Raw genomic sequence first — 72,089 nt, forward strand, 5'->3', positions numbered from 1 at the left:
AATATGTACTTTAAAAAATGAGGGCAAAATTTGAATTTGCATGTAATATTATTTTATTGAAGAATGTGTGGTTAAATTATGTCAAATAACTATTTAAGAATGTTTTTTTTTTCCTTTTTTTGAAAGAATGCGGCTCAAACAGGGCTTAATATTTATCTTTCTTATTTTATGTTAAAATTTAATATCATTCCAAAAAATACTAGTCATGCACTTAAAAAATGAAGTCAAGTTTGTTAAGATCATTTTGCTTGATTAAATATTTATCCTCACGGACATAATTTTTTATGTAATTAATGTATCTCGACATTTTGCAATATTTTTTTTCCTCCAATACACTACATAACAAATTCAGACACCATTTTTCCTTATAAATACTACCTACAAAATCATGACAAGTCGATAAAATATTTGATCTAAAATGAACAAAGTTGATAATTGTTATACCATGTTTGCATTTGTATCTTAAAGTTTATCATTCTCTATAAGGATCATGGCTAAGAAAAAAATTATATTTTTTCATTATCAACTTGTGGGATTTAAAAATTTAATTATCTCCCTAACTAAAAATGTTTGTGTGCGCCCCTGCAACCAACTGGCTTAAGAGGGAGACTTGAAGGCTGCATCTGTGGGCCTTCAAATTCAATATGATTAGCCACCTTTTTCATCTCTTGTTCATGGTATAACAGCCTACTTCATTTAACAAGCACCACTCAGCCAAGAGGCTCACCAAATTAGACCACACACATTTATTCATCAGTTCCAACACTAATGGGCCGGTAAAAGAAACGTAGGATGCAATAGAAGAATTATAGTAGAAGGGGAAAGGGAAGAGAAGAAGAGAAAGGAGGGGGAAAAGAAAGACGGAGAGAGAGAGAATAGAAAGATAGGGAAAAAGATATCAAATTCTATAAAAAGTAATAAAATCAAACCGCAGTAAATTTTCCTAAAATATGCATTAAAACTGTAAACTAAATAAAGTAATAGATCTTATAATATTACATCATTTATCCACAACTGATGGAACTTGATTACGACGAGTTAGGCTGCACTTTTTAACCAAGGAGGACGATCTTTATTATTATTATTATTATTTTTGGATCAAATAATGGTACCATGTAGATATCAACAACTAAACTTGAAAAAAATTTCCAAGCATTTGAATTGACCAAGGGGGTCGATCTTTCCTTTTAACTCAATAACGACCTCAATAAGCAACAATCTGTACAAATCATCCACAAAATGTACCACGAATTCTACATGAGGAGCACAATGCACAAGAAATAGTAAACTGACCTGCAGAAATATATGAATGCAAGAATTCTGCTATATTGAAAACAAAACCCTCATTTGAGAGCGATGGCCAATTAAATAAATTAAGTTCACGTGAGAAATTCAATCTTTTCTTTACATGTGTGGGAAAAGTGTTTGAACAATAATTCATTGGACAACATGGTAACCCGAGAAGCATTAAAATATTCAATTGGCTCAACAATAAAAACTTCATTATCTTTCTCAAGAGGAATACAACTAGATTCGAGACGTAATTGTTTGGACTGGGATGATATACCTAGCTTGTGACGTGCTTGGCGAAGATGAAAGGATATGTTCCATAAGTTAGCCTGTTGGTAATCGTCATCTTGAGATTGAAATGTAGGAATATCATTAGGCAATATTTTAGGATTCAAACCATCGATAAATCTAGACGCTGTGATGTGGGAAGCCTAATAAATATAACAACTGTGCAATAACTTTTCGAAATGTGCTAGATATTCCCTAACTGTATATGTACCTCGCTTAGAGTTTAAGAATAATTTGTCTAGCAATTAAGATCGATAGTACACAGGGGCATATTTATTACTTAAATTCGTTTCATCTCATCCCATAGAGTGATAGGACGCTGACTTAGGCAATTAATACTATGCGAAAATGACTTCCGATAACACTTGCAGATCTAACAAGTTCCATATTAATCCGATAAAGATAACATGAGTCATTTATGTTGTGAAATTCAAAGAAATTTTCAAGACTTTCAAGCCAATCGAAAAATGAGTTTGGTCCAGTCAAACCATCAAAATCCCATACTTGGAGTTCATGTAGTCCATAATCCAAATTTATGTCCCCGATAAAGGTTCTAGATGAACGATAATTTTGTTGATAAATGGAAGGATATGGGTAAAGTATCTGATTGTGGTAGTGACCAAAGGATATGCTATAGCTATTATATGACATTTTTTCTTTATTTGTTATTATATTATTTTTTTTAGCATATATGTACCTATTTCATTTTGAATTTTAAATTGAAAGGCCAAAACCTAAACAATAGCCAAGTTTTCTCCACAACAAAATTATTCATATGCCATACTCTACTGGTCAACAACTTCCTGGTTTTAGTGAGAACTTAACAGTTCCTTAGCCACAAATGCAGCGCAATACACCATCTACCCCACGACAAAGACCTATGATGAAAACTCTACGGCAAATATCTGCTCAGTAGTTTCAACCTCTTAATCAAGCACTGTAACAGTTTGCTCAGATGCTATCACAACAAAATCAAACTCAATAGGCCAGCTTTCTATCATCACAACAAGCCTTTTCTCGGCTTCAACAGTAGCTACAGATGCCACAGCCATCAAACTATATTGATCTTGTCTGGATACGAGATTTGAACTGCCTCAAAGTCAGTCAAGTATGCCATTGGGAGAAGCGGACGAGCATGATGTTCATCTACAACAATTTCATTTGACTACACTGACCCTCGACTCCTTCAACCCTGACCGTGGTTTAATGGATATGTTAGGGTTTCCATATGATGTAACAATTCATTAGTTTATACCAATGAAGGTCATCACCGACTTTAAAATATAAAATTTTCTAGTTAGTGCACCATTAATTTACCCACATGCAGTTTTACAGCCTATATGCTAGAAGATTCTAGAAGCCATTTGTAATATTATCTTATTACTAAAGCTAGAGAAATCTAGAATTGTCACCACCAACTTATATTTCTATAAATAGGGGATGGTGCATGGTGAAGTGAGTGAATGAGAGAAACAGAGAAAGTGAAGAGTGCAGGAAAGAAGTGTGTGAAGCGAGATATATAGAAAGAGAGGCACACATATACAAGTGGTGTGTGTGAGAAATTAATCAAGTTAGTGGAGTAATAAAATTAATTAAGTGAGGTGCTTGTTTGTGTAGTGTGGTAAGGCGTGTTTGTAATAAAAATTAATTTTACAAGTTTGTTTAGTAATAAAAGAGAATTTCCTTTGTGCTTCAATCTCAACAACCAACTCATCTAATCCTGCTGATGGAGTCATGAGTACCTCCATTTGCTACGTGTGGTTTAATTACTGTAGTTCATGCCAATTCATTTAGTACAGAGTAGCTTGTATATTTTTGTAGTATGGATGTTAACTCCATACTTATTATTTTTTTTTTTTTATCTTTGTTTGAATCTTTGTTGGGTGCATGATTTTTAGGATGATATGTGAAATTATAATAAACATCAAGGTTCCACTTCAAAGCAAGAATAATTCTACATAAATGCAGGTGAACAAACATTGTATCTTTGAAATTGTCTGGCCGGCACAAAATAAATATCCCATTAATGGTAAATTTCCACGGAGGGGGTATAAAGAGGTTTATTACATGTATTTACAACAGTCGGCAGATATTTATATGTTATTTAATAATTAATATGTATCATCATACATATGTAGAATATCGAGTGTGATTGTAACCCCCGAATTTTAATTATATTTTCGTATGAGTTAAATTTAATGTTAGTCATTTAGTAGATGAAATAGTCCATGTTGGTCTTGTCGTCACACTAAAGTCCAAAAGTTGAAGTGATATATGCGACCCACTTATTTGCATAAATAATTTATTTTGCTTACGTGTATTTTTTTTTAGAATTTATCGTAAGTTATTTGGGTCAAATATTTAAGTATTTTTGAAGTTGATAAAATATATCAAATATTATACTCATTTTGTAGCTCGCATTAAATAATATAATTTGGATTCAAGAAAAAGTAATTTTGGGTTAGTTCTGTCCGAATTATTCTAATAAAAAGAAAGGTGTTAACCTTTAATATATATATATATATATATTAAATAAATAAATAAAAAAGACAAAGAAAAAGGATACGATTCATGTAGGAATTCTAAAGATAGTAAACATAATTACCAAAATAATTATCCTAATTAAGTATTAATTAAATTCATTGATTTTAAATTATGTCACCAACATTTTGAATTCCTTGTAGGTTACGAGCGAGTGATTATATATATGGTGCGAGATGAGAGTGTTTTGTATTAGAAATTTTATGAGTTCATTTTAACACACACACACACACTCTATTTACTTCCATATTATCATTTCAAATCACTTTTGTTTTAGAATATTGGGTGTCAATTGAGGTAAGAATACATGGTGCAAGTGGTAAAATCTTATTCTTGATATTTATGTAAATTTGGCATGAAATACTATAAAGCATTCGGGTCGAATTATATGTTAAATCCTTCGGGATGGACCGTCAGGTCAAAGAAAAGAAGTTAAATCCTACGGGATGGACCTTTGGGTCAATATGTTAAATCCTACGGGATATGAGGATTCTTAAGAAATTTCTTGAGCTGTTGGAATCGCGACCAGTTGCTCTAAATTTAAGAAATGTCGGTATGTTATGCCATATTATATTTATATCATGTTATAAGAATATACGCGTATTTTTATTGAGTATTTTCAAAATATTCACTCTTACAATATTTTCAGATGAGAATATGTCGTGTGGACGTGTGGAAGATTAACAGAGCGATGCTAATGGGGTCGTCAAGTAAATTTTCTAGAAAGATAATTGTCCACTTTTATTTGAAGAATATCGTATGCATGTTATTTAATATGTTGTTAAAGTATTCGATATGTTATGTTAAATTTTAAATTAACAATTTCAAATCGAGTATTTTCGATATATTTTCACTTAAATTAGATAGAGAAAAATTTTGGTAGCACCTCAAACTTATTTTAATTTAAAAATAATATAATAATATGAAAAAGAGTTCGGGCGTTACAGTGATAGCATATAGCTAACTCTGTTTTCTAAAGACAGCGGTCTCGACAGAGGAAAAAAACACAAGAATTTTTTTTTACGGGAGATAGACTTATACCCCACTCTGCCGAATATTAGCGCGACAGTGTGCTATCTTAAAGCACTGCCGCCACCGTGGTTGCAGTCTTGCGAGCATATTGAAGAGCATTACTCTTACTGAAAACATTATGAGTCGTGATCATAATACTACTAACATAAATCCTTTCTTGCCACTCGGTTGGGTCCGTTACTTCATTTACTAAAGCAACTGGAAAATAAGAATTAACCAGCATGACACACAATTACACCAACAGATCCCTTCATAATTATCACTAATAATTACAGGGTTGTCTCCTTGGTCATTTTTTTCATTCCCAGCCAGGTCACAGCAAACATATGATATTTACACTGGTTTCTGCCAATATGGTATTATCCTTTCCTGTATTAGAAGGTAATCTATCTTAAAGAAATAACTTGGTTTCTCCTAAGTTTTATATATGTTAATTTAGTCATGCAAAATGAATGTAGTGCTCTTTTATCAATTCTAAATGGGTAATTATATTGGCACCATAATTTTATTAGTTGCATTGCTTTTAATTATGTTAAAAGTCTTCGATCTTTATTTATTATCGCACTTATGTCATCAACTTTTTTACATAGCGTTGTTGTAGTCGATCTTTCAATAATTATAGTATCTTATCACTTATCATGGTTTTCCGTACATTAGGAGGACGTAAAGGGATTCAAGTTGGATTAATATCCCAAATTCTTTTTACTGATCTCAATTTCAGAATTAGTTTAAATGGAGATTAAAAATATAAAGAGGTTTTTGGAAGTTTGATCAAGCAACACATGTTAAACTTTAAGAAGTTCTTCCTTCTCAATAGTGAAGGCTCTAGAGGTGCTTTTGTAGTTACACGGATCTTCCCTTCCCATCTGATGCTTCCTTCGCCATTTCGATTTGTTTGAGTCAAACCGAAGCATGTTTTCAATTATTGGCTCATAAGGATTTAATGAATGATTATCGAACACATTATAAGACAAATTATTGGAAGGAAAAGTAAAATAAAAAATCATTAATCGTACAATAGTAGAAAAAAATTACAAACAAACACCACATAATAGAAGGTTAAAAAAAGTAAAAATAGAAATGACAATTATTGAAATGTATTTATTTACCCTCTGCGCTTGTCCCAACTTCAAATTGATGCAAAATAAAACATTAACCAGATTAAAAGCTAAATCCATGTGACCAGGAAAGGATCCAGGAGCAGGCTACAAGCCGGGCTAATATGTAAAAATAAATAAAAATAAATTTACACGTATAATTCTTTTTTACATAATTTTTTTTTATTTTTTATTTTTTTATTTTTATTTTTTACACCAAACAAATGAGATGGGCTGGTCAAGTCTCCCTGCTACATCTGTCACTGCATGCGACCGAATTACATAGGCCCCTATTTGACAACCATTATTTTAAATTTTTTTATTTTACATACTCATTTTCAATAATATATTTACATACAAACATGCTTCATGTACAGGCAGGGGCCAGCCTCTACCAGGACAGACACAAAGGCGGGGCCTGCATGAATTTATTATTATTTATTTATTTTTTTTAATGCAGGTCGGATCCACCGACCTGCCCCATACAGTGAAGGGCCTATAAGGCCCCTGTATGAATAGTGCCCTGTACTCGGGCATTATTCATTTACATAATAAAATATTATGTATGCAAACCTAAAATTTTTTCTACTATTTAACCATATATTTTTCAAAATTCACCGTTCAAAACATTGTTTTGAACAGATAATGGCTATTAAACAGGGGCTAGATAACTATTTCTAATTTTATCCTTAAACTCAAAATTTTAAACACGATGACTCTTTTCTCGATTTCTCTCTGTTTTGATTACATTGCTCTCCTCTCAATCTTGATTTCTCCGTTTCAATTACATTGCTCTCATATTAGTCTTGAATTCTCCCTGTTTCATTATCTTTCCACTGTTATAATTTACCGTTTTAGTCCGAATCTTGAAATATACATACTTTATCTCCAAAAAAAAAGATCACAATCATGGCGGATGATGATGGTGGATTGGAAAATCAATCTGGGCCTGAAACAAAAAAAATCAAGAAAGATGTGTTGAGGGCAAAGAAAAAGGCATTCTTGATAAGAAAAGAACGTAGAAAGAAGAAGACAATGGAATTATCATTTTTGTGCAATATCAAGCAGATCTAAACATGGCCTGAGAGTTGCAGTGATGTATCTACTTGTACAGAAATGACTGTTCAATAAAAAGAAGCGAAAATCGCAACATGATGATCTTGGTTAACAAGAAGCAGGTTTTGGGAGGTGATGTAAGAGCTAATAATAGGCTTTGGGCCTGGAAGAATTTCTGAAAAAGGTGGAGGACAGTATAGACCAAGTCAAGAAACGGATTTAGGTGGTCAAGTTCAAAGATCAAGAAACAGATTCAGGTTTTTACGTGATTATTATTATTGTGATTGGACCAGCCCTTTTCATTCACTTTTCATTACGTTCTTTCCTGATTTCATTCTTATGTATTTGTTCATGGATGGACACGGGAACTATTACGTTCTTTGTGTCTTCTGGAGTATGTAGGTGAATAGACTTCCTTTTTTGAATCAAGGCAACAAATACTATTGACTTCTAGGTATTGTTGGGATGGATAATGTGGAATTGACGAATATTTAAATCATGCTTTCTTGAATCATATTAACAGCTCGGAAATTTTTCATCTAACTTTGCTGATGGATTTTAAGACTGAGTTAATCGTGCTATTCTTTTTCTTTTTCTTTTTTGCTGAACCATGTTTTTTATTTTTGATTCTGAAATTTTGATGCAATGTTCTTTGGCATGTTCATGTCACTTATACCATAATAATGGCAATGTTGGTGGCTCTCATTTGTCTGCTGCTGATTAATGCATTTGTGTCATAAAATTCCTTCTCTCCTTCCTCTATCTTGTAGCCTGTTTCCGTTGCTTGGTCTAATACTATGATGAGTGTAGTGCTGGTGTCTGCTATACAAACTGTTTAATTGATCTTATGCATCTACATATTGTACCTAAGAAGTACTGCATCCATGTGTTACTCTGGCGAAAGGTAGTGTGTCTTGATAAAATCCTGATACACTTTTGACTTCTGCAGGGGGATGCTTTCTTAAATATACTACTTCTGAACATGCTGATAAACTTGATTATTCTTTCCCCTTTCTCAGAGGCGGTCCTCGCATTTCTGCCCCTGGGACTAGGCATTCATATTACTATTCTGCTTGTGTTAGCCATTCAGATTTTCCTCCTTTGATATGATATCATCTTGTCTTTACTTCGTTTTTTGGCTTTTCTTCAGTCTAGCATCTGAACTTGGTGACCCATTGCCTGGCGGAAATCCTCCTAATGCCTGGCTTCCAGGAAATTTGCAAAATCTTGGCTCACATTCTAATGGTATCCACATTGTGCTCATTATTTTCACCACTATTCAGATATTTCATAAATCTTAACTTTCTGGGCTCTATTGGTGGCCTTCGTGGCAATGCTGATTATATGCATTCCTGATCTGTGGTTTCCCCTGCACCTATGTTATAGCTGGCATGTAGAATAATTATCTCTTTTAGCAGGATAGATGGACATGGGCGGACACGGGTGGGAAGGTCACGTTACCCCCCCAACTTTCGGGCCTTTTTTTTTTTTTGGGTCTAGATTTTCGAAGTCATTATGAGATGTCAAATGAAGTCGAAATATTGCATTTTTAATATCATTTCGAAGTACTTATAACCTAGTTTTCTATGTTGTTAATGGCGTGTGAAACAGCCAATCGTAGCAAATGTTACGACTTGTCAAAGTAAAACATTCCAAACTAATATTTTGAGAGTTTTGATAATATGCTAACTTTAAAAAAATTTCGACTATAGTACACTAGCCGAATCTACAAATCACCTATGTCAGCTCGAAGCTCATTTCGAGAACTACATTATAGACATATCGAATGGTCTAAACATATATCGAAAATAGTTAAAGATGCATCAAATGTGAGTCTTAAAAAGAGGCGTATAATTCGTATTTTCTTTAAAAATTTTCAATTATTATTATTTTTGTGATTACAAATTTTCAATATAATTTATATTATTTTATTAGAAAATTTTACATGAGATATGACATCAAAAATTTTCGAAATTTTAAATCCGAAAAAGTCATAGCCATGTAAATTGTTGGATGTAAAATTACATGGATGTAAATTTTTGAATGAAAAAATTCATCCCAACTTTCTTGCAAGTTTGATCGAGCCCACTAACTCAAAATGTTTATGTCCACCCCTGTAGATGGAGAATTGTATTTGTCATATCTTTAAAACCAAATTTATTTCCAGGTCTTCAATCAGGACATCACTTGCCATCTTCCTTGCAACTACAACCTTCGAATGCAGTATCTTTCTTCACAACACAAAATTTGCATATACCATACTTTGCTAGTCATAGTTCTTACAGTTAGACACACTTTATAGTTAATCGTTCTTCAACCACAGATGCAACATGATTCACCTTTTGCCCTAGGATAAGGACCTTTGATGGAACATTTAGAACAACTACATGCTCAGTTGTTTCAACCTCTTAATCAGAGCACAATCATAGTTTGCTCAAATGCTGTCACAAAAAAACAAAAACTTTGCAAGCCAGCTTTCAGTCATCACAACACGCCTTCTCTCAGCTTCAACCATTGAACCATATTGATTGTGCTCCATCTTGGTTTGAAAATCCAAGTACAATCACGACAGGAGGCGAGATTAACTTCTGCAGAACTATATCGATAATAGTGATAATTCTTTCTGGATGGAGGCAACCGTATTTCCAGAAACATTTCAAAGTTTCAAATAATGGAAACACATTGCCGCTTGTTTATCAACTTGATGAGATACAAAAGCAGGGTAGAAAAATTCCATGTTCATATCATTGTAATACTGGCTTTGAACTACTTGACGCTAAAAATAATCCTCTTAGAACTGGATGAAATTGACAGAGAATCAAATTGATACTTTTAGTACTGGGCTGAGTACTGAATTAGAGTTGCCTTCAACTCAGTTTAGCCTACCCAATTCATTTCAGACACTAGCAAGCCAATGAGAGAAGCAGATGAGCTTGCTGTTCTTCTACAACAATTTTAGTGGGCTACAATTCCTGGACTCCTTTAATCCTAACTTTGTTATAGGAGTAATGAATATATCACCATTGATGCTAAAACACCACCCTATGTGGCAGCATATGGTCAATTAAATGGGTCTCATAACACTATATGTGATCGCACTATCACCTCACACGCTACCAATAGATTTGCCGTAGTTACAAATATTTGGTGAGAACGAAGAAGCAATGATGATATTCTTTCCCCTGTTCTTTAAGGTTTAAAGGTTGGAAGTAGCTTCATTCCTTACATCCTGGCAGTATCACCTTATAGGTGGAATTAGTTCACAAGTTTACCTTGAAGTATTTTCCTCTAGCCAAGATTGCCAAGCTTAAACATGACATCTCTATATTCCAACAATCTGATTCCCAAAACTTTCACGAGGCTTGGGAAAGAGTCAAGTCACTGCACAGTAAGTGCCCAAATCACTGAATCACAGAGGGTCTACAAATTCATTACTCTATTCCCAGCTGCTTTCATCCAACCGATCTACGGATGATTCAGTTTCAAATGGATCAATAAAAAAGAAGACTGCCAAGGAAGTATTTTAGTTGTTTTGAGTTAAAGAGTGAGCACGGTGATATTTGACTTGATAAAAAGATTACAGAAGAAGGTACTTGGGTATATGATGTGGATGTTTATACACTTGTTCTTGGGAAGATTGATTCCTTAACAACAAAGGAGGATGTTCTAACACGTACTCAATACATTAACATGGTAGAAACACCTTTTTGGTATCTCACTGAGCCTGCTATTTATGTTCAAAACTTTCAACGCCAACAAAAAAATTCTTAGACATAATTAGAGTTGGAGGAATCATTCTAACTTCTCCTACAACAAAACACAAAAAATGTACGGAATCCACCACAAGGAAAAATTAGGGTGGGAGGAAGCAGTGGCTCAATTAATCAGCAATTTAAGTACCAGGAAGCGCAAAATATAACTCTGAAGAACCTGGAGAAACAAATTGGACAGATAGCGAAGATGCTGACCCAACGACTTTAAGGAACCTTTCCAAGCAACACTAAACTCAACTCAATGGCGCAGGTGAATGCAATTACCACAAAGTGCAGGGTCCAATTATGTAGAACACTAAAGAAGAAACTCTTCTCTTTTGTTTATTTTATTTAACCCATAAGCCTTAATTTATAGGCCTTTGAAGATAAAAACTAATTACAACAAATAAGGGAATAAAACCAACAAAATCAGGACATAACAAACTAACGAAAAACTGAAAATAAAAACAGAATAAGATCCCTAAACATTCTCCTAATAATCCAAAATATTAATCAGAAAATAAGTCAAATAAATTCCTATATTTTCGTGATCTCCGACACTCCCCCTCAAGCTGGTGAGTAAATATTGATCATCCCCACCTTGCCATTGAAATCTTTAGAGAGTTTCCGCGACAGGCTCTTTGTGAGGATATCTGCAACCTGTTGAGTTGTAGGGACATATGTCAAACAAATTATTCCACTTTCAATCATTTTCTTGATAAAATGCCTATCTATTTCTACATGCTTGGTACGATCGTGATGAATTGGATTGTGAGCAATACTAATTACAGCTTGATTGTCACGGTGAAGTTTCATTGGATTATTTTGAACTACCCTCAATTCTTAAAAAATCTTTTAATCCAAATCACCTCACAAGTTCCATGTGCGAGAGCTCTGACCTCAGCTTTTGCACTACTTTGTGCAACCACATCCTCTTTTTTTACTTCTCCAAATGACAAAGTAGCCCCATACCTTTGTACAATACCTGGAGGTAGACTTTTTGTCCTCAACTGAACCTACCCAATTTGAATCAGTGTATGCTTCTATACTTCTCTGCTCAGTTTTCTCAAAGAATAATCCTTTTTCGGGCGTCATTTTTAGATATCTTAAAATTCAGTGAACTGCATCAAGGTGCACTTTGAATGGTGAATGCATATACTGAATTGTCACACTTACTGCAACCGCGATATCTACTCGGGTATAGCAGAGACAAATAAGCCTCCCAGCAAGTCTTTGATATCTCGCCCTGTTAACTGCTTCTAGGTGTACTTTGAATAAGTTTGTCATGGGTTTAGAAGGGGCAGGAAGCCCCCCTCCCAGGGGTGCAAGGGGCGGAGGCCCAAACTAAAATTTTAGTAAGGATAGTTTAGGAATTTGATTCTTTGTAAATTTATTTATTTACTTATTATTATTATTATTATTATTATTATTTTTGCCTTAATTTGTTTTATAAATAGGGAGCCATCATAGGGCTTTTATAATATAATAATAAAAGAGATGAGGCATGTGATTTCTATTATAAACTTCTTTTCATATATATATATAGTTTTTTGCGTTTTGTTTGTTTTTTTTTTTTTTTGGAAATAATATATTTTTACGTAGAAGATAATACTTATCTATCTTGGGTAACTTTTCTTTTGTGTTTTCCAAGTAATTCCTTATGTTCTTCGTTGTTTTTTTCTGGTGATCATATCTATTATTACGTAGATGCAACTTTACCTTTGTTGAATTTATTTGTGGGCTCCTATAAAAATTATGGTTCCTTTTTTTTTTTTTTTTATGTGTGTGTAGATATACATATGTTTTTATTTATTTATTTATTTATTTTTGTACAGAATGAAGAAATTAATTTTTATTTAAGTTTTTTATTATCTGTTGTTTGAAAATAATGTTATCAAGTACTTTCTTCATGTTGGTTGAAATTTTATTGGTGAACATATGTATTAGTAGTTGCAATTTTAGCTTTGGTGAATTTCTTTAGGGTAATAATCTATGTAAATTGTAAATACTTGTGGAATAGACATGAATTTGGAGAATGTGTGTCGTGTAGGCTTTCTATGTTGAGCAAAATATAACAAAAGGCTTAGAGGGTTAACAAAACGCTTAGAGGGTTGTAACAGTTGAGAGAGAACTACAATCGTGGGTTTCGATAGTTGATTTATATGGCTTGACGTTAGAAATGTCAGGCACGACTATTGGGGTTTGATTTATTTTAAAGGTTGAACCCCAACCTTAAGGGTCCCCCACCGCCCCTGTCCTGGAACATCGTGAGGGAGGTAAATCGTAGGTTATGCCTCCAAAGATATAGGGTGGAAGGTTGGTTGTACACTTGCACTTACCCATGAGCCAAATTCATATTTCAGGATTCGAACCCTTGACGCAGCAGTCTCAAGTAAAGCTGAATTTTTCCACCCTCTCCTTTTACCACTTGGAGATGTGCCCTGGGGGCGGGGTTTGATTTATTTTAATTTTATTAGGTATAGTATACGTGCATTATTTTTGTTTAAGAAGTCATAATTATGGACAAATTGAAATGTTGGGCTTGAGTGTTGAGTTGCAATCTATTCTTACTTTCTATTATTGACCACTCCATGTACATTATTTTTGTTTACAGAGAAATAACGTAGTTTTGTGTTCAACTTTCATTTTTGAATCATGTCTGTAGAAGATTTATAGATTTTTTTGGTGTTTACAATTATTTCCGTGTCCATATGAATTAACAGATGGAGGTTCAAAGTCAGTGACTTAAATTACATCAGTTGTCTTGGAAGTTTGAAATATGTATAAATCAAATGCTCATTGTTGATGTGCTTGGTTGGCATGTAGAGTGAAAATTTTGAATAAAAGGTTGGTTTGTTTTATACTCCATCGAGCGGAAGTCGAATTTTGGGGCACAATAGCTGTATTTTGAAATTTCTGCTTCTACTATTCAAAGAACAGTTAGAAATTGTTTTTCTTGACAGTTCTTTGTTTTTCACTGATTTCCCGGACAATAAAATTGGGATAGATGATGTCATGACTGCATTAGTAATATCAACTGCTATTGCTCAACCATTGCGGGGCAAATTCCATATGGCCCTACGAAAAGACCATATTCTAGGAGCACATGTACGAGGTAGAAGGATGAATAAAAAGCTGTTTGATTTGGAAGGCTGGAGACACTTGATTTTATCAAGCAATGCGTATTGAATTTATTTGATGTGGACTGCAACATACTAAAATCATATGTCCCGCAATTGTATCCAAAAAAACCTTTCTTTTGGAAACTAGTGTTGTTGCATGGTATGCCATCTATGTCATTTTTTTTTCCAGATTATTCTATATTTCAGTGCGTAATGTAAGTATATATTTAACTTATGGTTGGTTGTATTCATTATAGTTTGATGTTTATATGTTATTTCTCATTTTCGGCTTATTCGATATAAGATTCAGTCTTTGACAAAATGTTGGAATTGTTTGAAAATAATGAAGTTCGACCCAACTAACATCTTGGGGGGTTGAATAGGTGTTTATGCAGAATTTAAATTTATCAATTAATAAATGTAACAAGCCACAGTTATTAATTAATCTCAATGAATTCACATGTATACTATCCTATGTTGAATGACTGTTTGATAAATTGCAGAAAAGTAAATAATACAGAAGAATTGTTGACGGAGAAAATCCCTCGCGAATTAAAAACTCCAGGCCCAAGCCAGTATAGACACACTATAAACAAATCAACTTACAATACTGTCAGACTCGACTAACTCTAGTTTTTTCTGACCTCCTGACTGTAATCACCAAAGCCTTCCTAGATTGTGTGTTCCTCCACCAACTCTCGACCTTCTGAATTCGTCTATCTCCGGTGGATTTTCTAGAACTTCCCATTCTGCAACAATCAAAACTCCAATCACCTTTTTTGATCCTCAAAACTTAGACAGATTATTTGGATATTTTTCAATAATATGGCTCAAGCAAGGAAGGATTAAACAATCTATATGAAGTGTAGAAAGTGATTTCTACTTTGTCTCAAAGTTCAACACCCAATTTTTGAAGGGAGGCATAAGTATTTATAGTTTGAAGGTTTTGGGTAGTATGAGCATGTTAAAAACCTTAAAAAAAGTGAAATAGAGTTTCTTGGGATGCACTGTTGCTCGAGCGAGAGCTTAGTGGCATTTCTTTATTGGATCGAAGGGCAGGCGACAGGCTAGTGAAGAGCTTACTATTTTGGACACTCGAGCCACAGCTTGGCGACAGGCTAGAAAAAATTCGATAACCTTTTATCTGTTCCATAAATGACCCCAATGATTTCTAACTCATCTATATAACCTACCATTTGACTCACTAACTTCAAAATATTTTTCACAACTATGTTTTTGCAAAGACTACCAACAACTTTAAAACCTAACATTGTTTGAGCATTAGGTAGACAATTAATGTCGCAATTATTGATTTCTTATCATTTTCAATTGGTCGAGTAGAATACCAGAAATTAGTGTTTATGAAGGAATTGAAATATCAACATCTAGTGCAATTACTGATATAGGCATTTTAATGACAACTGACGAGTGTGTTTACTCTCGAGTTTTTGCCATTTTTAACTTGATTGTGAGCTAAATTTTGTGAGTATTGAAAGTTTCTAATGTGTTTATTAGTGTTGTTTTATAGGATTGTTGAGATTGTGAAAGACACGAAAATATTCATCAAATAAAGCTACTAGCATGGATCAAAAAGAAATTGTGGCAAAAGGGGGAGCAAGATCCAAAGTTTGGGGACTAAAGTATAAATACTCAAAAGTTGTGTCGTACCTCACGGTAAATATTCAAGATTGTTAGGGGTCAATTGGATGCAATTACAAGTCAAAATGAATGAAATATGACCGAAATATTCGCACAAATCAATTTTCAACTGCACCAGGACGCTCCAGATTTTCAACTCAAGATTGAAACTCATTTTTGACCTAGTAAACATTTGAATTGGAAAAAGGCTATTTCAAGCAAAGTTGTAGTCCTTTGAGTTAGTTTTACAACTCAACTTCAATCGGCTCAATCAGATATTAGAAGAGAAAGTTATGATAAAAATATTAAAAGAACAGTGCTAAATCTGTAAGGTGGCGCCACCAAAACAAAGCCGCGGTGCCACTCCTATGGCACTGAGGGGCCACTTGGGTTCATCTAAGGCATGTTTTGGCTCATTTTGAAATCCATAAAACCCTACCTTTGAAACAAAGGTGGAGGCATTTATAAATATAAATTTCTCACACTTTTGAGGGGGATACCACACATTGAGAGTCAAATAAATACAACTTGAGATTGAAAAAGCAAGGTCAAAGGGGAGAAAAACACATTATCATAAGATCAAAGAACAAAAGCTAGGGATTGAAGAACTTTGAGATTGAAGAAGATTCTTGGTGCAAAATAGAATTTTTTTCCATGATTAAGATTTCAAAACCCAGTTATGGACTCTATTCCTTTTGCTTTTTTCCATTATCATGAGTGGTTAAATTTATTATTAGAGCGAGCAATGTAACCTTTTGAGACCCTTTATTTCTTTTATTCTATATTCAAGTTCTTTTATGTATATGTGTTAATTTTAATTATGCTCTCAATGCTTTGACTTCTCTAGCTAATTCTTCAATGATTTCGTGAACAATAATTACATAGAGATGAAGAGTATTTGTTTAGACCACATATTAAAATTCGGTAAATTAATATAACGTGTAGAGATGTCTATATTAATTACTGCGGTCATAAATGAATTTTTAGAACCAAACTTTCATTTAACTAAATTTGATTCGCATAGAAATATGGAATTTAAGTAGTTAAATAAGCTCAATGAGAATTTGAGAGAGGTAAATTGAATACAATAGGAGAATTTGATCGAACACTACCTTAAATTTTATGAATCTTGATTTAAGACTTAAAAGTGATCAATAGATGAAATTATTCTGCCCTAATATTCGTTTATTATTTGAATTATCAATCAATCTTTGTGTGCATCCATGTATTGTTAAGTAATTAGATTAAAAGTCACAACCGATCACTATTATTGCTTATTTTCATCAAATAGAAGTTGGAAATAATAAATTAATTATTGAAGTATAGTTCTCGTGGGAACTATAATTCGGACTCATTGATCCATTATATTACTTGTAACGATCCGTACATTTGCGGGATATAAAATCGACAACAAGTTTTAGGTGCCGTTGCTCGGAACTATTACTTTTATTCTTAATTTAATTTATTTTTAATTGTTATTTGATTTGTTTATTTTCTTTTATTTGTAGAAAAGGTGTTGGTCGTATGCTCCATACCCAAGGCGACGATCTTGAACCTTTTGATTCGAAAATAAAACATACGTTCAGACGTAGACATAGAACACAAACAAAAAAACAACATCAAATGGCTGACACTCAAAATAACCCTATTCCTATACAGTCAATTGGACAAATGACTATGAGAGATTAGTAGCAAAAGCAAAGGGAAATCAATGTAGGGAGACTTGCCAATATCTTTGATTTTGACGCGTGTAGTAGCCCCCACGCGTTTCAGTATTGTGTATCCAGATTTTGGAGTAAACAATTTCCAGATAGGGCAGATTGGATTAATTTGATGAGCAATACTATGCAATTCCACGGGCTACCTCATGAGAATCTAAACACACATATTTTCAGATTTCTCAGGAATTGTCAGAATTGTCATGCGCCAGGAGTTAAAGAGGACACTATCAAGCTATGTTTATTCCTGTGTACACTGAGAAATATAGCATTGGAATGGCTAGATGCCGAACCTGATGAAAGTATTACCACATGGGAGGAGTTAAGCAGGAAATTCTACAATAAGTTCTTTCCACTGGTTAAGGTAGCAAAGATCAAACTGGAAATTCAAACCTTCCAACAAAGAGATGGAGAGAGCTATCACGAGGCATGTAATAGATTTAAGGAGTTGATGAAGAAGTTTCCAAATCATGGGATCACTATTGGAAATCAAGTACAATATTTCTTCACGGGACTTTCACCATTGTCCAAATCTTAAGTGGATTCCTCTACAGGTGGATTGATCATAGAGAAATCAGTGCAACAATGTATGGATTTGTTTGAGTTGATTGCCAAGATACATTCAATGTTCTGATCAGAAGAGTTGTACCACCAAAAATAACTGGAATGTATGAATTAGACAACACGACTTCCACCAATGCATAGATTGCTGCTTTGACAAAACTGGTGAAATTACTTGTAAAGTTGCAAACAAGTGGAAAAAATGTAGTGATGGCCAGTTCAGCTTGTGAGAGTTGTGGAAGAAATCACGCCACAGAAAATTGCTCGATGCTTGCTTCTTCAAAGGAGCAAGTAAATTTTATTCAAAATGGTTCTCATAATTTCAACTCATATGGGAACAATTTTAAGCAAGAGAGAAGATCAAGTTTGGGAGAGATTTTTCAGCAATATGTGCAGAAAACAAACAAGGTGTTACAGAAACTTGACACAAACTTTCAAAATCAGCAAGCATCCATTAAGAAACTGTAAACACAAATTGGTCAGATAACTCAAGAGCTTGCAGAATGCCTACAAGGGACATTACCAAGCAATACAATGGCAAATCCTAAGAAACAAATGATGGCAATTAGAGTAGTGGAAAACGATCCACCCAGGGCCTCCGTGGATGCTAAAGCATATGTACCCCCTACTTTCGTTTCTCCAAAGACTTCGAAAGAAGTCAACAAAGCAAAATATACATACTATAACTACAAAGAGTGAGGTACAATCGCTAGAGATTACTGCAAAGAGACCTGAAAGAGAAGATGACCAGAAAGTGATTGATGAAACTACAATAATAAAAAAATCTGCATCAACCTCAATGAAAAATGAAGAAAGCACAGAAACATCACTACCAAGGGTCCCCATTCATTTTCCTCAAAAGCTCAAGAAGAACTAATTGGACACATTACAAAAATTTTCTCAATTCTCTCAAGAAGTTCCAGATCAATATTTTGTTTATTGACGCGATATCATAAATTCCATGCTACGCAAAATTTTTGAAAGAGATGTTGACAAAGAAAAGAAAACTTCCAGAGTTTGAAACTGTGGTATTAACCGAGGAAAGTAGCGCAAGAGTGCAGAACAAATTGCTTTCCAAGTTGAAAGATCCAGGTAGTTTTACTTTACCAATTTCAATTAGAAATTCTTGTTCTATTAATACATTGTGTGACATAGGTGCTAGTATAAATCTAATGTCATATTCTGTTTACAAAAAATTGGGACTAGGTAAAGCCAAATCAATATTAATAATGCTGCAACTAGCTGATAGAATAATGGCAAGGCCATGCGGCAAAGTTGAGGATGTACTCGTAAAAGTAGAAAATTTCATATTCTCCGTGGACTTTATTGTGTGGGACATACCAGAAGATCGTAACATTCTAGTTATATTGGGTCGACCACTCTTAGCAACCGAACGAACCTTGATTGACATGGAGAAGGGTAAGCTAATATCGAGGGTGGAGGACAAACAAAAGATGCTCAATATTTACACCCTATATAAGCCACCTCCCAACATCAAAAGTTGCTGTTAAGTTGATGAAGAAGAGCCACTAATCAAAGAAGCTGTTAGAAAAGAAAATTAAAATTTGGTGGGCTTCTTAGTAGAGATGAAAATAGAGATATCAAAATATGGAAAGCAAAAAAGGAGTGCACAAATAAGAATTGCACAAAGTGCAACGATGACATAATTTGGTTCGAGCCACCATAATCAATCGTGGCAACAAGTCAAACTAATGACTTTAACGCGCTTCTCGTGAGACAACTCAAGCTCTATCATTTTCTTTATTATTACTAATTAGTTTTTAGTTTTAGGATTGTTTAAATTACTTTCATAACATTTTTGTTGTGTTGTTTGTAGGAAGATTCTCAAGTGCGTGCCAACAACATGATTATTCAGCCAACCAAAGCCCATCTCACCAAAGCGATGGTGATGAATACATCCACTGATGATTTCAGGGAAGTCTTACCCTTCATTTGAATTTATTTTCTCATGGGGACAATGTATATTTTGAGTTTGGGGGTGAATCATTTGGATTAATTGCTATCGTCTTTTGTTTAGTAGTCATGTTGGTGTGATTATGTGATGTTTAGTTTCATGTGAGTTTGTTAAAAAATTGCATGTGTGTGAGTTAGATGATTTCGTCAGCTATGATATATAAATTTGAAAGCATGTGTTAGTTTCTAGATTGTGGAAGATTTATATTAGGGGTGAACGTGGTTCGATTTGGACGATAAATATATAAATTTTATATGCTTGAGTTGAGCTTTACTATCTATGTGAAGCAGTAAAATATTTATGCACAATTATAAGTTAAGCATTGTATAGGAACATGAGGGTCCATATTCATAGGCTAAATTGATAACTTAGGTGCTTGACCTCTTAACCTATGATTTACTGCATCTTTTAAATATATACATAATAATTTGGGACATTCTAACCGGTGAAACAAATAATTTAAGACTATGCTAATTCCGTGCATATAAAAAGATTGTGTAGAGTGTCTTTGACTTTCTGGTATAAGCTTGTGATGACCAAATGCTAGGGATCTAGCATTTATAAATTTCGCTTCCATTTTTATAGAAAAGAAGCATTACACTTATTCAATTAAGCCTCACGCTGCAACATTTTTTTATTGAAGTTATTAAGTTCGTAGGGGTCTCTTGATACCTAGTATAGTATCTTGGTATGCAAAAATCGAGGAGTTGCTGACTTAACATTTGCTACAGGAGTCAAGAAGAGAAAAAAAATGGTGAGGTTAAAATTGAAAAAAAAAATTGTATACAAATGCACAAAAGAACTGATCCTGGAGGCCTAGATAACTAGTGCATTTGAATCACTAACTATAAATTAAATTGTTGAAACATTCATAATTTAGGAGAATCGTCACATGAATGAATTGTTGACATCATCGGTTAAACTAAACCAAATTAAAGTAGTGTGAGAAATTGATAAATAAGATTAAACTTTAGAATTACACAATGGTGAGATAATAGAAGAAAACAAGTTTGGGGGTATGTGAATCTCACAAGCATAGAAAGGAAATAATTGACCACTGAGGGTTGGGAAGTAAACCAACTTGTGAATGTACAGCATTACACTTGATTCTTTACGCACACACAGCTGTTTTGCATTGAATAAGTAGAAAGATAGCTCTTGCATTGCGATCTTGAAACTATTCATGAATGTGATACAATGTTTTCAATGCTGAGCAAAAAGGTGAGCCATTTGACTGAATCATTATCTGTGTCCTTAGTTATTTTCCTTTTTCTTGTGTTTGCTCGAGGACTAGCAAACTGTTAAGTTTGGGAGTATTTGACGAGTGTGTTTTACTCACGATTTTATACCATTTTTGCTTGATTGTGAGCTAAATTTTACGAGTATTGAACGTTTTTAACGTGCTTATTAATGTTGTTTTTATAGGATTGTTGAGATGGTGAAATACGTGAAAATATTCATCTAATAAAGCTATTGGCATGGATCTAAAAAAGAAATTATGGCAAAATGGGGCAAGATCCAAAGTTTGGGGACTAAAGTGTAAATACTCGAAAGTTGTGTCGAACCTCATGATGAAGATTTGAGATTGTTAGGAATCAATTGGATGCAATTAGAAGTCAAAAAAATGAAATATGACCAAAATATTTGCACAAATCAATTTTCAACCGCACTAGGACGTTCCAGATTTTCAGCTTAAGATTGAAACCCATTTTTGACCTAGTAAACATTCGAGTTGGAAAAAGACTATTCAAGAAAAGTTGTAGTCTTTGAGTTATCTTTACAACTTAACTTGAATCGTCTCAATCAGATATCGAAAGAGAAAATTATGATAAAAATATTAAAGGAAGTACAATGCTGAATTCTACTTGAAAGGTGGTGCTGCAACGCCATAAAATAGAGCCGCAGCGCCACTCCTATGGCATTGAGGAGCCGCCTGGGTGTATCTAAGGCAGGTTTTGGGTCGTTTTAAAGTCCATGAAAATCCTACTTTTGAAACAAGTGTGGAGGCACCTATAAATACAGTTTTGAGAGGATTCCACACATTGAAAGGCAAACAAATACAACTTGAGATTGAGAGAGCAAGATCAAAAGGAAGAAAAACACATAATCATTGAGATCAAAGGGCAAAAGCTAGGGATTGCTTTTGAGGTTGAAGAAGATTCTTAGTGCAAGATTCAATTCTTTCCATGATCAAGATTTTAAAACCCGGTTATACCTTTCATTTTTCTTCCATTATAATGAGTAGCTAAATTTATCGTTAGAGCTAGTAATGTAACCTTTTGAAACCCTTTATTTCTTTTATTCTAGATTCAAGTTCCTTTATACCTATGTGTTGATTTTAATCATGTTCTCAATGCTTTGACTTCTCTAGCCAATTATTCAATGATTTCATGAACAATAATTATGTAGAGATGCAGATTATTTGTTTAGACAACATATTAAAATTTGGTAAATTAATATAACATGTAGAGATACCTATATTAATTACTGCGATCATATATGAATTTTTAGAATCAATCTTTCATTTAACTAAATTTGATTCGCATAGAGATATGAAATTTAAGTAATTAAATAGGTTCAATGATAACTCGAGAGAGGTAAATTGAATACAATAGGAGAATTCGACCGAACACTACTTTAGATTTTATGAATCTTAATTTAAGACTTAAAGGAGATCACCTCTTATATCCGTTTATTATTTGAATTATCTATCAATCTTTGTGTGCATTCACGTATTATTAAGCATTTAGATTAAAAATCACTATGGATCACTATTATTGTTTATTTTCATCAAATAGAAGTTGGAAATAATAAATTAAGTATTAAAGTATAGTTCTCGTGGGAACGATAATTCAAACTCATTGGTCCATTATATTACTTGTAACGATCCGTACATTTGCGAAATATAAAATTGATAAGAACAACTTTGCATCAAATTTTGACTTCCTATTGATGAGTCTCAACTTATGTTTGTATCTAATGGAACTAAAGATCTTCGCTAGTTGATGTGTTAATAGATATAAGATCGATACGAGATGTAGTTTCCTTATGAATGGAAATGTACCACTTCATGCCCCTGCCATCGATTATATTGGCCAGCACAATATTATAGATGGCCCTTTGAATTTAATCGAATTTTGAATAAACTGAGCCTAATAGTCGATCTATGATATTCTTTAAAAATTATATTGCTTGAAGCAACAATTGAAGTAGTTGTATTCCCACACTACTTCTATTTATCATCTTAGACCCCTCATTTCATAGCGCCTCGGGAATGCAAGTTTGACCAAGGATTGGAGAGGAGAGTGTTAAGAGATGAAATTTCACATCGAATAAAGATAAAAACATAGACAACTTATAAAGAATTGGGCTACTTCTCTTACAATGTCAACCTTTTAAGATGGAACCCCAAGTCTTAACATGGTATCAGAGTCCATTAAATTCTATCGAGCGATTCGATTCGATTAAGACTCAATAAATGAGCATACAGATTTCAAGATTAGTCTGCTCAAACGAACCACCATCTTGCGGGGACATGTTAAGAGATGAAATCCTACATCGAATAAAGATGAAAATATAGACCAACTTATAAAGAATTGGGCGACTCCTCTTAACTAGGTTGACATTTTAAGATGGAACCCCAAGTTTTAACAGAGAGGTGGAAGAAAGGGCTCGAGATGTATTTAGGAGTCTTTATCGAGCTATGTGTAGCTAAACTGGCCATAATGTGATACAATAAATCTTAAAGCATCAACTATATCTGGAATGTACAATAGAAAAATGTAGGGTCAACATAAAGCAAACCACTTGAACAATTCATTATGTCAATTAAGCTATAGACAAACCTTTCAACAATTTGTGAATGGACAATTCTAGTTATCTAACTACATATTTGTAACGTGTCTACCAGGAAATTCTCAAATGCTAAAATCGATGTGCGGACAATATGCCAGTTTAATAGTTACCTATTGATCTGAACTGTTGAGGATGGCAGTTTAACATTTACTTAAACAGTTCTGAACTGTTCAGGGTTGAATTTCAGAATGCACATAAATTATAGGCAGTTAGTTCCGATCTTCTAAAGAATTTACAAAAGCAAAACTTTAATTTGGTGTAAATAATAAGTTCATGATTACCGAGCTACCCCTATAACATTTCGAAATGATGTAACACTAACATCAAATGAATTCGATTTTTCTACATTCTATATAATTAATGACATTTTCCAAGCTTCAAAATCTCAATTTCATTATATGAATTGCTCCTAATAAATTCCTGTTTTATAGAATATTATATCATTCTAGTGATATTCATGATATTAACTATATTATGACTTCTCGAAAACATGTGAAGATTCCAGAAATTTTTAAAGTTTAACTTCATATAGTAAGTTCAGCTTATCCCGATTTTAACTTCCAAAATGCAAATAGATGGAAGAAAGGGAATTAATAGTGATATATTATGAGATCTATTTATGTTTCAAATTTAGAATAAATGTGGAGAAAATGAAAGATAACTTGTAACTTTCGTTAATGGATGGGTATTGAATTGTGTGGATAACAGCATGAATTTGCATATTGCTTCTTAGAAGCTACTCTTCTCATCTCAAAAAGTTCAAAAAGTTGTGCATTTCCTTATAATTGGACATTATTTCCAATTTCCTCTTAACATATTTGCATTAGACGAATGGACAGAAAATGATGTAAATGACATTTTATCCCAAAAATGGCAATTCTTGCAAAAGTTTATAAAATTGGGCATATTTCAATTCTTGCAAATGATAAAGCATTTTTAAGTTCTTGTTTATCTATGTAATAATATCAGTAAGTTAACTATGGTACGTAAAATTGTCGAGTGTCATAAAATATAAGATTTCTCATCTGTAGAAAATTTTTTTGCATGTATTTTGTTTGAAAACTGTTTGTGTTTCTTTTAATAATTAATTCTACTTGAATAGTCTTTCACATGTAAGTTGTGATGCTTTTTTACATAAAGGAGATATGTCCATTCGTTATATGTATAAATATGGGCTTTATGTTCAAACGGTTGCAGATCAAAATCAAGGTTTGTCAAAAAAAAAAAGACCTCTTCTTCAGAGGTGGACCCAAACGTCTAGTATTGTGGGGTCAAAATTTTAAAAACAATACTTTTAATAAACAACATAATATCAATAAAAATAAGTTTATATGTATTTTGACACTTTGAAAACGCCGTATAATTTCATCATTATTAATATTATTAAATAAATTTTGCTACTTGTATAGTTTTGTTTATCATTTCGTTGGTAAATACTGAGCTAACATTGAGTAAATTAAATTGAATATATAAATTAAATAAATTGAAATAAAATTCAAGTTTAGTTCAGGAAGTAAATGAAATTCAAATTTAAAGCAAACATATATAATTCGAAAGTAATTCAAATTGTATTTAATCCATAACAATCCTAAAAAATTTACGTCATATTTCATGTAAGACTTCCGAATGAAACGATATAAATTATATTGAAAAATTTATTGTGAAAAAATAATAATTAATTGAATTTTTTAAAAGAAAAAACGAGTTAGACGTCTTTTTTAAGGCGTACGTTTGATACATATTTAACTATTTTCGATATCCATTTGGACCATTCGATATGAAAATGATGTAGTTTTCGAAACAAACTTTTATATGGTATAGACGATTTGTGGATTCAGATAGCACATGATTGCAAACGAATTTTTAAAGTTAGGATATTATTGAAACTCTCAAAATATTAGTTTCAAACAACTTACTTTAACATGTCAAAACTTTTGTTATAATTGACCATTTCGCATGTCATTAATGAGTGAAAAATTAGGCCATGAGTACTTTGAAATGGTATTAAGAATGCAATATTTTGACTTCATTTGACATCCCGACGAGTGCATCTAAATAGATTGTAAAAAAAAAAAAAGGCAAAATTTTGTGGGGTCATTTGCCCCACATGACCCAATGTGGGTCTGCCCGTGCTCTTCTTTACTTTTTTGCACATTTATAGAGAAGGAAAAAAAGGATTAATTTCACAAACGGTCATTGAACTTATAGAAAAATTACAAAACGGTCACTGAAATTTAAAACTATCAGTAACGGTCACTTAAGTATTGGGATGCTTTCAAAAATGGTCACTGAAGTTTAAAAATTTTTGAGCTACTTTTGCAGCAATTTTTCGACCACTTCCGACCACCGATACCACCGAATTTTGATACTTTTGGAAAGCCTACAATGTCCTATTCAATTACAACAAAAAATCTCCCCTAAATTCCAAAGGATTTGGCCGGAATAAACCTACAAAGTTGGCTACCCGAAAAGGCAAAAATCTGTCCAAATTTTCAGATTTTTGGTGGACTTTTACGGCGATTTTTTGACAACTTCCGACCACCAAAATAGCCAAATTTTGACACCGTTGGAAAGCCCACAATGTCCTCTTTAATTGACATCCAAAATCTCCCCAAAACTCCAAAAGATTCGACCGGAATAAACTCACAAAGTTGGCATCCCAGATTTTTGTTGGTAATTCGACTAACGCAATCAAAAGAACAAATAAAATAAGCAGAAAAATAGAAAACAGTAGATGAAGCGAGGTATGCCAAAACAAATCTCCTTAAAACAGATTTCGCCCCCCAATGAAGTGCAAACGGGATTATGAACGTCTGTCTCTCAAGATACAACGCTCCTTCCAAAGTCGATACTGCATAATACCAACCTTGTCGGTCGAACCAATGAATGATCGTACTTGAACGGAATAACCATGAAAATATAAGAGAATTTTTAGAGCAGAATATGGAGAGAGAAGAATTTAGAAATCAATTGAATTCGTAATTGATTTTTTGTGTTTTTCAAAACGAATATGGGGGTCTCTATTTATAGAGATTGAAGTGTCTCATGGAACAGGTGTGTGATATTTCAGGAACTGGTGCACCACTTGGTCTGATTTGTATTAGCGATTGGATCGCACTATTTTCATGATCTGACAGCCCAGATTGAATCATGAAGTGAAGCGTCCATTCATCATGTCTATTAACCAATTTCTGAACAGTCACAGCCATGAGGATGCCACGCGTACATCTAACCGCCACGCAGAACGAAGGGACGAGACCTACCACGCGTGTGCCACCTAGAATGCCAACTCACCGAGCTTTGCGCTGCCACACCATCGAACCACGAGTCCTTTTCCGAAAACTAGAAGGCTCCCCAAGTGCGCCTCTAAAGCGCCCAATACGTACTTTGTGACGTGCGCTTGTCGAGACCGGGTCCAGGGAGCGGCGAAAGTGGTGCAAAGCACCACTCTAGTGGTGACTAGGCTAGGCTTTGGCTAGTTTGCTAGCCTTTCGCTAGCTAAAGTTAGTCAAGTGGTAGATAACTTATTAAATTATATATTATTCACACAACCCACTATATAAACAAGACTATTTTCTTGTAAACTTTCGATGTGGGATTCCTTTCCATATATAAAACACTTAAAATGGGCTTATCAATATATGGGCCTATATTGGAGACTTTTCCAATTCACCCAAATTAATTGCAATGGCCCACATCATTAAATATTGCATTTAATGTTTTAAACCCAATTAAATTCAATTAATTCCAACACTTATCCATATTGATATCTGAGTTCACACGAGTACATCACAATGGAATTCTAGCCCACAGATTAAAAACACTAAGCTAAAATTGGGAAGCAATGCATGAACTTCGATTATGAAATCATATTGATTTTGAGTATTGTAGATCATGTACATATATTTGATCATACATATCATTACTTGCTGAGAATTTGTTCATAATGTTTTACATTATAGGTGTGACAATGCATGGATTTGAGGTAGATGATAACTCTCCGGCAATGGGACGAATGTGTATTAGGTACGTGACTGATGTTCAGTGAGTATATGACTAGGGAAATATGAAAAACTTTATAATTGATTCTATTATAAATATTTAATTTTGGGAAATGTTAGTTTTAAATTGAGTTATGTTATATGTACAGTCATTGTTGACAATATTGGTGGACAACATCCTAATTGGTATTATCACATTCATCCATTTTAAAAATTGTTTTTTACACCAAAGGCTCGAGTTGTGTTTTGATACCTGATAAAACCTGGGCGATGATGTTAAACGGCTTGAATTCAGTTTCACAGGTCTCGATCGATGAGAGAAATTATTATCAACACATCAATCAATTGACTCAACCCGAAAAATAACTTGGGGGTATTGGATGCAACTTAATTAAGTTAATGTTGCTCACATGGCTCTCTTTTATGTTCCGCCCCCTTTACCATTTTTTGGTCCATGAGCCCACTATTATAGCTCACTTAAATTACACCCTAAATCTATATATGGCCTCATTGTTGAAAGAAGCCGTGTGTGTGCGCAATAATAAAAGAGGCACATGTTTTTTCTCTCTTTGAGTTGGAAATCAAACTTGTCTTCCTCTCTCTTGGTTACATATTGTAGCCATCCTATTGTGTTCTTTGTGGATATATTGAGTTGAGCAACAGAAGTAAAATATAGGCATGGGTTGGAGTTGATTATAATTTGATTTTGTTTGTTGTTGGTGAGTTTAAACTGAACATGAAATCCATCAATTGAAAATCAATTCCGGTACAGCTTTCATTTTGACAACACATGATTGTTAACTAAGATTGACAACCATATTTGTACAACTAGCTTTATTGTTATAAATTATAATATTTATTGAATGTCTCTCTCTTTGTATTTCAAGTAACATTGTTTTATTTTTATCCTAAATTAGATTGTTTTTATAATTAAAAGTTAAATTAAATATTAATGAAATAACAATATAAACCCTCACTAAGTCACACTCGTATTTTCAAAACAAGGATGAAAATCCCTTTATATGATTAAAAAACTCACTAAATACAGCAAGGATGTAATATTTAGAATTTAATGAGATAGACTAAATTTTACACGAAAACACAATTTGATTGAACGTCAAGATAAAGAGTAAAGAATATAAAAGATATTTAGATATAGTTAGAACATCTTTATTGTGATGAAGCTTAGTTTTTAAACTAGTTTTGACTTACTGGAGTACAATGATGGAGCAACATACACCATCTTGCTCCAGTTCTTAAAATTTTGTTGATTTATACTGAATTTATAAAATAAAATAAAAAAACTTTTTTGAATATATACATAAAACATATATATTCACCATCCCAATATTTTTCACACCCTACGTGTAAAATCCTAACTCGCCACTGCTGAAGAAGGAGAAGATTATAGCAAGAAAGCGCCAAACAATATATTTTTGACAATGTCTTAAAAGGGGGAAAAAACTTTAAAAGGCCTAAGACCATGGGCCGACCCACTCCACAACATTTACATGACAAGCGCTCCAAACAAGTGGCACATGCAGAAAGAAGAGACACATGCAGAAATAGAAATAACAGTTGTCATATAGGTGCATAAATTCGAGTACTAGGGTTTTGTCAATTGAATTATCACATTTTGTCTTTCAATTAGGGATCTAAAAATTCAGATTGAATTGAACAATCAATAACTGATAGAGGAATGGCGTGCTTATACATACCAGTGAAGAGCTCGGAAGAGGTGGTGCAGGTGGCACTAGACCAGTTACCCCTTGATGCCACTGACATCATTGACATTCTGAAGGCCGAGCAAGCTCCGCTCAATCTCTGGCTTACCATCGCTGTATGTTCATTTATACATGTGTGCATGTGTGTGTGTGTGTTTAGGTGTTCATTTACACCCACTTACATACATGAGAATTTGTGAATAACTTAGTTTTATTGAGATGGGAATTTTTTTGCGTGTTCACTTTAGATTTATATTTGTATGAAGTGTTTTAATAAACATTTTTAATTTGCGGAAAAAAAAAACATTTCTATTGTACAAAATTTAATGCTTTTGGTGATGCAGGGGGTTTGTATATTTAGTGTCATGCTAATACAAGCTTGTTAAGATTAAGTCAGATTTTTGAATTGATTTTCTGTGTCCTTGATGGGTTATATGTGTTTACATGAATATCTTATGTAAGTGATTATTCTTGTTTATATTTACATGTATGCTGTGTTGTGAAAAATATTCTTCATAACACGCTTATCAAGTTGATTTAGTTATAGGATTGGAAATTGGTGCATTTGGCATTACTTAATGAGAATCCAAGAGAATCAGTGTTTGAGTCACTATTTGTTTTTTCTTCTTGAAGAAAAGACAAGCATTAATTTCCAGAAAAAATTGGAGAAAAAAGCAGTGCATGTGTGCTTGTGTATTTAAGTAATTTCCTTGTTTAGTGGAGTTCGACGAATTTCTGGCTGCGGTTTAAAACCACTTCTTATCTTTTGAGAGGTTTTCCATGTCATACATACAATGACTCAGGAAACTAAACTATGCTGCTTGTAGTATTATTTATGTGCCAAGTCTGAGTGTTGGTTATGCATTTAATATAGATGTGGGTTGGCGACTGGTGCATATTGAATTTATTTGTTTTCATTTTTATGGATCTCTCATTTTGGGTGCAGAGGGAGTACTTCAAACAAGGAAAACTTGAACAATTTCTACAAATATTGAAAGACGGGTCTAGTCCAGGTACATATTCTTAATGTTTGCATTCCTTTCACATGATAAAAAGGAATTCTATTAAATTTTGACGTAGGTTATTGTTGTGCAGAAGTTGATGAAAATTTTGCGGACGTGAGATATGAGAGGATTGCCATTTTAAATGCATTGGGAGCGTATTATAGCTATCTTGGAAAAATAGAGACAAAACAAGGAGAGAAGGAAGAGCATTTCATTACAGCTTCACACTACTATAACAAGGCTTCAAAAATTGACACACGTGAGCCTTCAACATGGATTGGGAAAGGTATGCATGTTTTGTAATTGGGCAGTTATATAGGTTTACCATGACTATCATAGAGGCTTGCATATCTTTTGTTCTATCACACATTGTTCTCGAGGTTGTGAGAAGTTTTTTTAAAGTCAATACACAAAGCCAAAGAACTCTTTTTTGGAAATGATGCTATAATGCTGCTTTATATAACTTCAAAGATTCATTCTTAAATCATCTGCAAGAAACTCTTTATTTTACAAGAGTCAAATCTTGAGATTATGTTCTGAAAGCAAAAAGTAAAAGATTTAGTTAGAGTTACTCTTTAACTACAACAAAAGTAGTTTTTAACGGCATACATTTATGGCGTGCATAAAAATGCACGTCGTGAAAGGTGTCCTTTTACGGCGTTCTACAAATGTGTGCCGTAAAAATTTAATTGTTTAAAGTATTTACGGCATACATTTAAGACACTCCATAAATAGTCAATAATTATGGCGTATTTGGACGTGCCATAAAAGGGTTATTTTTTACAACGTGCATTGTGTACGCCGTAACAACCCATGCCCAAAACACAGCCCACACAAGAAGTAATAGCCGGAGCCCAAAACAAAATAAAATTACACCTGCCAACCCAATAGCCAAACTTTATGGACTTAGGGAAGATGGAGGCATATAACTCTTGTTCCCTCTCAATTTCTCTCCTTCTCTCTCTCAATGTCGAGCAAACCAGCTCTCAATTGTTTGATCTGGGAACCTTCTTCTCCATTATTTCAAGGTAATTGTTTGTTGTTTTTATAAAATTTTATTGGAGTTGCATATTTCCCCATGCCTCTTTTTTTTTTTTTTCGTTAATCATGACACGAGGGTTTATCTACAAACAAATTTTACAAGGTAACAGAAGTGGAGAATTCCGATCTTATTTTTCTATGCCGTAAAATGATTAACGGCGTTCCTTGTACGGCGTACCATGCACACCCTAAAAAGCATCTCACTTTTTACGGCATATGACTGTACACCGTAAAATTATTTACGGCATACAATGTATGCTGTAAAAAGCAAACTTTGTTGTAGTGTTTAAATTTAAAGATGCTCTCTGTAGAAAAACAAGAACCCTAAAATATACAAGCTCCTAGCCTTTAAATAAGTAAATACAGAAACTATATTAGGCTATAGTTAAAACAATTCAATTATACTAGATAACAGCTTATCTAGGATTCCTAGGAGGATTAACTCAAGTGAAACAAACTTAAGATAATGTGGAAACAACCTTAGAAGATAGGCAATACTGTTAACTTTCAATATACTTCCTCAAGCTGGTTGTAGATATCAATTAAACAAGCTTGGAACAAAATGATTCAAACACTTGTTTCGGTAATCCCTTAATAAACATGTTACAAGCTGATCCTTTGTTGATTTTCTCCTGAGATGTTAACTAGAAACCCTTGATATGTTTTTTTCCTCAATATTTTCTCGACTTGCAGGACCAATACTAGTTGGCGATGGGGTTTGATCTTTATTCCGTGGAAAGAAAATTGTTTTTCTTGTGGTTTTCAAAAAGACACTTTTCTTTCTGTACAATGAATTGTTGCATAATTACATCCCAACCAATCCATGCCCAAAATCATATCAAAGTCTTTCATATTTGTCAGATACAAATTAGCTTCTAATGTTTTTCCCCCAATTTCAAGATTTACCATCCTAGCTATCTGATCAGTATTTAATGTCAGATTTAGTTCGATCATGTTGTACTGGATTATAAGCTATGCCAATTGCTGCTTTATTATTAGTGTATAACTTCATTGGATCTTCGATTTTTATCTTCAAAATCTTCAAGAAGTTTTTACCTGCAGTAACTCACACATTCCTGGTGTAACTGCCCTAAATTCAACTTGTGCACTATTTCTACTCTATTTTTTTACTACGCCATGTCACCAAATTACCACCTATAAAAGTGCAATACCCCGAAGTAGACCTTTTATCATTGATTGATCCAGTCCAGTCGGAATCTGTAAAAACTTCAACACATAGATTTTCATTCTTTTTAAATAACAAACCATGCTCAGGGTTAAGTTTCAAATATCTTACTGTTATTAACTGTATGCAAATATTCTATTTTTGGTGAATGCATAAATTGATTTATTACACTTGCCGAGTAAGCAATACCAACCGTGTATGAGACAAATAAATCAACTTTCCGACCAATTTTGGTACCTCTTCTAGTCTATGGACTCACTATCTTCTGTTAGCCTATGTTTTTTATTTGGACCCATGGGAATTTCGCATAGCTTGCAACCTAGCATGCTAACCTCCTTGAGGAGGTCTAAGGTGTACTTTCTTTGAGAAATGACAATCTCTTTAGTTGATTGAGCGAATTCCATACCAAGAAATACTTTAAAACTCCGAGGTCTTTAATTTTAAACTCCTTAGAAAGAGCCCTTTTAAGACCTACAATTTCAGGTTCATCATCACTCGTTATGATTATATCATCAGCATAAACAATGAATATAGTTACTTTGCCTCCAACCGAATTTCTAAACAAGTGTATGATCAGCTTGACTTTGAGAATAACCTGCTTTTTGAATCGAGTTTGAAAATCGATTAAGCCAGGCTCGAGATGATTGCTTAAGACTATATAAAGATTTGTGAAGTCTACACACCTTATCTCTTCCAAGAGATTCTTCAAAACCTGGTGGTAACTTCATATAAATTTCCTCAGCCAAATCACCATTTAAAAAGACATTTTTAACATCTAGTTGTTGATGAAGAGTCCACCCATACTTAGCAGCTAGAGAAATCAACACTCATAAAGTAGTCATCTTTGCTACTGGAGCAAATGTCTCTTTATAATCCAAACCATATGTTTGTGTATATCCTTTAGCCACAAGTCTTGCTACGTGCCTGTCAATTTTTCCATTAGTTTCAAACTTTATAGTAAATACCCACTTACAACCTACTGGAGTCTTTCCTTTTGGTAAATGTACCAATTGCCTGGTCCCATTCTTCCCAAACTCTCATTTCCTCTAGAACAGCTTGTTTACACTTTGAAACTCCTAGAGCTTCCTGCGCATTTTTAGGAATCTCTACACTAGAAAGAATGGAGGTAAATGCTTGAAAGGAAGATGATAAATGTTGATAAGACACATACTTTGAAATAGGATAACGATTACAAGAACGAGATGTTTATGAAGTGCAATAGGTAGATCAAGAGGTGCGAAATCATTAAAGGAAGAGACGTCAACTGAACCTACCAGTTTTGTAGTGCTCGGATTTGATTCAAGGCATGGCTGTGGTGAGTATGTAGATGTATTTTCTCAGTATGATGCTTCTTTTGAATTACTTGTTCCGTAACTTGTTGGGAACAATCTGTGAGTTTATCACACCCATTGGAAGACACCTGATGCTGGTCAGTATGTGTAAAACCTGAATCTATTATGACATTGGGCAAAATAGGTGGTGACTGTGACAAAGACAATTCTACACTTTCTGATTGAAGGTCCCTAAAATGATCTGTTACTAAAATCTCTCCTTGAAGATGATTTTTGGTAAGAAAATAATTCGTTTCAGTGACATCAAAACTCACAATTATTTTCCTTGATACAGGATCATAACATTTATACCCTTTTTGGGTAGGGTAATAGTCCAAAAAAATGCAAATTTATTATTATTATTATTATTATTATTATTTTTTTTTTTTTTAGAATCTAATTTACTCCAAAATGCACTATGGATATGAACATAAGCTATACACCCTAACACCAACAATGGAAGCATATTCGAAAATAATCTAGTAGTAGGAAAATTATTTTTCAAAAAATCTAGAGGCATCAAAAATTTCAAAATTCTATTAGGCATCCTATTAATTAGATAAGAAGCTGTAAGGACAGCTTCGCCCCCAAAAATATTTTGGCACCCTATTAGTGAATAATAAGGCTCGAGACACTTCTAGAAGATGACGATTTTTCCTTTTAGCAGCTAATGGTTTGTTTAGCATTAATGCTTCTGCACATTCTCTTTCACAGGTCAGCTTTTACTAGCCAAAGGCGATATTGATCAGGCATTTAATGCTTTCAATATTGTTCTGGATGGAGATGGTAATAATGTTCCTGCTCTTCTCGGTCTGGTATATTCATATTCTACTTTTGAAAAATCACTTATCATTATTAATTAAATCGGATTTCTTTCATTTTATATTTTCATATCCATCACTTAGTCCGAAGAATATTTCATTTCATTTGCTTGTGTTCATAGAAGGGAAATAGGAAGTGAGTTTAATGGGGATATTGATTACTTACCATTTACCTGCATGCAAATGATGTATTTATCTTATTTAGGGGTGCTTTTGTATGTTTAAAATTTTCATACCATACTTATTAATGAGAGGATTGGAAATATAAGTCGAGAAGAATTTTCTCATCGTCCCTTCTTTCCTGCACTCTCTCTCCCCGCCTATTATTTTGCGGTTTAAGCTTGATTTTTGTCGGATTGAGATTCTAATTTTCGGATATCATTTTCTTGCATTCCAGGATTGGCTATATTAGTCTCAGGAAAAGTCCTTGATAACACTGTCTGAACCTTTTTTAAGAATTAAATCAGTGCATTTTACTATCTTCCACTTATCTGCAGGCCTGTGTCTATTTTAGTCGTGGTCAATATTCAGATTCATTGGAGTTGCATAAGGTTTGCCTATTTCACTTTTATAAACCAAAGTTTCCAATCTCTTGCTTTGAATATGCTGCTAAGTGGAGCATTTCCTCTCATGAACAATTTATAGTTTTCTACTCTTTTACCTTGAGTTATGATCCTGTTTTTATGTTTTTGTTTCTTGAATTATATTTTGGTTAGAGGGCCTTGCAAGTGTATCCTCAGTGTCCTGCAGCTGTAAGACTTGGCATAGCACTAAGTCACTACAAATTGGGTCATCTTGAAAAGGCCAAACAAGCATTCCATCGTGTTTTACAGGCAAGTCGCTGCTGACGACACATTTTGCTCAACGTATTGCTGACCTAGGCTCATGTATTGACAATTTATAACTGCAGTTAGATCCAGAAAATGTTGAGGCTCTTGTGGCACTTGGAATTTCAGATTTGCAAACTAATGAAGGTTCATTTTTGCTAAAAACGCATGCATGCTATAAATATATAGAGTCCTTGAGTGTATATTTTAGGTATGAGTTATGTCGGCCTGATCTAGCTTACTCAAACAACTTGCCATACTTGGTTTCCATTTTTGTTTGGGGTTTTTACGGTCTAGATGCTTGATGATCATTTTAAGCATGTGTTTGACAACCATTAAAATGAGTATTTTATTTGTTTATTTTTTTTTTTAGGACAATGAGTTTTGGAATAGTGATTTCTTGGAGAATGCGTAGTTAAATAGTCGGAAAAAATTTTGGATTTATGTGAAAAATATTTTATTGTGAGAATGAGTGATAGAAAATGAGTTTGGAAAAAAAAAAGTTTAGTTTTAATAGTCGTCAAACAGGTGCTAAATATTATGAGTTTATGGAATTCATTTACTCCAATTTTTATGAAAATCTTACTTTTTATCTTATGCCATATATCATTACAGCTAATGGTATTAGGAGTGGAATGGAAAAGATGCAGAGAGCTTTCGAGATATATCCTTACTGCGCTATGTCACTGAATTATCTGGCTAATCATTTCTTCTTCACTGGTCAGCATTTCCTAGTTGAGCAACTAACTGAAACAGCACTATCAGCGACAACTCATGGCCCAACAAAGTCACATTCTTTCTACAATTTAGCCCGATCTTACCATAGCAAGGTTGATATCATCATCCATGTTTGCATCCAGAACTTGTGCACTTTTTTCTCAATTATTTGGTCTGTCAAAATTATTTTCCGTTACTCTCCTGCTTAACAAATAAAGTTAATGGTTTTCTTGCCTTTCTTCTATTTTGTCGATTATTGGATTCTTCAGCTGCTGTTTATGCACCATGTTGACTTGATATATGATCATGCTTATAGTTATGCATTTTTGGCCCTTCATCTACTTTGATAATAGATTTAACTTTTCGTTTGATTTCAGGGAGACTATGAAAAGGCAGGAATGTACTATCTAGCATCTGTCCAAGAAATCAACAAGCCCCATGAATATGTCTTGCCTTACTATGGTGCGTAGAAAGTCTTTTCCTAATCGTTATCATCCGTAGAAAAACATGGCATAGATGTATGACAAGATCAATGATCAGTGGTTCAGCTGTCGAGCAACCTTTTCCACCAACTGTTGAATAATTTAACTTCAACCAGTAAAAGTATTGTAGAATCACATTATCTGTAAGATAACTGTACTATTTCAAATTTGCCTTACTAATTTTATGGCAGTTATATAATTTATAATGGTTAGATTTGTAAAGATATTTCAATTCTTCATATAAATAAGTAAATGAGTAACAATTTGTATAATTATATTTTGCCTATTGCTCAGATTAATCACGAATTAATACTACTATTGAACATACATTGGTACCTTATTTTCTTTCTTCATCTTCATCATCATCAATAGTGTATTAACCTTTTAATTCTTGTTGAAGTAAATTGCATGATATAGTTAGTTACTACTTAGTGGGTTTGTTGAGATAAGCACTAAAAACAAGATATGTTCCAAAACATATAAAATAACAAGCTAAGCCTTGTGGGAGAATTTTTATTTTTTATTTTTAATTTTTTTGGGGGTGGTAATTGATTCCATCTAAGATACCTAAGATAAGAATATTTTAGTTACTTATTTATCAAAATAACAAACTTTATTTTTTGAAAAATCAATTAAGAGCATACTTGTTGGTGCTTTTATCCCTCTTTATACAGAGAAGCACCAAATTTGACAGCTTAAAATGAAGCTCCAAAAACTAATGTGAGAAGGTCTTATTGTATTGATATACATTTTTTATGTATAAACGTTACTGTGAGTATTTTCTCTAACTACCCTGTTGAGTGGTTTAAGTTAGATGTGGCAAAAAACCAAGTCATCAAGGTTTTCCTTGGTTACTAATACGAAAACATGCATGAAATTGGGGTAGCCCATGAGAGTTGATTTTGGGGTGGATTCCTATGCTAGACTCTGAGTGATAAGGTAGATTGCATTAGTGTTATGAGCTATAGCTTTTGGACAATGTGTTGACAATTCCCTACATTAGTTTATTAGAGCACAACCACATTCTTGATAGAGAAGGGTTGGTGTTCATGAATCCCCCTTGGATGACACAAATCTACTAAAGAAATGATTTGCTAAAGAAACAAATGGACTTATTTAAGGCACAACAATGTGTATTGTTGGATGCCTTGGGAGGCAGATGGCAAGGGGGAGGCGATGATATTGATCAACACGACAGAATTGTGAGCGTGGATGGCATCTCTATGGAAAGAGGACTTCAACGATGATGATGGTCCTTTTGTCCCTTTCAATCTTGAATGACGAATGGATGTTGATTTAGGTGAAGATTACAATGGTCCACCATTTTGATGAGAAGTTCAACATCGAGATCAGAATTGGTTTGATCTACTTGAACAACAAAATGGAAGAGAAATTCACGGTCCACATGTTCAAGAAACAAGAAAGTATGAGTTATTCAAATGTTCTCTAGATAATATGCAAATGTTATACGGAAAAAAATTTCTGATTTGGCACAAGATATAACTGCATTCACATCTTTGGACCTGAAGTACTTGAGTATCAAGAGACCCCTTTTATAGACTAAAGAATTTTGATGTTCAATGGAGCTATTTTGGCATGGTCAACTGGTCTAATAGCAAAACAAGGTGAAGGCGTATGCTTGAGGAGTTGTTCTTACCGACATTATCCATATGATTGTGGTAAATCAAATGGCACATTTTGGTGGCAATGATGACTGATGACTCCAACCTATTCAAAGATTGAAAAACATCAAGAAAATGTTTTAAGATTGAGAATTTTTATTTTATTTTTTTATCTAGATACTCGGACTCTAAGGTTAGAGAACCAAATGATTTTGATTTTTTCTCCACCCTTCAAATAAAGACGTATTGCTCATATCAATAAAGTGACCAATTTTTTGCTCAAATGATTTGTTCAAGGATTCGTCACAATATTGCAAATATCTTAGTTTATAAGGGATTAAGTCTTCATTTGAGAAACTTGTTAATGTTTCAAGGAAGTGGAAGAAATTTGCAATATTGTGACGAATCCTTGAACAAATCATTTGAGCAGAAAATTGGCCACTTTATTGATATGATCAATATGTCTTTAAAAGTTGATGTTTTCATTAGCTTGAATTTTTTAAGTTACTTTTATCTTCTACTAGTTAGAGTTGTATGTGCATTGCATATTATTTTGAAATATTTTATAAGTGCTATAACAATAATATTTGATATCAATTTGTATGAGAATTTGATGAGTCTCAAACAAACGAAAGAAAATAGAATTTAGGATAGACATTTAAGAGAAGAAAACTGAATTCTCAGAATTCAACTTCTATGATTCAATTATTATTATTATTATTATTATTATTATTATTATTATTATTATTATTATGTGATAATGAAATTCTACAAATGAGTAACCATTTTATACCAGATTTAGTACATATGAATTAACTACTAATACATGAAATTAAACACCCATTAAAACTTTTAGACACTTCAATAGAAATAATTTCATCTCTAATAACCCCATATTCATGCAGGTCAAGATTCATCAACTTAAGATTCACTGAGTTTAGATTAATGTGATTGTTAATTAATTGAGAATTAATAACACGAAATTCAATGACATGGATTTTGTAGTGTTTATTATATGTTGAAAAATGAAAAGTAAGGTATTATTAAAATAATTGAATTGTAGAATGGTTAAAATCGTCCAAAAAATTATTCTCACTTGATGTGATATTTAATATATTATAGATTATTGACAAATCTTAGAAGATGAAGGACTTGAGTGTAATTTTTATTTTAGTTGCAATTAGGTTTCGGCGTTATAAGTGAGCGGCTGATGGTTCATGGAGATTGGCTTTTATTCGATTAATAAATATTAAAATTGTGAGAATTCTTCTCCAATTTCGATCCAAATGATATTCATGCATGAATCAACAGTTCATGATCACGCATTATTGTTCTTTCCCACCTTTATACGCTTTGGTTGGTATCAAAACTGGAGGTCCCATGTTCTACTAGATGTTGGTGCATTCCCATGGATAGGTAGATAATGCAAAAGTATGCTTGAAACGACAATGGCTAGGAAGTGCTGCGCGATTTGGGGAGGATTGTATTATTGCCATTTGCTATAGGTTTTGAGAGAAGTGATAACAACTCTCATGCCCAAAAATTAGATTGGTGATAGTTAAACTATGGCATTTTCTACATAATGCCAGATGAAGCAATATGTGAAATATGCTTTTGTTTTGTGCAATCTCGGTTTGGACGAGCATGGGATGTATAAGAAGGGACAAAAGGATTACAATAAATAAGTAAACCATGTAGGTTATGTTCTCTAAACGGACGACGATAACAACTTGTGGTATTTTCCATAACAATCATGCTATATCTTGGATGACATCTAGGATGACAGAAATGCCAATTGGTAGAATTTCATTGGACTCGGTGTCGTCCAATCATTTCTTACACGTTCTTGTGTCAACAAAGATGTCAAATTCATTTGACAATAAAGCTTAATTCTTTCCATAAAATGCCCTATGAATCAATTAAATTGGTGGCCTTCAGCTTTCTGACATTGTTAGTGAACATATTATCCCCAATGCACATGCAACAAAAGTCATCGTTACAAAGCACTATGAGAGAGATTCATTTTACGATCTTCCCAGATATTTGAATAAATGTTACGTCGCCTCTATTAATTTACCATGTTTGAATAGACTTAGTTCCTGAATATGGAGGGTCAAATACACATTGCATCCACACTCTGCAACTTATTGCACATCTGATATAACCCTCTCTGAGCTTTTGCATACTTATTTCCTCCGTTCCATTTATATAGGCTGACTTTCCTTATTTTTTTCCCAATTTTGTAATCATGTTTCTTTATTGAAATATTTTTTGTTCGTTTTATAATATACCCTCATTTAATTTGTCTAGTTATAATCAATTTTTTCCACTTAATCTTGAAATTGTACAAATATAAATTAGGGTAGATTAGGAAAGTTTTTGGCAAAAGTTGTTTTTCAATAACATTAAACAAGATTTCTAAAGCCATGTGAAAAATAAAACCGGCCTATATAAATGGGATGGAAGGAGTAAGATTTAAATCATTTTTATTTTGTCATGTCCTAAGGTAAGAAGGAGATTTATCTTTGATGAAAGGGCAACCAATTGCTGAATTGTTCCTTGTAGAAGTTTCAAACTATACTTCTGAGACTTGCATTATCATGCTATTGTAGAAATTGAAATTGATCTATGAATTAATATTTGCAAGACCACTCCTATCTAGGGATGGCAAATTGGCCCGTCGGCCTAGCTAGAGGCTTGGGCCGAACCCTATCTTGGGGTGTTGGGCCGAGTTCAAGTCGGCTTGTGTGTCTCATCAGGTCGACTTGGAAAAAAAAAAGAAGAAGACCAAGGAGCGTGCAGTTGCCTAATTTAAAGGCAGTTGTGCTACCTATATGCAAGGGGAAAAAAATAACAATAAAAATAAAAAAACCAAGCTGGCTCGGCTCGACACAGCTTGATAAGGCCCTGAGCCGAAAACTCAGGTCGAGCCTCAATTTTTCAACCTAGCTTTTGCTTTGCTCAACTCGGCTTGGCTCAGGTTAAAAAGAGGTTGACTTAATTTTACTCGAGCCGAGTCCGAGCCTTGAGTTTCGGCTCGTTGACACCCCTACTCCTAACTGTACTTTGAGAAAATNTGACTTAATTTTACTCGAGCCGAGTCCGAGCCTTGAGTTTCGGCTCGTTGACACCCCTACTCCTAACTGTACTTTGAGAAAATGGCCCTAAGAGTTGCCGCTCAAGGATTTTGTGTCCTATCCTCCGATAAAAATCATAATGATAGTACATTAATTTTCTCTGCAAATATTATTCTATAATGAGTATAGCCAACGTTCTCGCCCATATAGTAAATACATCATATATAAAGTAAGCAATAAGTTATGGAGCATTTTTCTGGAAATTGTATTCTGTTTAATTTCTCTCACTCAGAACCAGTATATTGATTAGTTGTGCTTGCTTGAAACAGGTTTGGGGCAAATTCAGATGAAAATGGGAGACCTGATAAATGCCTCATCAAATTTCCAGAAAGTCCTGGAGGTGCAGCCTGAAAATTATGAGACATTGAAGGTGGGCAAGTAACCATTTCAAGACTGTCATCTAGTTTGAGAGTTTTCTGCATTTATTTGAACTTGAAAAAACTAAGAAGTTCATTTCCTTCATTTAGGCTCTTGGAAACATATATGTTCAACTTGAGCAAAAGGAAAGGGCCCAACAACTTCTGAAGAAAGCTACCAAAGTCAATCCTCAAGATCCTGAGGTAATTATTATGTTTGTTCTCTAGTTTCATGATACTCCCTCCATCTCATAAAGATGAACTTGTTTTCCTTTTTCATACATTCCAAATTATAGACTACTTTCTTTGTTGAGAGTATAGTTGATTTCTTAGTTTTCTAAAATGCGCCTATTTAACTTGCCTTGTTATTTACAAATATAAATTACTCCTATTTTAATCATTATTTAATATAAGAATGATTAGGAAAAATCTATATCAAATTGATATTTTTAACTATATTAATTATATTTTCTTAATTAATGTGAAAATAGAATCAAATCTATTTTTCGGAACACAGAGAATAATATTATAACTTGTATATAGGTGTACAATATAAGAAATTTATATTTACGGGAAATAAGTACTCGATCAAATTGAAACAATTTCTATCTAATATGAATATTTAATCAAAGTATAAGGTGATGGTGATCTTTTCACAATTGTGTAGAATAGTAATCTGTAATTTAGTCGAGCCACTTAACCTCATCTATTAGGAAAACATAATTGCTTCGTCATATTAACGGCTATTCATGAATTGTGTCCTTCATTTCCATTGGATTTTCTTTCAAGTGCTAATAAAAATGATCTTAGATGCTTTTGAGTTTGCATTTGGTTGGTTATTATAACTTCTAAGAGATGCAATATTTATGTTAAAAACATACTAGGTTTCTGGTTTTATGTTTTATTTCTTCTATTTATTTAATATTAACTTTCATCTATTTGAATGCTGCATATATGTTTTTATAGATTAGCAAATATTATTAAGGTTCATTCATACTGATTAATCCAAGCTCTTCGAATTAGAATAAGTTCAGCAGCGAATCACAAAATTGTCATGATATTCTGTATTTAATGAATGGAGAGACCTGCATCCAATCCCCCGAACCTCAGACCAATCAATCGAATATTGATTAATACGTAATTGATTGAAAACTAATTGCTAACCGCTTTTCTGCTCATAAAAGAAATTTTCCTAATGTTCTTGAAAATTCTTGATCCCATTGGATCATTTGTATTTATATGCATCAGGATCCCGATTCATTTACAAGGGCTTCATTCATACTCTATAATTATAATATTGGATGTTCCAAAGTGTTTGTATACATTGGTAAGAAGAATGCCCAACCCTAAGAAATGAGAATTTTATTTGGATCAACCTTTAGAATGCATCATTCTACATTACTAGTTATATTGAGATCATGTTCCTTTGTCTTAATTAAGAAGCTTAATCTGAAATGAAAATGACAGTATCTTGACATCAATAATTAGATCAGGATTGGGACTTTGAAATAATTTAAGTTGGATACCTATATAGCTAGAACAGGATTTGTATGTAACAGGAAAAATTTTTATTTCTAATTTAAATCATAAAATAATTTTCCAAGCCAAAAATGGAAAGAAAAAAATAACATGGTCCCTTCCCAAAATTTAGTTTTTATCGTTATTTGACCTCTGTTGAGTTTAAACACCGAAAGAAAATAATTTTTATTGATGAAATAAAGTTTTACACAATATTGGACACACACCAAAGACACTAACTAAACACACTAGAACACCTCACTATGTCTCTCTTTTCCACTCTCTTTCTCTACACTCTNCAAAGACACTAACTAAACACACTAGAACACCTCACTATGTCTCTCTTTTCCACTCTCTTTCTCTACACTCTTTTTTTACACTTTCTCTCATCATACACACACATACATTCAATTGACACACACATATATAGAGGCAAAATATGGTGGAGTTTACTACCTACATTTTTCTAGAGATTTCTACCATTGTCTTCACAATTCTATTCTCTAGATTTTTCATGAAGGGTAGTGGTCTTCATTTCCAACAGGTAATGAGTCTCTAGAATATTTTACATGCTTAGTCTAGCAAATTCTAGATATTTAAAGTTGGTGATGATTTCTTCAATTCTCCCCTTCAACACCAAATTTTTATTTTAACCTTTTTCTTCTTCTTCTCGTCCAACTTTGCCTTGACAAATTTCGAAGCACTCAGTTCTTCACTTAAAGCATTTGCTGCGTCAAATATATTTTGCTCTTCTAGGCTTTTCTCAATTTCTTCTTGTAGTTGTTGATCATTTACTTGTATTTCCCAATTAACGCCATTTTGTGAATAACTCTGTATCACGCTAATCAACTCTTCTTTATCACTCGATATCTTTATATCTTTGGATTTCTCGGGACTTCGTTGTGCTTCCACAATTTTCTCTAACAATTTGTCTTTTGTTTCCTTCAAATCTAGTAGCTCCACCCTCTTCGGTGTCTGCTCCACCCTCTACAGTGTTTGATCCAGCAGATCTATCCTCTGTGGTATCTGCTCTAGCAGAGTCACCCTCTGCGTGTCTGCATTTCTTCAAGCACTTCTTCTAATTCTGAGTTTGATAGTTCCTCTCTCTGTGGAGTCTACCATGAAGACTCTTCCTGAACCTCGATGTCCTCTTTTGAGTCATCAATCCAATCTTCTTCTGAGTCATCATCTTCTAACTCATTAACCCAATCATCGGAATCTAATTGATCAAGCAAGACTACCACCAATGCTGATTCATTCTTTAAACTTGGATTAAATTTCTTTTCTTGAGCCTTCTCAATTGTTGCTGTGGTTGCTTCTCATCCCATTCTTCTTCACTATTATACTTCTCTTGCTCGTTGGAGGTTCCTATATTGCCTTTTGCTGGCCCTTTTTAAACCAACAATCTCTAGCATAATGGCCTTATTTGCCACATATGAAACACGAGCCATTATTTTGTTCAAATCTCTTGAACGGCTGATCTCTCTTGTTACAACTTTGTTGAGCTCCCCTTGTTTGGTAGCTTCCTTCAATTCGTCCTTCAAATTTATTTTCTTTTAATTTTTTATAATTTTGTTAACGAAATTGGCCTCTTTTTTTGTAGCTAAATAATGCTTCTTCATCTTCTTTCTTTATCGACGCTCCTAACATTTGTCTGGTTAATGCTTCTTGATCAGACAACAAATTCTCAAGATTGACCAATGAAGGTTGTTCTGGCCAACCTTGAATTGTAGCAATAAAACCTCGAAATTCGGGTCTCAGACCATGTATGATTATTCTCCTCATTTGAGACTCCGAAATCTTACTTGAAATGTCTAACTCAGAAATTTCACGACAAACATATTTAACTTTAGTAAAATATTGACTTACTGTTAATTTCCCTTGAATAATCGAGAGCAGCTCGTTCTCCAACAATTGCAACCTCGGATCATTTTTCTTCGAAAATAGTGAGGCCAACGTGTCTCATGCTTCTTTTGGTGTGTTCTTATCTCTTATGTGTTCCAACAATTCTTCCTCAATTGTTGTCTTTAAAATGAACAAAGTCTTACCCGCTTTGATTCTCCATTTCTTCAGAGCTCCGGCCTCCTCTGGCGGCGTTACGTTACTTTCGCCGACTACCTCCCACAGTCTCGCCCTTGAAGATACGACTCCATACAAGTTTTCGATGTAGTGTAATTCTGTTTATTGAGCTTCTTTACACCGCCTACCACTTGTAGGTCGCCCATCGTGACTTGATTTACCTCCTCATAATCAAGCAAGCTTTATAAAAGCTTTACAAACTCTTGAAGCTCAAAAAATCCTGTCCCGACCGCCTTGCTTTGATACCAATTTGTTGAGTTTAAACACCGAAAGAAAATAATTTTTATTGATGAAATAAAGTTTTACACAATATTAGACACACACCAAAGACACTAACTAAACACACTAGAACACCTCACTATGTCTCTCTTTTCCACTCTCTTTCTCTACACTCTTTTTTTACACTTCCTCTCATCATTCACACACATACATTCAATCAACACACACATATATATAGGCAAAATATGAAGGTGGAATTTACTACCTACATTTTTCTAGAGATTTCTACCATTGTCTTCACAATTCTATTCTCTAGATTTTTCATGAATGGTAGTGGTCTTCATTTCCAACAAGTAATGAGTCTCTGGAATATTCTACATGCTTAGTCTAGCAAATTCTAGATATTTAAAGTTGGTGATGATTTCTTCAACCTCTATGCACACCTGTTACACAGGAGGAGTCATATTACTACGTCAAAATAAATTACAAAGATACTAAAAATTAAAGTACAAAACCATGATACTGTAATCCTAATAAAAGAGATGGAAAAATCTATCCTTAAGAAGGAAACTAAATTCCTACAATATCCTAACAAGACATGCATCTTGCAGGCATTTCTGGATCTGGGGGAGCTGCTAATTTCAACAGACGAATGTGCTGCTTTAGATGCCTTTGAAACTGTAAGGACTTTCCAACATGTAGCCCTGTTTGACAACCATTATTTTCAAACTCACTTTTCTACGTATTCATTTTCAACCACCCGTTCACACAATAAAATATTCTACACATAAACCCAATTTTTTTTTTCTACTTTTTAACCGCTCATTCTCCTAAAAATCACTATTAAAAACATTGTTTTTCAAAAATGATGGTTGTCAAACAAGGGGTTAATATATTTTTGTCAATTTCCAATTAGTAAAACGTCTGGAATTCTGAGTAAATCTTTTCGCTTACACCCTGATTTTGATTTATTTAATCATACACTCTGTCTCTCTTGTACCATAAACATTTAATACTGGTATCATGTTGTCACTGCTGCAAGTGAGATTGAAAAAATTAGTTTCTAATCAAGATTCCAAGTAATTACAGAATCTTTCTATGTTTGCCAAATACAATATGAAGCACTGAAGTGTCTGCTTTAAAAGAAATTCTCTTGCCTTATTTCCACCTCACTCTCAGAAACTGCATTAGACATTTCTCTGATCGTTTTCCATTGATGGGAGGGTTGCAAAAGGTTGCTGATATAATTTACTTTAGCTTCTTCTTCTCGGAGAGTTTTCAACCACTGCACGTCAGTGCTTCCTCCTATTGCTGTAATTTTGTTGTTTTGCACAGGCTCATAATCTTCTGAAAATGGGGAATGAGGAAGTGCCAATAGAGCTTCTGAACAATATTGGGGTTCTCCATTTTGAAAGGGGAGAGTTTGAGGTATTTAATTGTCTATAAGATAACCCCTTGAATTGATACAATTCGAAGCTGGTAAATTTTAGCAAGAGTAACCGTAATTCCCGGTTTAATTACCAGCTTGCTCGTGAAATGTTTATGGAAGCTCTGGGAGATGGCATGTGGAGTAACTTCGTTGATGTTAAAACACAATCCAGTTTTAAAATTGAGGTACAATCTAATTTATTTAACAGAGCACAATATCCAACTGGTGTCAGCTCATCTCTCCGTCAGCACATGGAGTTGCGACTATTTCATCGATTGGAGGAACAGGGTACTTCTGTAGAGCTTCCTTGGGATAAAGTTTCATCACTATTTAACTTAGCCAGAGTATTGGAGAAGATGCATGACAGTGAAGCAGCTAGCATTTTATACCATCTAATATTATTTAAGGTATGTGCCGTTGTCGATAGATATTATTGGCAAAATATTAGTGGCATGAAGGTAAATGAGATGATTTAGAATTCGTTCTTTTCCTATAGATACGTAAGTAAGAAGTATCACTAAGTTTTCCTACAAGTTATTTCGTTTAAATGTCATGAAGATGCAATTATGCTTTCATTCTTATTGGTAAATCATACTGCAAAAATTACCAATCAGTTACTATATTATTGAAATATTTCTTTTATGATTTTGAATTTGTGATATTCTCCCCCCTATTTTCATTGTGATGTATTACCCCCTGATTGAAAGATATAACTCCGTGTACTCTTCTAGATTTGATTCTGAATTTCGTATGTTTTTCTCCTTGGAATATCTTATGACTTTCGCTATTATTTTCAGTATCCGGACTACACAGATGCTTACCTGAGGCTTGCTGCCATCGCGAGAGCTCAAAATAATATTCAACTTAGTTTGAAACTGGTTTTTGTATCCCTTCTAAAATTCTTACTAAGTTATTCTTCATTTTCTCATACATGTTTATGTCTTTATGCTTTTGTTCATGCGAAGATGATTTTGGTCTTAGATTGGTGATGCTCTCAAGGTGGATGAAAAGTGCCCAGATGCTTTGTTAATGCTTGGTGACTTGAAGCTCAAGAGTGACTACTGGGTCAGGGCAAAAGATATATTCCTGACCGCCAAGGAGGCAAATGATTTGCGAGATTCTTATGCTACAGTTTGTCTGGTGTGTGCCAAATTAAGTATTCTTCCACTGTTAAGATCTTTTGATAATTTATTAGCAATAAAAAAATATATCCCCAACCTGTTGAAAGTGTGTTTCCGCTATTTTCATATTAAACCTTCATGCTGTGTAGATCTAAAGAAAAATGAGTTCTGTCATGTATCTACCGAAGTCTATATAGTCACTGTTGCTTCTAATAAAATTTGTGAAACTTATGCACTTCCTTTGATATCTGCAAGGGAAATTGGAACTTCGAAGCTGCATATCGCAATGAGAAAAAAGACAGCAAGTTTGAAACCATGCATCATCAGAAGGCAAAAGGACTCTACACTGAAGTATGTCACGTTATCTTGGAAACCACTATGTTGAATAGCTAGTCCTTCTCCCAATTTCTTCTTTTTTTGAACTCCAGTGCATACGATAATGTTGGACTTGTTAGCGATGTTTAGCTTATAATATAACTGGAGAAGTTCTCCTAGATTGCCTTATACTTGCATCGGTGGCGTGGTTGGATTTTTCATCATTATGTATTTCTGCATTTCATTTTTAAGCCCATGCTAAAGTTTCTCTGGATATGCAACTAAAATACTTCATGTACCAGGTTCTATTACAGCATTCTGATAACCTCTATGCAGCAAATGGTGCTGGAATGGTATTTGCTGAAAGAGGTCATTTTGATGTGGCTAAGGATCTATTTACACAGGTATGATAAACTTGTTATGTGTTCTTCATGGTTTAGAGAGGTTTTACACTTGTTTTGAGTGTCTTTATATGCTCTACCGATGCAGGTTCAAGAAGCTGCAAGTGGAAGTTCTAATGTCCAGATGCCAGATATCTGGATCAATCTGGCGCATGTTCACTTCGCTCAAGGCAATTTTGCATTGGCTGTGAAACTGGTTTGTTTGTGTTTTCTTTCTAATCATTTCTCAGATGAATATAACCTATCTTAATTTCGTGTGCATTTTGAAATCTGTACGTTCTGCAGTACCAAAACTGTTTGCAGAGATTCTATTATAACACTGAGAGTGAGTTGCTTCTCTACATAGCACGTACACATTATGAAGCTGAACAATGGAAAGACTGCAAAATGTCCTTGCTAAGAGCCATCCACTTGTCCCCTTCAAATTACACATTTAGATTTAATGTAGGAGTTGCAGTGCAGAAGTTCTCCTCTTCGACTCTTCAAAAGACAAAAAAAAGTGTGGATGAGGTTCATATCTTTTAGCTTGATTTGTTTTTATTTTGAATCATATGAACAGTAAGGCAGTAATATTTTGTTTTACATTTTCTTAAGAACTACTTCAACGATGATGTATGCATCATATTATTTCTTTAAGTGTTGCTTTTCATACTTCCAAGAGCAAAGGGATAAAATTTCTTCCTGCTATGGTTGCTATTATTTATTAGGTTACATGAAATTCAATATAGCATCTAAATTACCCTTGCAAGCATTTCCTTTTCCCTTTTTGAGACTCTCTCTCTCTCTCTCTCTCTCTCTCTCTCTCTCTCTGATTATGAAACTTTTCCTGATGATGTAGGTGCAAGCAACCATAACAGAGCTTAAGAATGCTGTTCGTTTGTTCAGCTTTCTGACTGCAGGTTCAGACCTTCGTTGTCATGGATTTAATAAGAAGAAAATAAGAACTCATGTTCGGTATTCCCAACACTTGCTTCATGTTGCAAAAGTTCATTGTGAGGTTGCTGAGCATGTAGAGCAGCAAAATCAGGAAAGAATAAAGGTTTGGCGCCAGATGGAACTTGCCGATGAATCTCTGAGAAAGGCAGAAGAGCAGAGAAAATTACAGGTCATTATCTGTGAATTTCTTGATGCTGTAAAAATTTTGTTGCTTTACATTTACTCACACAAAATGCAAAGCAGTTGGAGAAAAAGAAACAAGAGGATGAACTGAAGCAAATTATGCAACAAGAGGAACATTTAGAGCGCATCAAGGTAATAGTGAAATATTTTTTTTTTTTTTTTTTTTTCAACTCTCGTGTGTGTTCATTCCAGGTTCAAAGTTGGGCATTTCTTGAGTAGCACTTCTTTTCTTGATCAAGCATTTTCCTACACATGTTCTCTTGACCTCAAAATTTTTTGTACAGGGACTAGTAGTCTTTTCCTTGAGATGCCACTTCTAATGTGTTGGGAAGAACAACACTCCCAAGATTGCCCAAGAAAGATAACTTGCAATGTGAAAAATCCCAAACCACTTTAAAGATAAGAATTTGGGGAAGAAATGATTTTCAATATAAATGAAGAACAATAGATTTGGATTACTTGAACAAGCCTCAAGTTAATCCTCAAGAAAGAAAAATAGCTTTGAATTTATACTCAAGAAAAACAACCTCTTACTTGTTAAATTCTATCCAAGCTCACTATTTTCTCTCAAAAATCGGGGTCATCTACTTGAAGGGAAAAACCAGCTATTTATAGGCTGAATTCGGGCGCCTAGGCGCCCCTCCTTGTTTCTCCCCCTCGAGCTTCTCCACCTCGACTCACAATTCTCCACATCGTACATCATTTGATAGACCTCAAATTGGACGAACACAAGAAGAAGCAGCAAGCACCAAAAAAAAAAAAAAAAAACTCGGCTGCACCATTCAAACCATGGTTGCCTACGTACCCAAAGCTCGGGATCAAGCCTCCGTAGTTCACCTCCACCTTCATATACTCTTCACCTCATTTCAACTCCGCCCCGAAGGGCCATGCCCACTCGGGCATATCAACACGGACTAATGTAAAGCAAGTCCAAGCAATGTTGAAACTTGCTACCCATTACCATTTTGGTTAACATGTCTGCTGGGTTCTCATTTGTGTGTACCTTCAAGAGAGAAATATCACCTTCCTCTATGACATCACACACAAAATGATACCTGACGTCGATATGCTTGGTTCGAACATGATGAACCTGATTCTTAGTCAAGTGAATCGCACTCTGGCTATCACACCACAAGTCCACACAATCCTACTCAATCCCCAAATCATCTAGAAGACCCCACAACCACAATGCTTCCTTCACTCCCTCTGCCATGGCTATATACTAGGCCTCTATAGTAGAAAGAGCCACTGTAGCCTGTAACATCGATCGTCAACTAATTGGGGCACCATGTATGCAAAATACATATCCAGTAGTAGATCGCCGTCTATCTAGATCACCTACATAATTCAAGTCCACAAACCCACTTATATGACATGCATCTCCACCAAAACATAAATCCGTATCCGCTGTACCTTTAAGTACCTCGGGATCCACTTCACAGCTTCCTAGTGTGCCTTCCCCGGATTCGCCATGAATCTACTGACCACACTAACCGCTTGTGAAATATCTGGGCGTGTACACACCATGGCATATATCAAACTGCCAACTACACTAGCATAAGGTACACGATCCATGCCGAACCTAGCAATAACCCGCTCAATGTAGCCTTTCTGACTCAAGAATATTCGCCGGTTCGTCCTCTCTCTTCTAATCTCCATACCCATTATTTTCTTGGCAGCTCCATATCCTTCATCTCAAACTCTTTACCAAGTTGAGATTTCAACCTATCTATCTCCACCTTGCTTTTCAAAGCGATAAGCATGTCATCCACATACAAAAGAAGATAGCTATAGTTACCTTCCCGAAGTTTTCGAATATAAACACAACAGTCATACTCACTTCTGGAGAAACCATGCTTTAGCATGAAGGAGTCAAATCGCTTATACCACTGCCGAGGAGATTGTTTCAATCCATATAGTGATTTTCTCAAGAGACGTACCTAATGTTCCTTATCCTCAACCTTGTAGCCCTCAGGTTGATGCATATAGATTTCCTCATCCAAGTCCTCGTGCAAGAAGGCAGTTTTGATATCGAGTTGTTCCAACTCAAGATCATGATGAGCAACAATACTCAATAGCACCCGAATAGAAATATGCTTGACTACCGGAGAAAAGATCTCATTGTAGTCAACTCCCTCTCTTTGTGCAAACCCCTTAGCCACTAACCTTGCTTTGAATCTTGTCTGACCCCAACTTTAGAACTTGCTTGTAAGTACGGCGTGGCCTAGAGGAACCCAAGTTATCTGCAAGCTGCTGTTGTTGCTGTGCCTGTACATTTTCTTGCTGAACCGTCTCTTGTTCAAGCTCATCATCACTCTCATCTTGAGTGTCTGCATGATGCTCCTCTTGAACATGCCTAGAACCAAGTTGATCTCTAGGTTCTATGTCAACAACTTGAGACTTTGTAGTCTCAACATCATCACCACCTAGCACTGTAGCTTTAAACGAAGCTATCATGGAGTTCTCATCAAAAGTAACATCTCTGCTGATTATGAACTTAGAATCCTCTACACACCATAGGCGATAGCCTTTTACACCTGCCGCATACCCCAAGAATATAGCCTTCTTAGCCCTCGCATCAAGCTTTCCCTCGTTGACGTGATAGTAGGCTGTGCATCCGAATATTCTGAGTTTCTCATAATTTGCATGTTCTCCTATCAATACCCTGTAAGGTACATCTCCATCTAACTTTGAATGTGGAGATCGGTTCACTATGTAGCAATCATTTGCAACCGACTCTGCCCACCATTCTCTGCCCAAACCAGCATAGGATCGCATACACATCGATTTCTCTCGAAATGTGCGATTCAGTCTTTCTGCGACCCCATTCTGTTGCGGTGTATTCCTAACTGTCCAGTGTCTCGCAATGCCTTCCTTACCACAGAACTCCTTGAAAGCACTATCTGTATACTCAGTACCGTTATCAGATCGCAGTGTCTTCAATTTCTTTCATGTTCTATTTTCAACCATTGCTTTCCACTTCTTGAAAGTGTCGAATACCTCATTCTTATGCTTCAAAAAATAAATCCAAGCATATCTAGAATAATCATCAACAAATGTGACAAAATACTTGGAACCGCCTTTGGAAGTGACAGAAGCCGGACCCCATACATCCGTGTGCACATAGTCTAAAATACCTCTGCTTCTATGTTTGCTTGGCTGGAACTGAACTCGGTGTGCTTTATCGTACACGCAATGCTCGCAAAAATCCATGCAAAGATTTTTCAAGTTCTTTAGCAAACCTTTCTTGACTAGCAGATCTAGCCCTTTTTCAGACATATGCCCAAGTCTCCTATGCCATAGCCAAGTGCACTCACATGGGTCTCCACCACTTCCACTTGTTCCAACCGCTACATCTTTTGTAACTGTAGTACCCTGAAGAGTATAAGATTGCCTTCACGAATACCCTTCATCACAATCAAAGAACCACGAACAACCTTCTTTACTCCATTCCATGTTACAATCTTGCAACCACCGGAGTCTAAAGTACCAACAGAGATAAGGTTCTTCCGCAAATCAGAAACATGTCTAACATCCATCAATGTTCTAATCACTCCATCATACATCTTGATTCTAATTGAACCGAGCCCCACCGTTTTACAGGAATGGTTATTACCCATCAACACGGTTCCACCATCAATGCTTCTATAGATAGTAAACCACTTCCTATTTGGACACATATGGTAAGAGCATCCAGAGTCAAGAATCCACTTACCGGAGATTTCTTCATCACAAGAGATGATGTAGCACTCATCGCTTTCCCCTCCTTCCGAAGCATAGCTAACCTCTTGCTTGACTTGCACCTTCTCGTTGTTGTTGTTCTTATTGTTCTTCTTCCAACTCCTTTTGTTAGTACAATTTGCCTTGAAATGCCCAAGCTCGCCGCATTTGAAACTAGGCCTTTCCGCAAGAGGTCTAGAACTCGATCTAGATTTTTCTCCCTTGCCCTTTGGTCGCACATTGCTTCTACCTCTTACAAACAATCTTTGAGCTTGCGCCTTGTTACCAATGGTAGACATGCCGCTAGTTGCAATCTTTCAAAGATCATCCACTAGAAGTGACGTTCTAGTGTCCTCCATCACAAGTTTATCACCCACAAGCATCAATGTTTGTACTAGGTTCTCGTAAGACTTTGGCAATGAAAGAAGTAGTAGAAGTGCTTGATCCTCATCATCTACTTTCACATCAATGTCCTTCAAGTCCGTTATGCACCTATCAAACTTGTTGACGTACTCCCGAATTGGTGTACCTTTATCCATCTTGCAAGTATACAATTTGGACTTCAAATAGATCCGATTTGTTAGAGTCTTCCTCATGAAGTTCGCCTCCAACTTTATCCATCTCTTTCAAGGCATAGAATGATAGACGCTCGTGCCTCAAGATCTAGATCTTCCCAATCCTCGTCAGACATATCTATGTGCTTCTTCTCCTTTCCCGCCAATGCCTTGTGCAACTTTTGAAAAATTAACAAATTTCTCATTCGCATTCTCCAATATGAGAAGTTATTCTTCCCATTGAATTTCTCTATCTCATACTTCCCAATTTTCACCGTTCATCTAGTAGGGATGATTTATCTACTTGTTTACCGGAAATAAACCAACAAAGTTCACTTGGGAATTTTCACAAACACCTTGTGTACACAACAAACTTCAAGCCACCCACAAAAATCGGAGCTTAACCACCCTGATTTAAGAAGAAGCTCTGAAACCAAATTGTTGGGAAGAAAAACACTCCCAATATTGCCCAAGAAAGATAACTTGCAATGTGAAAAATCCCAAACCACTTCAAAGATAAGAAATTGGGGAAGAAATGATTTTCAATATAAATGAAGAATAATGGATTTGGATTACTTGAACAAGCCTCAAGTTAATCCCCAAGAAAGAAGAATAGCTTTGAATTTATACCCAAGAAAAACAATCTCTTACTTGTTAAATTCTATCCAAGCTCTATCTATTTTCTCTCAAAAATCGGGGTCATCTACTTGAAAGGAAAAACCAGCTATTTATAGGCTGAATTCGGGCGCCTAGGCGCCATGTTTCTGCTCCATTTTGCACCGGCCAGCGCCTAGGCGCCCCTCCTTGTTTCTCCCCCTCGAGCTTCTCCACCTCGACTCACATAATGTTGATTACTGCATATATTACTTTAGAAAAATTTTGGTTCAGAGTTTAATTTGTCAATATTATTTAGATTGTTCACCGGAAATATTATCAGAAATGTAGTTCCTAGAATTTATTATCCGTCTCCAAAATCCCATTTTTTTTCTTGTAACCTTTTATAAGTTTTTGGATAAAATCCAGTAAAACGAGTATTGATTACCTCGTTCCCTTGTTACATCACATCAAGTGACAATTAATCACATCCACATCGAGTACTTATGGTTTTTCAAAATTCAAATGACTTTTGAGAACTTGTTTCACACAATGATAATTGGTTTCTAATTTTAAACATTAGTTCTCATCCTTTTATCCCTTCAAATGTTTTATTCTCATTTTCTTTTTATCATTTCCTTCTGCATCTTCTAAATGGTTCAAAGCTTTTTTACCTTTAGGAAAAATGGAAGAGTAACGCATCTACTTCAAAACGGAAGAATAAGTCGCATACTGAAGATGAGAGTGGGCAAGGTGAAAAGAAGAGGAGAAAAGGGGGAAAGCGGAAGAAGGAAAAGAAGACGCGTTATGAATCAGAAGAAGCAGATGCTGCGGTGGGGACTCAGAAAGAAATGGAACATGAAGATGCCACCTGTAAGTATCAGATGAATGACATTGAAGATCAAGTCAAAAACAACCCTCAAGATTTTCTTGCGGCATCTGGCCTTGAAGATACCGATGCTGAGGATAATGCCGTAATCTCTCTCTCTCTCTCTCTCTCTCTCTAAATTTTCCTTACCCCGTGGCCCGTGTCATTATATATGGAGGATGTCTTGCTGAGTTGCATATCATTGATCTATTGCTGGTATTTTTAGTAGGCAAGCATTGCATTCTTTGAATAACCAGAATAGCATTTCACAATCTTCATTTTTATGTCATTTATCATTCAGATTTCTTCATAATCCTACTCGGGATTTCAATTTTAGAGTTTCACTTTGTTTGTATCCTTTTTTATCTCATCTTCTGATTCCTGTTCTCCCTTATATTTTCTTTGGTGAAGCCTGCACCTTCGTCAAGCGCCAAAGGACGCAGACGAGCATTATCGGAATCAGATGAAGAGGAACCAATGAATGTTGGTGGTGGAGTTGAAGATGAAAAATAAATGTTGCCTGTAAAGGTCAGTCTGAAACTGTTGTGGTTTTAAAATAGATATTTTTTTTCTTGTCTGTCATGCGTTGATTTCAGTTTGAAACTGGTATGACTATAAAAAAAATTATTATTTGTGTCGTATGTGATGTGTTGATTTCACTGGGAAGTATGATATGAAATTGTTGTAGATGCAAAAGGTCAAGTATTTTGAGTTATTTGTTGAACATATTGCTAAAAATCTAGTTTTTAGTTCACAAATTTTACTTCCGAATCAGAGAAGTAACTTTTATGCACAACCAAACATGTTTTGTATAGCTCTTACAAGTTCATTTCCGTTTATTTTGTCATTTAGATTATATTAATAAAAATTTCCGCAGTGTGCTGCATTTAGAATCGATAATCGGACTCTTGGTTTTGACACCGAAACCCAGTAGCCCTTTAGAAATCCTGAAGTGCTGGGAGTTTGGACACAAAATCTCCATTGCAATATTCCATTTGCATTTTAAGGTTCTGGTGTCGCGTCGACGCCCATATACAATTTTACAGAAATTCAGTACAAACACAGTATTAAGCTTAATTTAAAGAAATCCTTAAGTACTACAAAAAATAGTTCCATTACAAACATTCGAAAAGTATAATACTTGGTGTTGGGAAAACACCTCCCAAAGATTGCCCAAGATCAAACAAACTTGCAATGTAAAAAAAAAAAAAATCCAAACCACTTCAAAGATAAGAAATTGGGGAAAAAATGATTTTTCAATATATATGAAGAACAATGGATTGGATTACTTGAACAAGACTCAAGTTAATCCCCAAGAAAGAATAATAGCTTTGAATTTATACCCAAGAAGAACAACCTCTTGTTAAATTCTCTTCAAGCTTTTCTCTATTTTTCTCTCCCAAAACCGGATGAAAAATGAAGGGAAAAAACAGCAATATATATAGAACTGAATAATGAAGGGAAAAAACAGCAATATATATAGAACTGAATCGGGCACCATGGCGCCCACTCATGGCGTCATGGCTTGCTAAAAATCTAGTTTTTAGTTCACAAATTTTACTTCCGAATCAGAGAAGTAACTTTTATGCACAACCAAACATGTTTTGTATAGCTCTTACAAGTTCATTTCCGTTTATTTTGTCATTTAGATTATATTAATAAAAATTTCCGCAGTGTGCTGCATTTAGAATCGATAATCGGACTCTTGGTTTTGACACCGAAACCCAGTAGCCCTTTAGAAATCCTGAAGTGCTGGGAGTTTGGACACAAAATCTCCATTGCAATATTCCATTTGCATTTTAAGGTTCTGGTGTCGCGTCGACGCCCATATACAATTTTACAGAAATTCAGTACAAACACAGTATTAAGCTTAATTTAAAGAAATCCTTAAGTACTACAAAAAATAGTTCCATTACAAACATTCGAAAAGTATAATACTTGGTGTTGGGAAAACACCTCCCAAAGATTGCCCAAGATCAAACAAACTTGCAATGTAAAAAAAAAAAAAATCCAAACCACTTCAAAGATAAGAAATTGGGGAAGAAATGATTTTTCAATATATATGAAGAACAATGGATTGGATTACTTGAACAAGCCTTAAGTTAATCCCCAAGAAAGAAAAATAGCTTTGAATTTTTACCCAAAAAGAACAACCTCTTACTTGTTAAATTCTCTCCAAGCTTTTCTCTATTTTTCTCTCTCAAAACCTGATGAAAAATGAAGGGGAAAACAGCAATATATATAGAACAGTGGCGCCATGGCGCCTGCATCACTGCTCCATTCTTTCTATTTGGGGGCCATGGCGCCCACTCATGGCGTCATGGTGCCTGCCTCCCTGCACCTTTCTTTCTTACACTTGGAGAAGGTGGTTTAAAGTGATTCAAAACATCCTTCTCATTTTTTTACTGGCATTACAAACTTAAAAATATAAAATTCTTCTTAATGCATAAAAGCGTAATTTGTGGTTCCTTTCATGATGTCCATATACGTAGTATCTTCATTGATCGGCCCCCAAGTTCATAATGATATCCCAACTATTCATGCCTTATCTTCTGAAGAGTAGAAGAGGAGAGAGAAAATAATGATGAATACAAAATTCAGTAATGCAATATGGTGTACATGTGATCGTGCACACTCTTCATTTCTTTCTTGTGGGCTCACACCAAGTCTGGTTGATCCTTATCAAGACTCAGTATATTCTATATCATTCTATTCGCTCTATCGCCCATCTCAGAATCATAGCTGACTCCAATACAATCTTTAATTCTTGATTCTTGGGGTATAGACCGAGGTATCTGTAGTTTCAAAAGTGGAATTTCATTTGGACAACCATTTCTTGTACAAGATCCAATATGGTGTACATGTGATCGTGCACACTCTTCATTTCTTTCTTGTGGGCTCACACCAAGTCTGGTTGATCCTTATCAAGACTTTCAGTATATTCTATATCATTCTATTCGCTCTATCGCCCATCTCAGAATCATAGCCGACTCCAATACAATCTTTAATTCTTGATTCTTGGGGTATAGACCGAGGTATCTGTAGTTTCAAAAGTGGAATTTCATTTGGACAACCATTTCTTGTACAAGATTGTTAATAGTCAGATATAAATTCAAAACATATAGGCATATACAACAAATATCTCTATATAACAATCATAATTCGTATGATCGTCAATCATATAATCATATAAATCACGTAGACATGCTCCACTCACATCATTAATTATAAATGTCAAATAAACATATTCCACTCACTATGAAAATTTGAGATTTGGTCTAACTTATGGTAATCATATTTTGCGTTAAACTGTAATCATAAGGGATGCATATGAAGAAGAATCATTCATTATAGGAAGAGAACGCATGTATTCAGCGACACCTGTACAACTGCCATTAACATCAAGCTTCCATTTAATCCTTTCAAAAATAACAAACTTGAAGGTATAATAAAATGGAAGATTCTACACAATAAAGAATCTTTGAAACAAATTTATTACCACCCAGACACGAGAAGTCTAAATTTTTTGTTTAATGCTTGTTCTTCTTCCTTTTCTCTTCTCTTCCCTCTCTACTGCTTGTGCCTGTGTATATTCTGAAAAGTTCAAACCCAACTTGAAATCCTCCAAGCTGGTCCTTCAATTAATGATTCGCCAATTTGCCCAATTAATATCAGGATTCAACTTAAGTATCTTTTATAGGGAGGTTATGTGTTCGAATCCTGGAGACGCAACAGAAATCCATGAGCGATAAGATGGGCACATGCTCTCCCAAAGCGAACGATATGTAAGTTAATTAACAGCTTGGGCACAGAGTCCAAATTGTTACAAAAAAAGGCTATTTTTATGGTCTTGGTGAGAAAGAAACAAACCAAGCAAGAGCTGGCCTCACTGCATGGTTGGCAAGTGGCAACCATGTAATCGGTTTAACCTTTAATATTCCAGATTTCATCTTTCATCAAGCCGTTTTGCATGCTAATTTCGAGTACTTGGCAACCATGCAATGGGTTGAACCTTAAATATTCCAGATTTCATATTTTATCAAGCCGTTTTACACACTAATTTCGAGTTGTCATCTATGATTGGAGTTCATGGTATTTATCTGAAGTACTCTCAATGTACTACATGATGCTTTTATCAGAATAAAAAATCATTCATCAAGGTAAAATATATAGCCACTCAAAAATGGTTGCATAAAATTGTCGAAACAGATTTCAGGTTCAACGTTGCATTTTGCGAACTAGATTCGGCGTGTGTCCTGAGGTTCAAAATATAATTCAAGATATTTCTTTGAAGGGTTCACGGTATATTACGGGATGCCTTCTTCATAACACAAAAAGGTAGAATGACGAGGAAGATAGTAAAATCAATCCAAAGGTACTCATAAGACATGAGTTATCACATTTTGATGAAAGGTAAATTAATTCCTCCTTTAATCATAAAAACTCATGTAAATCTCACCCAATATATATTATTAAAATAGTAATAAGTTTCAAGGTTTTACACTTGAAGACTAATAAGCGAATTAAAACACAAAACACCTCTTGAGGTATTATTTTCCTCAATTTTTTTTATGAGATTAAAAAATGTATATCTTCTCCAAGTTTCATTCTACATCAATCGTGTCCAGAGGCGGATTTAGGGGCCGGCGAGCTAGGGTGGCCGCCCTAGCTGGATTCATCTAGGAGAATTTTCCTTTCTTTTTTTTCTGTTTTTTTTTTTTTTCGATAACCGATAGAATTTTTAAATTGTATATTTGATAATTCATATTAACAATAAATATCCTTGTTAGCTTGGTTGGCCCTTCAATTATTGAATTGAATATCCTATGTTTGAAACTTTTTAAGAGCAATATTTTTTATAATATTTGTATTTTAACAATCTTTACCAAAACAAATGCAAGGAAGGTGATTTAAACTTGTTACCTTCCTTAAACATATTGACCACTTTACCATCATGAAACTTATTGATTTTTAGCACATAATGTAATAAAATAACATATGTTCAATTTTATTGGTTTAATGCAAGTAGAAATATTTTAACCGGTGTTTTGTCCCTCTTCTTGATTTTCTTTTTCTTTTCTTTTTTTCCCTCTAATCAATTGATTTGAGAGTTTAGTCAATTAATGGTGAATGAATTTGTAGAAAAACTGGCCTTAGTGTCATAAGAAATCTTTCAACGAAACTTATTTAATTAATAAAAGGTTCCACTTTTCATTCACAAAAAATTGATTGCGAGAAAGTGGAATCATATAAGCACATAAATAATTTTAATTTTGTTAATATAATAATGTTTGTTTAATTAAATTTAATTGTAAACTGAATATTGACATTTTGTTAATATGTATTGCCTTTTTAATTGGAAAACTAAATTAGGGCATTTTGTAGATTATGGAACGATTTTTTAAATCCAAAATGAAAGTTCGTACCTAGTTCTAGTTCTAGCAGTGTATCTAGTTCTTCTAGTTCTAATCCATACGATTTTTTGAATATTATTTATTTAAATATTAATAAACAACCCCGCTATCACAGATGTTGGCTGCCAATAGTAAGTTTTCAACGTTCACGATCCTCCCTAACTGAACTCGACCCTTTGATTCGCCCTTGGTTGTCCACATGGTCCTATCACTATGACGTGTGGCCTTCAACAAGGGTGTTGGCTCTCTCCGTATTTGTTTTTGTTATGCACATAGAGTTTTTCTACACTACTACAAAGAGCAAAAACTGATCTACAGATAGGGGCTTTAATTGTAATTGGCGCATGCGTCGGTCATATTCTTTTTTTCTTTTTTTTAATACCTATGACAGCCTTGGTTTTTCCACACTACACCACTTTTATTTTGAAGACCCAATTGCAACCAATTCCATGTTTTCCCACTCCCAAGTTCTTGTCTTTTGCAGAGCATTAAATTCTTCCTAAATGGCCTTTCTCGAATTTGGATCTAGAACAACATCTTTATATTATTTTGGCTCAACAAGAGAGTAAATATTAGACAAAAATGAACAGTGACCCTGAGAATAAAAATTGAAGAGAGGGGAATACCTATCTTACGTACTTCTTATATGAGTAAGATAGCGAGGTTTAGATAGCTCATGTTCCATGGGATGTAAAGAATCAATTATTGAGCCATTAGAGGGATATATATCAGTGCTTGACTGCTGCACATTCCTGCATGCGAGAATAGTATGCACAGGAGAAGGGCGCAAATCATACTTGGAATGATTAGAAACATCAAGTTGAGAAGAAACATCATCATTGGGCTCATCAGCACAGCAAGGGCATCAATATGTAACTGTTCAGATTTTGTGGGTGGCGAATATTTCGGAACACGATAATATGATATTTTTTCAAGAAAAACAACATATCGTGACACAAAAAAGCAACATGTGTCTGGATGATAACAACTATAACGTGGGACGGATGTGGGGGAGGGCAGCACTGGGCTGTAGCCCAGTGTTGTCCAAGCCCATATCCATAAATAATTGACAAATTGTGAAGAAATTGAGAAGAAAATAACTCATAGCCCACCAAAAATAAACAACACAATTTTTATAACCCGCCAACAGCAACAACCCAATTGTAACAAGCATAGACGGATCTAGCAATAGGCTGGGCTTGGCTATAGCCCAGCCCCTGCTCCAACCCACATGGTAAGAAGGAAGGTATTTTCTAGTTAAATTGGCTCAAATAGCTATGTTTAGCCCACCTTCATATTGTGTCCCAACCCGAAGTCCAATTATCCAAATATTCTTTCATGGTATTAATGAAATGTGTACAATTTTATTACCAAATTATTTTTTTATTTAATGTATACTTTGCTTATAATTATATATAAACTTTTATAATAAATAAAATTGTATTGATTAGAGCTAAAATAAATTACTTATTTTAAAAGTAAGAGACACTAAGGCCCTGTTCTCTTTGTGTTTCGGTTTTGTAATTTTGAATTCATTTTGTGTTTTGTGTTTTGAGGGCCTATTTTGAAATTGTTGAAAATACGTTCTTTTTGTCATTTTACAAAATTGTTTCTCAAAACAAAAAAATGAAAAACGCGTTTGCTTTGAAATTTTCAGAATAATTTTTTATAATATTTTGTTGAAGAAACTGACACAAGACCTCTATAACACCACCACAAAGCCGACCAAAATCAATACCACCACAATCACCATTGCCAACCACTGCCAAAATCAACACCAACACCCAGGAACCATCAACCACTGCCACCGCCAAAATCACCACCACCACCATCAACCATCAAAAATTGCCACTGCCGCCACCACCACATAGGGTGAAGACCGGCAGCAAAGGGGGACACGCAGAAAATCGAGAAGAAAGAAGAACCACATCAATTCAATTCATCAAAGATATTATCACAGTTAAGATTAATTCAACCAATTCAATCACCACATCACCGTCGTCGACCGTCACCACCACCATCAAACAAATCAACCGAAATCAACACCAACACCACCACTCATCGCCATCAGATCGAAAAAGGAAAAAAAACCCAACAGTGCAGAGTGAAAAGAGGACGAACTACAGCCGAAGTCGAAGAGCTCACTGCTACGACCTTCACCTCCCCAAATCGCAACCAGTGTCGAAGAGAGACGAGCCCAGACAGGCAGTAGCCTTGCGATGAATGGGTCGCGGCGTGGGGAAGGGACGTTGCAACACCCCACGCCCACGTCGGGATTGGGGCATATCCTTCGTCGTCTCCTCACGCCGGCGCCGGCAAAAGAAAGGAAGAAAAGAAGGTGTAAGTGTGCAACGAAGAGAGAAGAGAGATGGAAGAGTTTGAATAGAGATGCAATTTTGCCTGTTTTCCGCATTTTTCACTTGTTTTCTATTTTTGTGAAGCAAAAGCCCAAAATGTTTTGGGTTTTCTTCACAATTTTTTTTTTTTTTTTTTAAAACTCGTTTTTGAAAATGGAAAAGAGAACGCGTTTTCACTAACAGAAAACGATTTAAAAAGGGCAAAGAGAACATAGCCAAAATGTTTGGCCAAGCTTAAACTTATTTATACACATAAGACATAAACTTACTTATTTTGACCACGAAATTGATGTTACTATCAAAATAAATAACTTACTTCATATTTAATCTTGTAATAAAGAAATATTTACAAGAACTTATTTATTTATAAATAAGATTATATGTATATTATAGAAGCTGAATCAAACATGGATAAAAAATTTAACTACTTTTTTTTTTTTTAGGTTCTTTATTGTTGGATATATATCATTTGCCCACATTTATCATACTTCTATCAGTTTATATTTTCTAAGGTGAGCATCGATTTCGTATTTTGCAAGACACAGTACAAATATCTAGTGAGACATTTTAGGATGAGAATCTAGACTTACATTTCATTGAGTGTCTAATACTAGTCGTCATGAATGTAATGAACGTAGTTTCTTAAACTCGATCTCTTGTAGTGTGAATTTATTTAAAAATTTTAAAATTTAGCCCACCCCTAAATTCATTTCTGGCTCTGCCCTTGACAATAACCTTTATGACCAATGCCATACCCCCAAGAAAACACATAATAAGGAACATGCCAACAATTTATAGTGCTCTTTCTTAGGTTACAAAACAAAGCAAGCATGACCTAACACACGAAAAAGATCATAATTTGGTTAATTTCCATATAGATGTTCATATGGAGATATACCTACAAAATTATAGATGAAAAGCGATTACTCAGAAAAATGGCTGTAAGAATATCATTGCTTAAAAATCCCAATGGAACATATGCAACAAGAAGTAATGGAAATGAACTATTTAAGTAATATGAAAATATTTACACTTGGTGACTCTATTTTGTTGAGGTGTACGTGCATAATTTGTGTCCTCAGAATCAAGAAGATTTTTAAAAACAATAGGTAACTATTTGCCACCTGAATCACAACTGCAACATTTGATAACTGCATTTTAACCATAGCATTACATGTAATATAAATGTCACAAAACTCATATTTCTTACATAAGAAAACCCCCAACAATATGGAGAAAAATCATCAACAAGTACAACATTATAATGAGAAATCCCTTTGTACGGATAGAAGATTTTTCCTATATCAGAATGAACTAACTAAGAAGGAGCAGAAGTCATTAAAGCACTAGTAGTAAAAGGTAAATTGTCTGTTTTCCAAATGACAGCCAACATGACTAGAAATATGAGTTCGAGAAAGAGAGACATGACCCAAACGAGAATTCCTTAAATGAAATAGACTCCACTTAGAAACTAAATTCTGTAAAGAAGACTCAACAAAAGTACTAACGGCAGTACAAGAAGGAAAAATGAAGCAAATCAAGCAAGTAAAGTCCACCTTCTCTATGTATACCACAATCTGCTTCCTAGATGTGTGATTCTGTACAGAACAATGGATTGGAGAAAAAGTAACATTAAAACCAATTATAGTTAGTTGTCCAATTGATAAAAGGTTCATAGGGAGGTTAGGCACATCATAAACATCAGATAAGGACCAAGTTGGTTGTTTAACAGTTGCAGGTGGACGATATCCACGAAAATGAGCGGGAGGGTATTCGAACCCAACTTTTGGCTGTCCATTGGGTGACTCTTGATAACATGACGCCCTGCAGGATAGCGATTGTCCTACGAGCTAGTTCAACACATGATTTACAAGGAAGAACACGAGAGAAAAAGCTCAAAATACAGAGAAATCCTCTGACGTTCAACTCAATTTTATTAAAATCTAAAATGACGAAAAGCAGCCCACAAGCCGAGCTATATAGCTTAAAAAAACGTTATTATTGGAATTTTACCAAAAATAGTGAAATCTCAATAATCATACCAAAATAAACTACGTAATAAAAGAAGTAACTCGCCAAAAATCTGGCTCAAATCAAGACTATAATCATCAAGAAAATGACAAACGAAATATCACGAAAAATGAAAAAAAAATAACTAAAAATAAGAATTAGGAAGTGAAAACAGATTGGTCTCGAAAACTATGCCCACCGAGAGCAGCTGAGTGACCATGACGTGCACACCGAAAAGAGTTTTCCAGATTGGGGTTTACAATTGCAATTCTGATAACCGCAGCCAAAGTTATGGCCAAATTATCAAGATGTGTTCAGAATTGCCCCAATTAGGAAAAGACTGCGATCACTTGCCATCTTTGCGCCAATTTTTCAACTCATGGTATCTTAGCACCATCAACGTACTATCTGACAACCTAGCATCTCTTGCAAGCATTCAAAACACAAAATTAATACTTACATAGTTAAAGTAACCAATAAAATTGGGATCACAACCCTTACCTCATGTTTCGAACCCAAAACACATATCATACCTACTTTATGTACTCATCAGGGCCAAGGTCACAAACAAATACCACAGTAAAACAGATAATCACAGTGAAATCAAGAGCAAATAAACATGCAATGAAGATATAACATAAGATAAAAGACACGGTTCTTTTCAAAACACATTTATACAGAACAATAGATCAACATGAAATTAATCAATCAAATGATCAACACATATGCAACAAATGCATAAATGACTCCACAAACAGATCTCACCACACTTATAATATCTCATTCCGAGTTGTTCACACCTCGAGAACATATATCTCCTTTCATCGTCCATCATACTCACTAGACTGATCACTCAACTCATATCTAACTGGTAAACCACAATTGATCCTAAGTCCACGAGATAATCCTCTATTACTACATCACTTCTCCCAACCTAAGTAGATAATGGGACTCCACCTAACAGAAGTAATAGAAGTGTCTCTCTTACACTTCACCTGATTATGGTCTTTATAGATAAAAGATTCCAACATTTAATTACCTCTCCACTCATGATCTAAATGTCATACTCCACAGCCCCTGTACAAACCACCAATGTACCCATAGATATCTATACTCTATCTTACCAAAAGACACTCAACAAACTTACTGCTAAATCATCCCAACCCACTATGCATGCAAACAATTATACAAAGTAATCAATTTGCTCTCAAATTCATGCAAATATACGTATCAAACACATTGAAATGCAACATATAACCTTGCAAAGGAATTAAGCAATTACACATATGCAGAAAGGATTACACATAGATACACATACAGTAATTAGGTTTATTCTCAATAAACCTCAATAGGGTCATCACTCGACCCAATAGCTATATTTGCCTCACCTCTCATCTTACCTTTCTGCTTATCCTTTTCTTGGGACAATCCTTAATAAAGTGCCCAATTTTACTACAACTGTAATGTTGTTTACCACTGGACTTGTCCTAACCTTTACCCTTCCTCTTATCACCCTCATCACTCGAGTCACTACTGTTTTAAGCTCTACCCAAATTCATTTGCTTAAACTTCATTCTACTCATCATCATATATAACTCACCAATCCTCTTATCTTTTTTTTTCAACCTTAATTTCCATCTCTTTACTCTTAAGGAAATCTATGAAAATCTCGAGTGTTAAGGTGTCCCTACTATAATTAATTGCATTCTTAACCTCTCTATTTGAATCCGGCGTCGAATTAAGCAAAATAGTGGTCTTATAAGTTTCAAAAACCGCCTCGTCACAGTTATATCTTAAACAAGTTTGTTAAAAATATCATGATTTTCATCAAAAATCCTTTGAAAGATCCATTTTAAAAATAAAAAATCTTTCAAGCAAATACAATTTATTAGGAGTAAACTCAAGCAAAATATAAATCCTCTAACTTTTTTCCAAAGTTCTTCAATAGAATCAAATTTTCTAACTTTTCTCAAAACAATGTCAAATAAGTTTAAAATAATTGAAGTGCAAGCAAGTTCATCATATTCTTTTTGTGCTTCTATCAAATTTACAAGGAATTTACTATCTATGACTTTTGAAATTTTTTGTTGAACCAAACTCTCCTTAATTTTTTGTTGCCAAATTAAAAATCACATTTTTCCATTGAAAATTTCAACTTTGAAATGTAAAAACATTTCAAAAAAACAGAACAACCAAAGTCCACAAATAGGTCACACAAAGTAATTCTAAAATCAGAGCATACACTTTCTAAATTCTCAGGGTTTAGTGAAATTCGAGATCTCAATATTAAGAGAATGGTTAAACGGGTCAAGTCTAGGCATTTTAACTGAATAATCAATGGAACACGAAGATATCTTAACAAAAATTCAAATTCTCACGCAATACAGTCTCACACAGTGACTAAACGACAATTAAAGCACAAAAACAATTATCAACTTGCAATCAGATTCAACACTTCAAATGAACAAATAATTCCTAAATTTCTAGCACAAGCAATAATTATCCCACACTGTAACCCGAATCCTAATTTCAACCCATATAATGACGCGCTATTGTTGAAATTTAAATTAGAATAAGCTAATATATCAGAACGGACCAATCTGAGTCCATAAATAACGAGAGATAACGAATTTACCACTTTAGGGCCACCACTATTCTCCCTAAAGTTTCCAGCAACTACAACGATCAATCAAGAAAAAAATGAACAACCTATCTTTAGAAGTCGTCATCGGAATCAACTCCATGCACCCTCATTCGAGGCTATCGAAGTCACACTTATCGTCGCAAATTGTGCAGTAGGAACACCTCCCGAGCCAATTGCTCAGTGGCGCCTCCACTTGCACGTCTCGAATATGGCCTCCATTTCATCGCCAGGTCTCTAGATTGGTCAAAAATTGCACAAACAAGTTTGATTTTTAGACAATTTTCTAGACAGATTTGTGATCTATTTTCTACTTCATTTCAGTCGATTTTTTGGGCAATTTTTGTCAATTTTTCAAGCCAAATCTACCAACTTGAAGCTTTGATACCAATTGTCGTGGAAGCTGGCTCTGATGATCTTCAAAATGGTGTTTTTGGGGCTCAGTTTCACATTTCTTTCTTTACCAAACAACTAATCCAAATGGCAATCTCACTCAGAAAGACGAGATAACGGTGATGATTTGTAGGCCACAAAGGCGTGGCAAAAATAGTGGAAATAGGCAAGAAAAGTGACCAAAATCAATGAAGAAAGCGCCGTTTTTTTCTTTTCCAAGAGGCAACCCATTTTCAGCAATGAAGCAGCTATATTTTCTCCCTAATGTCATACACACATCACACACTAACGGCTAGGGTAAAGGCAACATATATATAGGGTTAAGTTAGGCTTTAGTTGGACCAATAATAAGGTTAAATGTATAAAGATTCAAAGCCATCCAAGAGATAATATATATATTGGCCATGAGTAGCATTAATTTTTTAAACTAATTTCCATGGTCCATGTTGCTTTTGGGAGCCTTTAGACTTGGTTGTTGGTAATCAATTCACCATTGGTTGAGGCTTGTGAAGTTATATTCTGATGTTTATATTATAAACCAAGATTCATTGGGTATCAAAAAATCCAACATGCAGAAGTGCTCTAGACTCCTAAAACTCTCTTTTATGATGGAAATGTCGGGGATATGGAGCTCATGATCATATCTAGGGTTTTATCAAATGTATTGAAAAATTACAATCTAGAGGCTAATTACATTTGCATATGAGGAATCTATGAAAAATGATGAATAGAAAGTGCATTAATTGAAATTTGACTCTTGAATTAGTAAAACAAATATATGATACAATCTCACTCCGTATTTCTTATTATTTTGGATTGTATTGAATTATATTTTCATATGTATATGATTTTTATGTTTTAGTACATTTATATATTGATTGAAGAGTTTTCTAATATTATTTAATTAAATATTAATAAACGATCTTACTATGGCAGCTATAGACGGTCGAGGTCAACGCGGTCAATTGCAACCCTAGCTCACTCGAATTTTTGGATCCGCCCCTAATAATGCGGTGAGAAACTGACAGCTAGATCCAACGAGATACATCAATAACATTATTCTCATTTGACAAAGCTAATTACTTTCAATTAGGATGTTGATGCCAAAATGTATACGGGGAACCTCCTTTCCTTATTGCGCTGAAAGCATCATGAAATGACGAAAGAATCCATGCGGCATACAACTTTCCTTTCTTATGCCCCCCTCACAGTTATCTTCTAGTTTCGGTCCTTGACAACAAGATCAGAAGATGTAAACTCAAAAGTACGAGAATTATCTCATTAAATTTGCCAACGGATAGCAAGTTCTTTTTCAAATGTAGAACAAGAAGCACGTCATTTAATTTAAATTTTCCTTCTTTTGACTCCATGATTAGAGTATCGCGAGGCTTGATATGTGGGATGGTTGTCATAATCAAAGGGATTGTAGTTCCTGACAGATATTTGGGATCTTCTATAGTAACTTCTACTCTCCTATCAGTTTTGAGATAAAACGTGTGATTAAAAAGCTGATAAAAATTGTAGATCCATGAAATGAATAGTTGAAAATAAGTTAAAGAAAAATAAGTTTTAAGAAATAGGGGCTTAATTTTTTCAGTGTCTTTCGCCTGGAAATCTTGATTTTTTATTTACAACCAGTAGGACAACAAGATTTTGTTCAACAAAAAAGGTTAAATTGCATACTTAAGTCTCGAACGTTTGTCAAAAGCTGCTATCTTGTACCTAACCAAATTTTCGTTTCATTTTTGTTCCTAGACTTTATTAAATTAGCAGTCAATCCCTCCTCATAGTTTCCATCTGCTTCAAACATTGATGCCATTCGGTTGAGCTACATATGCCTTTTCAATGAAGGGCAAAAAATTGTAGTCACTTAAACCTATTAGAAAATAAATAATAAAAAACAAAGGAAAACAAACAGTCATCTTCTAAGTGTTTCTTGAATCATACATTATAAACTTCTGTGTGAAATCAACCTTGTACTGTTATGGCCTCACTATAGTTAATCTTCGTGTTTTTTTATGGTAAATCTGATATCAAACTTTGGTATCATAAACTGAAAGCCATTTTAATGCAGCAAAAATGCGCTAAACCCTTAGATAATTCATGGTTGTTGATTTTGATGCATGTAAAAAAAGTGAATTGGAAGAGATTGTATGAAAAACTATTTTCTTACATTTATCTGCCAGTGTGATGAGGAAAATAGGTGATACAAAGACTACTGCAAAATTATGATAGAAATTAGTAACAGCGTAGCTTTCTAAACCTTGTCAAACGATTTATATCCCCTAAAACAATTATTTACCTTTAGAATCGATCCTCGAGTATACTTGGATGATACTTGGATAGGCTTAATTAACTGTTTCGTGACCTTGCCAATTGTGATGAAAATATTTTTGATGATGTCGAGTGTCCCCTTGAATAATAAGTACAATGACTTAAAAATGCTTTATAATATAGAAGATAATGGTCGAATTTAATACTTATGCTTTAAGGAATAAAGATTTAGAAATTATTTGAAACTAGAAAAAAACCGAAATTGTGAGAATCTAATGGCAAGGGGTAAGGACACACAAAAGCCTAACAATTAAGCTAATAAAGATACAAACAGTGAAAATAAGAAGAAGAATAAATTCAATTCAGAGTTCAAGAATAAGGCAAAGGGAAAGAAATATTATTTTTGTGGTAAGATAGGGCATTCTATCAAAGGTTGTCATAAAAGGAAAAATGAATAAAAATGAATAAAATAAAAAACAAAGAGGGTGTCATAGTGGCTAACAATGAAGTTAAAAGGAAAAATTGCCACAGTGGTCCCTAACCTTTTCAATTTTTGCAAACTTTACCCTAATCTTCAATTTGTGCCAACGAACATTCTAACCTTTCAAAAATATGCGGCTGGGATCCAAACAAACGGAAACCATCCATTAGAGCATTAGTTGACCGAAAATTTTGATTTTGACCAAATTTGATAAGGGTAAAATGGTAACTCCACAAAGTTAACATAAAATAATTAAAAAAGAAAAAGAAACCACCCCACCCAACCCGTCCAATCCCACCCACTCTCTAATGAAAAACCCCGAAACCAATGTATCTGCCTTTTCCTTCTTCCCCACTCCCACCCACACCGATGGTCGAAATCGCCATACAAAGGTCGGCCGTCGCAACC

General features: G+C 34.4%; 1 protein-coding gene across 1 annotated transcript; it reads left to right on the forward strand.

Annotated features, from left to right (window-relative positions):
* Positions 1 to 29,572: 29,572 nt before the first annotated feature.
* LOC111386990 (protein CTR9 homolog) lies at positions 29,573 to 56,744 on the forward strand. Its single transcript, XM_023011501.1, has 25 exons — positions 29,573 to 29,766; positions 30,597 to 30,663; positions 30,746 to 30,940; positions 34,927 to 35,027; positions 35,531 to 35,584; positions 35,750 to 35,866; positions 35,944 to 36,007; positions 36,476 to 36,690; positions 36,955 to 37,039; positions 42,088 to 42,188; positions 42,286 to 42,378; positions 46,602 to 46,670; positions 47,326 to 47,418; positions 47,515 to 47,590; positions 47,630 to 47,826; positions 48,217 to 48,297; positions 48,401 to 48,559; positions 48,796 to 48,891; positions 49,158 to 49,259; positions 49,345 to 49,452; positions 49,542 to 49,766; positions 50,095 to 50,361; positions 50,436 to 50,507; positions 55,924 to 56,217; positions 56,523 to 56,744. Exons 1-25 carry the CDS (start codon positions 29,626 to 29,628, stop codon positions 56,622 to 56,624), a joined length of 3,174 nt encoding a protein of 1,057 aa, XP_022867269.1. The 5' UTR covers positions 29,573 to 29,625; the 3' UTR covers positions 56,625 to 56,744.
* Positions 56,745 to 72,089: the final 15,345 nt, after the last annotated feature.

The sequence above is a fragment of the Olea europaea genome, unplaced genomic scaffold, assembly GCF_002742605.1.
Source record: "Olea europaea var. sylvestris unplaced genomic scaffold, O_europaea_v1 scaffold383, whole genome shotgun sequence".
In the NCBI taxonomy this organism is placed as follows: Eukaryota; Viridiplantae; Streptophyta; class Magnoliopsida; order Lamiales; family Oleaceae; genus Olea; species Olea europaea.

Excerpts from the sequence above, each read along its gene's own strand:
- LOC111386990 (XM_023011501.1), top strand. The coding sequence starts at position 29,626 with ATGGCGTGCTTATACATACCAGTGAAGAGCTCGGAAGAGGTGGTGCAG. Across the intron at positions 35,867-35,943 it reads CATTCCATCGTGTTTTACAG|TTAGATCCAGAAAATGTTGA; the intron begins GCAAGTCGCTGC and ends TTATAACTGCAG. Across the intron at positions 42,379-46,601 it reads TCAATCCTCAAGATCCTGAG|GCATTTCTGGATCTGGGGGA; the intron begins GTAATTATTATG and ends TGCATCTTGCAG.